Source organism: Nicotiana sylvestris, chromosome 12 (assembly GCF_000393655.2).
Source record: "Nicotiana sylvestris chromosome 12, ASM39365v2, whole genome shotgun sequence".
In the NCBI taxonomy this organism is placed as follows: Eukaryota; Viridiplantae; Streptophyta; class Magnoliopsida; order Solanales; family Solanaceae; genus Nicotiana; species Nicotiana sylvestris.
In genome coordinates this window covers 98,285,502-98,357,590 of record NC_091068.1, presented here as the reverse complement: position 1 = coordinate 98,357,590, position 72,089 = coordinate 98,285,502, and the positions used below count along the sequence as shown (strand labels likewise).

The following is a 72,089-nucleotide window of genomic DNA, read 5'->3' as shown; positions in this document are numbered from 1 at the left end:
CTCGAAAGTAATCAAATTACAACATGAATCCCGAAATTAACCAAACCTGACCCCCGGGACCACGTCTTGGAATCCGATAAAAATTACATCAATAAACTCCTTATCCTCCCACGAGTTCATCCATATCAAAAGTACCAATATCCGACTACAAATGACCCCTCAAACTCTTTCTAATGAGAAGGTGTTTATGATTTATTTGTTCTTGTATGATAGTTCTTTCTAACTAGATGGCATTTAGCTATATGTACTAGTGCTATTAGATGGCACTAATGTCCCTTTTACCGGGGGCGCTACATCTTTAAATGGATGTAGGTATTTCTATAGCAGGCAGTGTTGGTCGTAGCTAGTGCCGCATCATCCTTTCAGCTGACTTGGTGAGCCCCACTTCGTTTCGGGGTCCTATTTCATCTATTCTTCATGTAGTTTGTATTTGAGGTATAGCCGGAGCCTTGTTACCGGCATTTCCATATTACATTACTCTTCAGTTGTGTTTAAAGGCTCCATAGACAGGTTGTGGATAGTGTCGGGTATTGGAATTAAAGTAGAAATATTGATGTTGGCAAAGACTTGTAAAACTTATAATATTTTGATAATTATGATTTAAGCTGCTAATGGAAATGAAATGGAAGTCGTTAATGAAATACTTACTAAGTATGATTAATGGAGTCCATCTACTATTTATTCATGAATTAGTTTGGGTAGAATGAAACCTAACAGGCTTGCTCATTCAGGTTTACTCGATTGAGCGCTGGTCGCACTCCTCGGATTTTGGGGCGCTACATTTCTTACCAATTAAATCTACCGACACAGCGGAACGGTATGCTCAGTTGTATATCAAAGAAATAGTCAGGTTACATGGCACTCCAGTCTCATTCATTTCAGATCGAGGGGCTCAGTTCACAACCAACTTTTGGAAGAAGTTTCAGCAAGGTTTGGGTACGCAGGTAAATCTTAGCACAACTTTTCATCCACAAATCGATGGCCAAGCAGAGCGGACTATTCAGACGCTTTAAGACATGTTGAGTGCTTGTACTCTCGATTTCAAGGGTAGTTCGGATGACCATTTGCCACTCATAGAGTTTGCTTACAACAACAGCTCCCATACAAGTATCCAAATGGTACCATTCGAGGCACTGTATGGCAGGAGATATAGGTCTCCCATTGGGTGGTTCGAGGTTGGAGAAGCGGAATTGATAGGGCTGGACCTCGTGTATCAAGCCATGGAGAAAGTCAAGATTATTAAGGAGAGGTTGAAAACTGCTCAGAGTCGCCAAAAGTCTTACTCGGATGTTCGTCGCAGAGATTTGGAGTTCAAAGAAGATGATTGGGTATTTTTGAAGGTTTCCCCTATGAAGGGTATCATGCGATTTGGAAAGAAGGGAAAATTGAGTCCGAGGTATGTAAGACCATATATAATCATTCAGAGAATTGGTCAAGTGGCATACAAGCTCGAGCTGCCACCCGAAATGTCATTAGTACACCCGGTCTTTCATGTGTCCATGTTGAGGAAAGTAGTGGGAGATCCGTCCACTATTGTGCCAGTTGAAACTATTGAGGTAAATGAAGAACTGACATATGAAGAAGTTCTAGTTGCCATTCTTGATAGGCAGGTTCGGAAATTGAGAAATAAGGAAATTGCATCCGTGAAAGTATTGTGGCGGAACCAGCAAGTTGAGGAAGCCAATTGGGAAGCCGGGGATGAAATGAAAAGGAAGTATCCACATTTGTTTGAGTAGTCATGTAACAACTTTTATGCATTTAGCTCCTATGAACTCTTATCTTTAGACTTGATCTATGTAAAACTGTCCCCTTTTTGGTAAATTGTTGCATATATGGCCATGGTTGATTAAAGTTGGCTCTAATACCAAGTTTGTCATGCCCCAACCTTGGGAGGCGCGACCGGCGCTCAATCGAGTAAACCCAGCTGAGCAAGCCTTATCAAACACTTCCTACCCAACTCGATACGAATAAGGAAACCATGTTTTCATTCATTTGTTTAGACAAGGAAAGATAGTGCATTTTACAAAGTTAGTTCATTTTAAATCACAACATTAATCCGTAATTAAGTTCCCAAGATTACATACAATTACCCTTTAGCAAAACGAGAATTTGAATTACTTCATAGTTTGTAGACCCATCCAATGCCCGTACATAACCCACATATATGTTTACGGAGCCTCTAAGGATACCCAAGACAGCGATAACAAGGACGGCAACAAGGCCCCGGCTATACCTCAAAAGAGACATCTATAACAAAAGGCATGTCACAAAACCCCTAGAAGGAGGAAGGGGCTCACCAAGAGTGTGAGAAGAGGATGCTCCGCTACACACGATCGGCACTATCCGCTATGGAGCCACCTACATTCATTTACGAAAATTTAGCGCCCCCGGCAAAAGGAACGTTAGTGCCATCGAATAGCACTAGTATGTATAACTAAAAATCATCAAATTAGAAAGAACTTTCATACAAGAATAAGAAATCACAAGTATAACTCAAAATTTTAAACGATCACCACATTATCAAAAAAAAGAATCATACAACTTTCACATCATTTTCCCATAGCTTTTAGTTTGGGGCATTTCACACTATTCATTATTTGTTCACAATACCACCGCTATCTTAAGCGGAGTCCGATCTCGACCCGATCGGCTAGGTCGCTTCATTTGAGACATATGCTGCAATCACAATCTCATTTTCCTTCTTTCCCGGAATTCATTCACAATAACTTTCCAATACCATCGTTATCTTGAGCGGAGTTCGATCTCGACCCGATCGGCTAGGTCGCCTTATCAAGGCATTGTTCCCTTCTCATAAATCAATTCATTTCTCATATATCATTTCATAGACACTTGGGGCCATGACTTATCAAATCATTCTTGGCACTAGGCTGCATTTTACATCGTTCCCAATTTTCAATATTAGCTTTTCCAGTTAGGACAGTAGGTACACACAAGAGCAATTTAAATTGTAAACATAGATAAGATTTCACGTAGATAGCACAATATATTCAGCTACCATCTCAATTTAAGGTCTAAACATTTCCAATACATAATTCATACCTTTGCCCCTTTCAAGCTGTCAAGATAGCAAGTTGATTATATTGTGACACATTTTTCACACACATAGGGTTACAACACCAACTCATGTAAAACAATAAATAATGCAACAATTCAACTTTGATCTTTCCATGCCCACACAAATACCGATGAAGCTCAATTTCTAAAAGACGGGGTATTAGCCATACATACCTCAATAAAGTTTTCCTTATTCCTTACAAAATTCTGGAACTTTTAGCACTTTGATCTCTTGGGATGAAGATTTAGGTGCCCTTACTTGATTATCTTCAAAGATTTGGCATAGTTTCATGGAGTAATTTGATGGGAAGCACTTCCCTCTCTAAGACCCTCTCTCTCTCTCTAAAAGCATTAAGAAATATTCTCAAAATGAGCTATAATACGGAATATATCGATAAGGGGTCGGGTTTAAAATTTAGAAAATTGGAGCCCCGAGTCAGGTCTGCGATCGCAAATTGAAAATGCGGCCCACAGAATGGACCGCAAAAGTGCTCCCAAAATCTGAACACACTGCCTGGGCATGTGTAGAAATGTGGTCCGCATACCCGTTCTGCGGTCCGCATACCCGTTCTGCGGTCGCATAATGCACCACAGAACTACCCCTCGCAAAATCCCAAGGGAAATGTGCGACGACTATGTTGTCTGCATATTGGTTATGCGATCGCATATTTGACCTCAAATTTGACCAACACACTGACTCACTTTGCGGAGATTATGTGGTCTGCATACCTGATATGCGACCGCATTCTCGACCGTAGAATCGCATTTTCTGGAAAACATTATTTCTTGACTTTTTATAGCATAGATCAGTCCAAAAAGGTCTGAACCGCGGCGAGGGAGATGCGAAGAATTTTACGCATCTCTAACGCATGATCCTAACTTGGCACCATGGGATTTGGGGTTTTGAGTAGGAAATTCACAGGGCCTTACATCCTCCCCCACTTAAGATCATTTGTCCTCGAATGAGGATCAAGGTTCACTTATTAACAGTCTTAGTGCAATCATCTGTTCTTTATAACCTGAAACATGTTGCCAGTCCCCCCAAATTTAGCTAACTCCCTATATTTCCGAAAATTTCGCCAGAGTTTCCTTTGTGTCTAGGCCTTATCCACCTGTCAGAGAGCCCCATGACATATCCTAACAGCATAACCATATTTCATAAACGTAACATAACTTGTACAATTATCAACCATGGTCGTATAGGCAACATTTTACCAAAAAGGGGACAGTTTTACATAGATCAAATCAGAAGATAAGAGTTCATAGGAGCTAAGTGCATAAAAGCTACTACATGACTATTCGAACAAATGTGGGTACTTCTTTTTTATCTCATCCTCGGCTTCCCAAGTGGCTTTCTCAACTTGCTGGTTTTGCCATAACACTTTTACGGATGCAATTTCCTTATTCCTCAATTTTCGAACTTGTCTATCAAGAATGGCAACTGGAACTTCTTCATATGACAGTTCTTTATTAACCTCAATAGTCTCAACTGGCACAATAGAGGACAGATCTCCCACTACCTTTTTCAACATGGACACATGAAAGACCGGGTGTACCATTGACATCTCGGGTCGCAGCTCGAGCTTGTATGCCACCTGACCAATCCTCTAAATGATTTTGTACGGTCCGACATACCTCGGACTCAATTTTCCCTTCTTTCCAAATCGCATGATGCCCTTCATAAGGGAAACCTTCAGAAATACCCAATCATCTTCTTTGAACTCTAAATCTCTATGACATACATCCGAATAGGATTTTTGGCGACTCTGAGTAGTTTTCAATCTCTCCTTAATAATCTTGACTTTCTCTATGGCCTGATGCACGAGGTCTGGCCCTATCAATTCCGCTTCTCCAACCTCAAACCACCCAATGGGAGACCTACATCTCCTAACATACAGTGCTTCAAATGGTGCCATCTGGATACTAGCGTGGAAGTTGTTGTTGTAAGCAAATTCTATGAGTGGCAAATGGTCATCCCAACTACCCTTGAAATCAAGAGTACAAGCGTGCAACATGTCTTCAAGCATCTGAATAGTCCGCTCTGCTTGACCATCGGTTTGTGGATGAAAAGTTATGCTAAGATTTACCTACATACCCAAACCTTGCTGAAACTTCTTCCAAAAGTTGGCTGTGAACTGAGCCACTTGATCTGTAATGATTGAGATTGGAGTGCCATGTAACCTGACTATTTATTTGATATACAACTGAGCATACAGTTCCTCTATATCAGTAGATTTGACTGGCAGGAAGTGTGCTGACTTTGTCAGTCGATCAACAATCACCCAAATTGAGTCGAACTTGCACGAAGTGCGTGGTAACCATACCACAAAATCCATGTTGATCATCTCCCATTTCCAAATTGGAATTTCTATGCTTTGAGCCAATCCAATAGGCCTTTGGTGTTCGGCCTTTACTTGCTGACAATTTGGACATTTTGCCACAAAGTCCCCCACATCTTTCTTCATGTTATTCCACCAATAAATTTCCTTGAGATCATGATACATTTTCGTGGAACCTGGGTGCACGGAATACCTGGAAGTGTGAGCTTCTGCCATGATCCTTTCCCGAAGACCGTCGATATCAGGAACACATAAGCGGTCTTGGTACCGTAGGGTACCATCATTTATGCCAAAGGAAAAAGCTGTGGTTTTTTGTTTGAGAATCCCCTCATTCAGTTGTGCTAACAACGGATCCACGAATTGCTTCTCTTTCACCTCTGCCACAAGCAATGATTCAGCCCTATTCTGCACAATTACCCCTCCTTCATTAGAGTCCGCAAGGCGAACTCCCACATTAGCCAACTGGTGAACCTCAGTGGCTACTCACACAAATGTGGATACTTCCTTTTACATAGAAGGGGAGAGTTTTACATAGATCAAGTCTAAAGATAAGAGTTCATAGGAGCTAAATGCATAAAAGCTATTACATGATTACTCAAACAAATGTGGATACTTCCTTTTCATTTCATCCTCGGCTTCCCAAGTGGCTTCCTCAACTTGATGGTTCCGCCATAATACTTTCACGGATACAATTTCCTTATTTCTCAATTTCCGAACTTGCCTATCAAGAATGGCAATTGAAACTTCTTCATATGAAAGTTCTTCATTTACTTCAATAGTTTCAACTGGCACAATAGTGGACGGATCTCCCACTACCTTCCTCAACATGGACACATGAAAGACCGGGTGTACTAATGACATTTCGGGTGGCAGCTCGAGCTTGTATGCCACCTAACCAATCCTTTGAATGATTCTGTATGGTCCTACATACCTCGGACTTAATTTTCCCTTCTTTCCAAACCGCATGATGCCCTTCATAGGGGAAACCTTCAGAAATACCCAATCATCTTCTTTGAACTCCAAATCTCTGCGACGAACATCCGAATAGGATTTTTGGCGACTCTGAGTAGTTTTCAATCTCTCCTTCATAATCTTGACTTTCTCTATGGCCTGATGCACGAGGTCCGGCCCTATCAATTCCGCTTCTCTAACCTCGAACCACCCAATGGGAGACCTACATCTCCTTCCATACAGTGCCTCGAATGGTGCCATTTGGATACTAGCATGGAAGCTGTTGTTGTAAGCAAACTCTATGAGTGGCAAATGGTCATCCCAACTACCCTTGAAATCTAGAGTACAAGCGCACAACATGTCTTCAAGCGTCTGAATAGTCCGTTTTGCTTGACCATCGGTTTGTGGATGAAAAGTTGTGCTAAAATTTACCTGCGTACCCAAACCTTGAACTTCTTCCAAAGGTTGGCTGTGAACTAAGCCCCTCGATTTGAAATGATTGAGACTGGAGTGCCATGTAACCTGACTATTTCTTTGATATACAACTGAGCATACCGTTCCGCAGTGTCGGTAGATTTGATTGGCAGGAAGTGCGCTGACTTTGTGAGTCGATCAATAATCACCCAAATTGAGTCGAACTTGCGCGGAGTGCGTGGTAACCCTACCACAAAATCCATGTTGATCATCTCCCATTGCCACATTGGAATTTCTATGCTTTGAGCCAATCCACCAGGCCTTTGGTGTTCGGCCTTTACTTGCTGACAATTCAGACATTTTGCCACAAAGTCCGCCACATCTTTCTTCATGTTATTCCACCAATAAATTTCTTTGAGATCATGATACACTTTCGTGGAACTTGGGTGCATGAAATACCTGGAAGTGTGAGCTTCTGCCATGATCCTTTCCCGAATACCGTCAATATCAGGAACACATAGGCGGTCTTGGTACCGTAGAGGTACCATCATTCATGCCAAAGGAAAATGTTTTGGTTTTGTGTTTGAGAATCCCCTCTTTCAGTTGTGCTAACAACGGATCCACGAATTGCTTCTCTTTCACCTCTGCCACAAGCGATGATTCATCCCTATTCTACACAATTTCCCTACCTTCACTAGACTTTGCAAGACAGACTTTCAAACTAGCCACCGGTGAACCTCCATGGCCAACTACCTTTGACATATCTCCAAGTGAGCTAAACTACCCATAGATTTCCGGCTAAGAGCATCCGCCACAACATTGGCCTTTCCTGGGTGATAGGGAATCTCAATATCATAGTTCTTGAGTAACCAGAGACATCCTCTCTGTCTCAGATTCAACTCATTTTGTTTAAAAAATATATTGAAGGCTCCTATGGTTCATAAATACATCAACGTGGACCCCATACACATAATGTCGCCAGATCTTTATAAAAAACTACCGCCGCAAGTTCTAAGTCATGTGTCGAATAGTTCCTTTCATGATTCTTGAGTTGCCTTGAAGCATAAGCGATCACCTGGCCATGTTGCATCAGTAGTGGACCATCTATGTCACATTTCTCTTACGTATGACCTCCTAGGATTTGAGTTCTTCAATAATTTTCTTGATATGGTCACAATCTTATGTGAGTACTTGCAACTTGCTCTTCCAAATTCTCAGCAAAAGACAATACTGGATGAGTTTTCTTATAGAACCTTCTATTTCAAAGGAATAACATCTTCTAGCCTACGCACACACCTTAATATCATCAACATGCACAATATTACATCAAATGTAATGTAACATCGTGCTCATACCTTTTCTAGTCAACCTCTTTCCTCCTTGTGTGCTTTATAGGATTTAAGAAACCACTCCACTTCCTTTGTGAACATTCTCATGATCATTCCATACTGTTAAACACTTCCCAAAAGACGTATCAACAACCTTAATACATATTCAACTCAGAAAGAGCATTGGCCCGAACAATAACTTAAAATCTTCCTAAATTCTTCAACAAAAACTTCTTGTTTTCCTTCTAAGTGTAAGAATTACTCCATCCTCAATAAGTAACTCACCTTATTCCCAATATTGTAACTACCAATAGTGTTTGTTGGTATTGTGGCTTAAGATCTATCATGTTAAACATGTTTGATTCGTAACAAGTGTTCATCCTCTCTCACTATATTTCAAACACTTCCCTTTGTCCTTTGAGTAGATTGTGTTGTTTTGCCCTTTTTGTTCTCCCTTTCGGTCCAGCCAATACATTAGTACTATATTTTCTTTGTGATTGGGACATTTATTCCCATTCCATTTTGCTATAATGCATAGTAGATAGCCTTATTGTGCCACGCACTGGTCTGCACCACATGGACTCGTGGTATCATTGTGTCTGGTTTGTTGAGTTTATTACGCCACTATTTCACCACCAGTAGTCTCACTTTCCATTGTAATATGTAGACATGAACTCCCTCTAAATATTTTAGTTGATATTCAGTGTCACCCAAGTCGGTAACATTACGGTTAGTCCTTTATACCTTCTATTAACACTTGTGCTCCAGGCGAGTCCACCATTCTGATACGAACTATTTTGCGATAACCATGGACATCTCAATTTATAGATTTTCTTCCTATTTCTTCTCGCCTCATTATTCCTAGCTAGTGAATAGCCATGAACTCTTCCACATGTTACGTGGTCTTTTTCCTTAAAAAAAATTTTGTTTTATCCCGCTCACCTCTTAACTCTTGTTAGGATATCCGTGGGAAAGTGTGTTCATCGTCATATCACTTAACACTTCTTTGCTTGTAAGATTCTTTAGAGGCTCTCCATCAAGCCCAAATACCCTCTTGAATTATTATAGTATCACATTTATTTCTCCCACTCGTTTCACCTTTCTTAATGCCTTGGTACTTTGGTTAAATCACAGATCTATGATTAACCCATTCTAAAAACTCGCAACCCTCCACATTTGACCTATAGTACTTCCTTAGGTTTCCATTGTTCCTGACCCTCTAACAAGTATAAAATCCCTTTACAAATATACTTTTAGTTTCTAGGATTGTTGACCCAATCATTCACATTGCCATGTATGAGGAATTTACCTTCCTTAACCTTCCACCTTCTTGGAGGTACTAGCGGTCTATCATTAGCATATCCTTTCAGATAATCACGTCATCCATTATCGCTTTTCTAGACTATGCATGTCTTCAACAAAATATTCAAACATCATATCTACATGGTCTTACTCTTGTTTCATTGTATTTAAGTGGCCTTACTATGGCCCTTCCTCCCTCACTTAGGGCGAATGTCCCAGATTTTGACACAAGTCTTGAATTTAGCAAATTTAGGGACATATGTCTCATATCTCTATCCCTCATATATATGTTCGACTATTAGGGAAATTTAAGTCACCATGGTATTAACCTCATAAGTTTTCTGCTCTTATTCAGCCACACGGGCTTGGGATTCCAATTCCTCATATCAATATCCTTTAGGAGTGTAATATCACTTTGTACACTTATGGATTTTTATAAAGTTCGTAGTACATGGGTCTTCTCATTATGAGTTTAATTGACTCTCATTTCATAACTTCTTGTCTCCTAGGAGAGACTTGCACTCTCATCATTAATCTCCTGGTCATGTCTCCCATATATCACGTGCTTATATAACCAATTTTCTTTCACACCTTAGGATCATTTACATACTTCTCACACTACCCACAGGTGCTATTCAAGCTTACATATCACTTATCAATTTAATGTTTCTTTGGAGGTCACAATCATTTTTTAACACTTTCTCGAATAAAGTATGCTTCTGGTACTATGTACGTACCTCATATATTTGTACCATTTGTTCAACATGATACATATGTCATCTCCTTAATATTCAGGCCTTTACTCATTGGTCATGCCATACGACAATATTAATTGAAATAGACGAAAGAGCGTTTGAACTTATCTTGAATCTCAATGCACGAGTTAGAAGACAATCTTATTGTCAAGCTTTATCGCATGATCTGGAGTGTTGAAGAAGGGTAACATTCCTAAATGTCCATGTAGCCTCCAACTTATAGATGTGGTCGACTTCACACCGATAAGAAGGACTCTACCAGACACGGCTCCGAGACATCCTAAGACACTTTAAAACCTTAGGCTCTGATACCAAATTTGTCATGCCCCAACCTCGGGAGGCGCGACCGGCACTCAATCGAGTAAACCCAACTGAGCAAGCCTTATCAAAAGCTTCCTACCCAACTCGATACGAATAAGGAAACGTTGCTTTCATTCATTTGCTTAGACGAGGAAAGATACTGTATTCTACAAAGTTAGTTCATTTAAATCACAACATTAATCCGTAATTAGGTTCCCAAAACTTCATACAATTACACTTTAGCAAAACGAGAATTTGAATTACATCATAGTTCGTAGACGCATCTAACTCCCGTACATAGCCCACACATATGTCTACGGAGCCTCTAAGATACAAAAGATCTTGAGAAGAGGGATGCTTCGCTACACACGACTGGCACTATTCGCTATGGAGCCACCTACATTCATTTAAAAAAATGTAGCGCCCCCGGCAAAAGGGACGTTAGTGCCATCAAATAGCACTAGTATGTATAACTAAACACCATCAAATTAGAAAGAACTTTCATACAAGAATAATAAATCAAAAGTATAACTCAAAACTTTAAATGATCACCACATTATCAAATAAAAGAATCATACAACTTTCACATCATTTTCCCATAGCTTTTAGTTTGGGGCATTTCATACTATTCATTATTTGTTCACAATACCACCGTTATATTGAGCGGAGTCCGATCTCGACCAGATCGGCTAGGTTGCCTCATTTGAGACATATGATTCAATCACAATCTCATTTTCCATCTTTCCCGGAATTCATTCACAATACCTTTCTAATACCACCGTTATCTTAAGCATAGTCCGATCTCGACCAGATTGGCTAGGTCACCTCATTAAGGCACTGTTCCCTTTTCATAAATCAATTCATTTCTCATATATCATTTCATAAGCACTTGGGGCCACGACTTATCAAATCATTCTTGGCACTAGACCGCATTTTACATCGTTCCTAATTTTCAATATTAGCTCTGCCAGTTAGGATAGTAGGTACACACAAGAGCAATTTAAATTGTAAACATCGATAAGATTTCACGTAGATAGCACAATATATTCAGCTGCAATCTCAATTTAAGGTATAAACATTTCCAATACATAATTCATACCTTTGCCCCTTTCAAGCTGTCAAGATAGCACGTTGATTATGTTGGGACACATTTTTCACACACATAGGGTTACAACACCAACTCATGTAAAACAATAAGCAATGCAACAATTCAACTTTAATTTTGACATGCCCACACAAACACCGATGAAGCTCAATTTTTAAAAGACGGGATTTTAGACATACATACCTCAATAATACTTTCCTTATTCCTCACAAAATTCTGGAACTTTTAGCACTTCGATCTACTGTGTAAGAATTACAAATTAAATTGAGAATTAGAGACGAGATTGGGATTCTAGCTTGTTTTGAGCATACTATCAAACACTAAAGGTGCATTGTGATCTTAGGCCCTTTTGAGAGAAGTTTCTATCATTTTATACCCCAATTGCTTTCCTTTTTAGTTCACTACCTCCCAATATTCTATGGTGTGAATGCATGCAAGAAATTCATTCTTATACCCATGAATTACTTCACTAGTGATCCCTTATTGCTAAGCATAGGAATAAGAGCTGAGGTAATGAAGTTTTACCTCTTGGGATGAAGATTTAGGTGCCCTCACTTGATTATCTTCAAAGATTTGGCAAGGTTTCATGGAGTAATTTGATGGGAAGCACTTCCCTCTCTAAAACCCTCTCTCTCTCTCTATCTGAAAACATTAGGAAATATGCTCAAAATGAGCTATAATACCGAATATATCGATAAGGGGTCGGGTTTAAAATTTAGAAAATTGGAGCCCCGAGTCAGGTCTGCGATCACATTTGTGAGCACAAAGTGGAAATGCGGCACACAGAATGGACTGCAAAAGTGCTCCTAAAATCTGAACACACTGCCTGGGTATGCGGCAAAAATGCGGTCCGCATACCCGTTCTGTGGTCGCATAATGCACCAAAGAACTGCCCCTCACAAAATCCCAAGGGAAATGTGCAACGACTATGTGGTTCGCATATTGGTTATGTGATCGCATACTTGACCTAAAAGACCAACACATTGACTCACTTTGCGGCGATTATGTGGTCCGCATACCTGATATGCGACCGCATTCTCGACCGCAGAATCGCATTTTCTAGAAAACATTATTTCTTGACTTTTATAGCATAGATCATTCCAAAAAGGTCTGAACCGCGGCGAGGGAGGTGCAAAGAATTTTACGCATCTCTAATGCATGATCCTAACTTGGCACCACGGGATCGGGGTTCTGAGTAGGAAATTCACGGGGCCTTACATCCTTCTTGGACCTGCACAAGATAGCGGTGGTATTGTGAATGAATTCCAGAAAAGATGGAAAATGAGATTGTGATTGAAGCATATGTCTCAAATGAGGCGATCTAGCCGATCGGGTAGAGATCGGACTCCGCTCAAGATAGCGGTGGTATTGGAAAGATATGATGAATAGTATAGAATGCCCCAAACTAAAAAGCTATGGAAAATGATATGGAAGTTGTATGATTCTTTTATTTGATGATGTGGTGATTGTTAAAGCTTTTGATTGACCTTTATGATTTCGTTATTCTTGTTTGATAGTTCTTTCTAATGAGAAGGTGTTTATGATTTCTTTGTTCTTGTATGATAGTTCTTTCTAACTAGATGGTGTTTAGTTATACATACTAGTGCTATTCGATGGCACTAACGTCCCTTTTGTCGGGGGCGCTACGTTTTTAAATGGATGTAGGTGTTTCTATAGAAGGCAGTGTTGGTCGCAGCTAGTGCCGCATCATCCTTTCAGCTGACTTGGTGAGCCCCACTTCGTTTTGGGGTCCTGTTTCATCTATTCTTCATGTACTTTGTATTTAAGGTATAGACGGAGCCTTGTTACCGGCATTTCCATATTACATTACTCTTCAGCTGTTTTTAAAGGCTCCGTAGACAGGTTGTGGGTAGTGTTGGGTATTGGTATTAAAGCAGAAATATTGATGTTGGCAAAGACTTATAAAACTTTTAATATTTTTATAATTATGATTTAAGCTACTAATGAAAATGAAATGGAAGTCGTTAATAAAATACTTACTAAGTATGATTAATGGAGTCCATCTCCTATTTATTCATGAATTAGTTTGGGTAGAATGAAACCTAACAGGCTTGCTCAGTCGGGTTTACTCGGTTGAGCACCATCACGCTCCTCGGATTTTGGAGCGTGACAAACTTGGTATCAGAGCCTAAGGTTTTAAAGTGTCCTAGGATGTCTCAGAGCCGTGTCTAGTAGAGTCCTTCTTATCGGTGTGTAGTCGACCACATCTATAAGTTGGAGGCTATTTGGATATTCAGGAATTTCATCCTTCTTTGATACTCCAGATCATGCGATATAGCTCAAGATAGGGAGCTGATTTCCTCTCTAAGTCTTATTCTCAAGATTGGTAATTTTGATACCATAATCTACGAATTTGAAGCATGTAAGGAGGGATTTATCCCACCATTGAGTCTGAGTGGATTGCCCAAGGACTTGTTAGGGGAATGTGTTGAGCCATGGAGGGATTGGTAGAACTTGTTGCTAAGGCGAGTACCCTTGTTCCTATTAATGTCACTGCACCACCAGATCATATAGTATATCAGTATGTTACCAATGTATGAACGCTATATACTTTTCCTTATTATATACGTACACATGTATAGGGAGCCTGCATAGATATGATCTTAACAAGAATCTAAATCACAAAACATTGCATGCACCTGCTCTTTGAATGAGACATATTATTCACAAAATCTCCCGATCACAGTTTTCTTACTTACAACCTCCTATGGAATTGAGCTCTATAATTATGTTCCTGAATTGAGTTATAACACTATTGATACTTCCCACGTGCTTTTCCTAAATTCTCAACAGGGGACTATTCTCGATGAATTTCTTACAGAAACGTTTTATTTAAATGAACAACATCTACTCGCTTGTGCATATGCATGCACCGTCATAAAGTTTACCTATGTGGTGTCGAGCTCCATGAAAAGCATCCCAGTGTTGCGATCCTTCTCGAGTCACTCTTTTTCTCACTGGTGTATATGGCTTCTATGGTTTGAACAGTCACTCTACTCTCTTGCGAGTATCATCATGAAACTTTCTCACTGTCTAGTAACATAAGAGCATATCTTAGCACCTATCATAGGAGTGCATGTCAATCGAAATGGTCACCGTGCGCATAAAGCCTCTCTGAAAATTGAGATCCTCACATCTCTGTCATAGGAAGATCAGGTATCGCCATCGTGGTATAACTTTCGTGTCCACTTGGGACATCCCATAGTAAGTAGCTCACTTGGTTTCTAGTATTGTGGTCGCCCATGATGTGGTCTTGTATTATAGACTGAGAGTTAATATAGCAGAAGCATGTAGCGCATAACAAATGATTATTTTCTTTTTATACCTCCACAGCGTGTTAATTGTATTCCATAGTTAGTGAATTCATTGTGCTAGTTTTCCAACACTTGTACAATAACCATGAGAGAACATGCCCTTTTATGTGTCACTATGACACTTCCTTTCTCAAGTTAAAACTCATGGAGAATTCATCATGAACATCTGCAAACTTTCCATGATTATTTTGCACTGTCTCATTGAGTTTGGTTGTCTTTACACCCTCGACTTCTAGAATCATTGACTATGTCGTTGTCATGTGCGGGGAGTTTTGCTACCCTTGGTATTTCAGAATCTTGGCTGGATAGGAGTGTTATTTGTCTTCTCCCCGGAGCATCGTGTTAACTACTAGAACCCCTCTAACCAATACATGATTTCGTCCCAATATTAAGATATCCTAGCTATGTGGTTTAGCTCGTGAAAGGTTGAGATTAGATGCCTTCAGATTTTTGCACATATCATGAGCATATTGATTTGGAAGACAAGTTATTGTATCTTTACTTCTCTCATAAAGGATCAATTATCAGGAAGGGTTAAGCTGTTTGAAGTATAATAATTTCATAAGTGTTCAACTTCTTTTCATCCTCATGGGCTTGTGGCATAGATTCCTTGTGTCAGTGAATGTTAAGAGTGTAATTCAACTTCATGTGTTTTGAAACCATATCGCATTCAAGGTGCCAGAATATTCTCATTCTTGATAACTGGATTTTCCCTACACTCCAGGAGGCGACTGGGTCATGTACTTGAATATTCCTCTGTAATGGCTCCTATTGCCAATGTACGAGTTACCCCTATGCCTTAATTTTCTAATAGTTGATGTCATCAAAATGATTAACCATATCAGCATAATTAATAGAAATCCTCGTGTCTCTTAGCATGTAACCTCCTGAAATACTCTGCTCAGTGCCTAGATGGATTCCTGAATAATTCCAGCCCAATTTTGAACTTCGTTGCTCCTTACTGTATTAGATCTATTTGGTATTGAAGTGAAGGTTCAAACGTGTCAAAGAGGAAGTATCCCCGTGTGATCCTATATATTCGATAGGTAATTTTATCGTCAGTTTATGATAGCACATCTTAGAGTAATTGTGGAAGGTCATCAAAGGTTTAGCATGGGCGTTCATGTAGAGATTTAGAGTTTAGGAAGGTGAAGGGGTTATTCTCAATACTTTCCCCTAAAGATGTTATGTGAGTTGATAATGAAGGTTGCATAAGTGTAGTTCACATTAGGTCGTGCTATGAGTATGATGTTTACCATCGTTGTTCTACATGTATTATGTGTTTTCATATGTCTATGTCTAAGAAGGTAGTTAGAGACCTTTTGTGTAACATCCCAGTGGAAACTATTGAACGTGAAGTTACTGGATTGTTAGCTTATGCGAGGTATCTAGTTGTCATCCTTTTTAGATAAGTTTGAAGGTTGGGATTGTTTTCGCGAATGGGTTGTGGTAAAGCCTGTAAGTCGAGGAGGCCACCTTGAAGGCTAAAAGTGTCGTGGAAAGGTTCGCTTGATTGTGTAACAATTAGTTTTGATTTGAAAGGTACCTTATAGGTGTTATGATTTAAAATGTGCAGTCCATGTCCAGGTATCATCGTGATAATGTAGTTCTTGTAATGGTGAAACCGGTATTGTCGATATAGACATTATGGTGCTTTGTCTCGTTGTGGAAGTGTTGTTAGGATGGTTTTGTTGGTTCTCTAACAGGTGGATAGGCCTAGTTACAAAGGAGACTCTGCCGAAATTTCTGAAAAATTTGGGAGTTAGTCAAAATTTAGGGACTTGAGGTAGGTTAGAAAGGAGATATATTGAGCTAAGCATTTAGGGCGGACTCTACCCCTCATTCGAGGACGAATGATCCTAAGGGGGGGAGAACGTAAGGGCCCGAAAAATTTCGCTAAGTAACCAAGGATTTCGTGGTGCCACGTAGGCTTATTATAATATTTTATGTGCTATTAATATGGTGGACATCAATTGGACTTGGTAAATAAGTGTACAAGTCTTGTGTTAAGTAATTTGGGGCCCAAGGAAAGGCCTAAGCCTAAGTCAAATTGGAAAAAATTCATAATAGGCTAAGATTTCAAATGAGTTCGCACAAGTCCCTACTTTGAACGATCATATCAAAATATGTATAAGGTTTTATGTGATGAACAACCTGTAGTATGAAAGTCTTCGAGTCTAGTTTCCAATGCTTCAAACCGTTTGTCATTTGGACATTCCTACAAAAAGTTATGATCAAATTACCAAAGGCTGGAAAAATGTGATCCTGTGTCAGATATGCGATCGCAAAAACCCTTATGCGGTCCGCATACTCGATATGCGATCGCAAATCTGGTCGCAAACTGGACCAGTGTAGCCCAGTTTTGGGCACCGAGTTTTGCAATGCGTTTGCGTCCAGCATACCCATTCTGCGGTCCATTAAGCGACCGCAGACACGTATGCAGAGGGTAAATCTTCCTATTTTTATAACCCGATCCCATTTTAATATATAGTCTTTGGGGCTTCATTTGGGGTCATTTTTCTACTGATTTTAGAGAGAGTTGAGAGCATTTTAGAGAGAGAATGAGGAACCCAACATTCAATCATCCAATCTTGCATCAATTTTCAAGAATCAAAGAACTCAATCACAAGTTCTTCATCTAAGAGGTAAGCTTCTATACATTAGACTTTAATTTCGAGTTTGGGTATAAGATGGGGTATTGAGGTATGATTCTTGGATGTAATACTATTATGTATACATGCATGTACAAATTAGGTTTGTGGAAAGATTGTTGAACATAAATAAGTAAAGATTGGGTTGGGGAATGAAGGAAACCTTGTAAAAGAGATTTGAAATCAAGATGCTCAACTAGTATTTGATAAAATACTCAAATGAGCTAAAACCATGAATACCTTCCTAATTTGTGTTCAATTTTATTATGTCTCAAAGTAGATTGGAATTTCTAGAATCTTCAGAATGTTGTAGTAACTTAAGGAAAGCTTAAACAAAGTATGTATGGCTAAAACCCCGTCTTTTAGAAATTGAGCTCCATTGATGCTTGTGTAAATGTGGTAAGACTGAACTTTGGATTCTTGCTTGATTTGATACTTTATTTACTTTACATGAATTGGTGTTGTGACCCTATATTTGTGAAAGATGCATTCCAATATGATCAATGCGCTATTCTTGATAACTTAAAAAGGGTGCAAGGAATATGAACCATGTATTGAAATGCTAATACCTTAAATTGAGATCAGAGCTGCATATATTATGCCAAACTATGTGAAACCCTCTATGTATAGAGATGTTTGAAGTAATCAAATGGATTTGGGAAATAGAGCGTGGACAATGTGCCGAGAACTTGAATTATTATTGTACCTGGTGATGCCTATGGCATGAGAAAATATGAAACAGATTATGAAATGAGCCTCGACTTTGATTTCCATAAATGACTTCAATAATAAAATGCCCTAAAGGCTTTATACACAATTTATACCATAAGTGGTTGTTCGAGATAATGTCTTGCCTTATGAGTACATCCAATGTGATCTAAGTTGTTACATGCTTCGATTCTGAAATTGTATATTGTCATGATTGGAAAAGAGTAATTCAAGAGCACTTGATGAAATTACTTGCTTATGCCTTTGATGTGTGTTTTTATTGTGGTTTAGTGTATCCCCTCCGTTTTGGAAGAATCCATTGTGTTTAAAGTTCCATTGTTAATAAACTTGAGGTGTATGATTTCTGAAATAGTGTATATGCCCATGGTTCATGGTTCCTCTCATGTGTACTTGACATCTTGAATTGAATGTCTTGTTGTTGAAATTGATATTGATGTGAAATATGTGGAAATGATGTGAAATGTGGGAAAGAAGAGATTGAGTTAGGAAATGTGGCCTACTGCCAAGTATGATGTGATAAGTTGTGGCCCCAAGTGCCTATGAAATGATATATGTGAAATGAATTGATTAATGAGAAGGGAACAACGCCTTGGTAAGGCGGCTTAGCCGATCGGGCCGAGATAGGACTCCGGTCAAGATAGCGGTGGTATTGTGAATGAATTCCGGAAAAGAAGGAAAATGAGGTTGTGATTGAAGCATATGTCTCAAATGAGGCGACCTAGCCGATCGGGTCGAGATTCCGCTCAAGATAGCGGTGGTATTGGAAAGATATGATGAATAGTATGGAATGCCCCAAACTAAAAAGCTATGGAAAAATGATATGGAAGTTGTATGATTTTTTATTTGATGATGTGGTGATTGTTAAGCTTTTGATTGACCTTTATGATTTCTTTATTCTTATTTGATAGTTCTTTCTAATGAGAAGGTGTTTATGATTTCTTTGTTTTTGTATGATAGTTTTTTCTAACTAGATGGTGTTTAGTTATACATACTAGTGTTATTTGATGGCACTAACGTCCCTTTTGTCGGGGGCGCTACGTCTTTAAATGGATGTAGGTGTTTCTATAGCAGGCAGTGTTGGTCGCAGCTAGTGCCACATCATCCTTTCAGCTGACTTTGTGAGCCCCACTTCATTTCGGGGTCCTGTTTCATCTATTCTTCATGTACTTTGTATTTGAGGTATAGCCGGAGCCTTGTTACCGGTATTTCCATATTACATTACTCTTTAGTTGTGTTTAGAGGCTCCGTAGACATGTTGTGGGTAGTGTCGGGTATTGGAATTAAAGTAGAAATATTTATGTTGGCAAAGACTTATAAAACTTGTAATATTTTTATAATTATGATTTAAGATGTTAATGGAAATGAAATGGAAGTCGTTAATGAAATACTTACTAAGTATGATTAATGGAGTCCATCTCTTATTTATTCATGAATTAGTTTGGGTAGAATGAAATCTAACAGGCTTGCTCAGTCGGGTTTACTCGGTTGAGCGTCGGTCACGCTCCTCGGATTTTGGGGCATGACACTGGAGGCTACGATGATCGGTAAACACCTCACAAGACACACCATACAAATAATGCCTCCAAATCTACAACGCGTGAACAATGGCAGCCAGCTCTAAATCATGAACAAGGTAGTTCTTCTCATAGGGCTTCAACTGACGAGAATCATAAGCAATAACTCTACCCTCCTGCATCAATACACACCCAATACCAACTCTCGAAGCATCACAATATACAGTATATGAAACCTGAAGCTGATGGCAAAACTAACACTGGAGTTGTGGTCAAGGCAGTCTTGAGCTTCTAAAAGCTCTCCTTACACTCATCCGACCACCTGAATGGAGCACCTTCTTGAGTCAACTTGGTCAAGGGCGATGCGATATATGAGAATCCCTAAACAAACCGGCAGTAATAACCTGCCAAACCAAGGAAGCTGCAAATCTCTATGGCTGAGGACGGTCTGGGCCAATTCTGAACCGCCTCTATCTTCTTTGGATCAATCTGAATACCCTCACTAGACACCACGTGCCCCAAGAAAGCCACTGAACTGAGCCAAAACTCACACTTGGAGAACTTTGCATAAAGTTTCTCCTCCCTCAATCTCTGCAACACAACTCTCAAATGCTACGCGTGCTCCTCTTGACTACGCGAGTCTCCAGAATATCATCAATGAAAACTATGACAAATGAGTCGAGATAAGGCCAAAACACATTATTCATCAAATGCATGAACACTGCTAGGGCATTGGTCAGCCCAAAAGACATCACCAAGAACTCATAATGACTATATCGGGTCCTGAAAGTTGTCTTAAGAATATTCGAGCCCCTGATCTTCAACTGGTGATAACCTGAATAGAGATCAATCTTGGAGAACATTCTCGCTCCGTGAAGCTAGTCAAACAAATCATCGATACGAGGCAAAGGATACTTGTTCTTGATTGTTACTTTGTTCAACTACCTATAATCAATGCACATCCTCATCGAGCCATCCTTCTTCTTCACAAATAGAACAGGCGCACCACAAGGCAACACACTAGGCCGAATAAACCTTTTATTAAGGAGTTCCTGAAGCTGCTCCTTCAATTCCTTCAACTCTGTTGGTGCCATACGATACGGTGGACTAGAAATGGGTTGAGTGCCTGGCACCAGATCAATACCAAAATCAATATCGCTGTCCGGTGGCATGCCCGGCAGGTCTGTAGGAAACATATCGGGAAAATCCCTCACAACAGGAACAGAATCAATACTAGGAGTCTCTGCACCGACATCCCTCACAAAAGCTAAATATGAAAGATAACCCTTCCCAACCATACGTTGGGCCTTCAAGAATGAAATTACCCTACTAGGAACATAATCAGTCAAACCTCACAACTCAATCCGTGGCACACCCGGCATAGCTAATATCACTGTCTTAGCATGACAGTCCAAAATAGTGCGACACGGAGATAGCCAATACATGCCCAATATAACATCGAAGTCTACCATATATAACAACAAAAGATATACTCAGGTCTCTAGACCCCCAATAGTCACCACAATGACCGGTACACACGGTCTACAATAATAGTATCGCCCACCGGGGTAGATACACAAACAGATGAAACAAGTGACTCATGGGGTGTATCCAAATAATGAGCAAAGTATGATAACATATAAGAATAAGTGGAACCGGGATCAAATAATACAGAGGCATCTCTGTAGTAGACTGAGACAATACCTGTGATCACAGCGTCTGAAGTAATATCATCGGGTCTAGCTAGGAGTGCATAGAAACGAGCCTGGCCACCACTTGATCGACCTCCCCCTCTAGGGCGACCCCTAGTTGACTAACCTCCACCCCTAGCTGGCTGGGTGGGTGGTGGTGAAGTAACTGGTACTGAAGCCGATGGCTGACCCCTCTATTGAGATGAACCCCTAAGACGACGAGGAAACTGCCTCCACATATGACCCAACTCTCCACACTCATAGCAACTCTCTGGTGCCGAAGATGGGGACTGAAGGGAACCCCTAGCACCGAAATGACTAGCAGATGCACCTGGCATAGAAGAGCCCTAAACTGACAGGGCACGGGACGAACTTTGTGCTATAAGGGCACTAAGTGATGACTGGACGTGATGAGAACTGTGAGAACCATGACCTGATGACGCCCTACGATAACCTGGGTGAGCTGGCTGAGCATGCCTGAATGTACGGCCTCTGCCGTACTGAAACTGACCTCTCAAAGGAGCACCACCATAGCTACCAGATCCCCGAGGCCTCTTGGCATCCCTCTCATCTCGGTCCTAGCGATGAACTGACTCAATCGCATGAGCAATGTCAACAACCTCCTCAAAAGTAGCACTAGACACCCTCTCCCTGGTCATAAGAATCTGAAGCTGATACGTGAGGCCATCAACGAACTTCCTAATCCTCTCTCTCTGTAGGAACCAACCAAACAGCATGACGAGCTAACTCCAAGAACCTCATCTCATACTGCGTCACAATCATCTCTCCCTGACGCAACCACTCAAACTACCTGTGCAGCTCCTCTCTGCGAGACTGTGGCACATACTTCTCCAAAAAGAGAACGAAGAACTATTGGCAGGTAAGGGTGCTGCACCAACAGGTCTACGCCTCTTATAAGCCTCCCACCAAGTAAAGGCAGCTCCGGAAAACTGAAACATAGTGAAAGAGACCCTGCTGGTCTCCAGAATACCCGTTGTATGAAGAATTCTCTGACACTTGTCCAAGAAACCCTGGGAATTCTCGCCCTCTACACCACTGAAAGTCAGAGGCTGAAGTCTACCAAACCTCTCCAACCTGCACTGCTCGTCTTCTAGCATAGCAGGAGCTACATAGTCCTGAATAGCTATAACCGGCTGGGTTGGAGGTGCCCCCTGTGTCTGAAGTCCCTGCACGACCTACTCAGGTGTGCGAGCGGTGGGAGTCTGAGTGACTTCCCCGGCCTGAGAAGTAGCTGCAGCTGTAGTAACTAAGACCGCCTGAGCTAGGCCAATCCATACGGATAGAATTTGAGCCAGGGCCTCCTGAAGACCCGGAATCACAATAGGCACAGCTGGTGCCTGAGCAGGTGCTACTGGAGCGTCCACAACTGGGACCTGATCATGAACTAGGGCGGCTAGTAGATCTGCATGTGCTGCCCTATCTGCGGTGTGGCGTACACCTCTGCCCCTACCATGGCCTCAACCGCATCCTCGGCCCCTAGTGGCCACAGCTGGTGGTATTGGTGGTCGTCCGTCCTGATCGGTCGCTCGTGTTCTCATCATTTATGAGAGAATAGAATAACAGAATTTTAGTACTCAGATCAATAGATTCGCACGACAAGAATTTCAAGAATATGAAGTTTTCCTAAAGGTTCTACAGCCTCCCAAAGATAAATACAGACGTCTCTGTACCGATCCGTGAGACTCTACTAAACTTGCTCATGACTCGTGAGACCTATGTAACCTAGGCTCTGATACCAACTTGTCACAACCCTAAATTCGGACCCAGTCGTGATGGCGCCTATCGTGAAATAAGGCCAGCTGACACAAACCCCCAATCCATTTAAACAGTTATAATAATTCAATTTAAGTCATTAATAAGTGATAAACCCCAAAATACAGTGAAATAGAATAAGTGTAGAAATAAAACAATGCCCGACATCGAGGTGTCACCAGTCATGAGAATCTAAACAACTGTCTAAGAGTATGAAATAGAATACGCATTCTAATACAGAACTAATACAATGGAAAGTAAGATAAGAGGGAGAAGCACTGAGCTGCGAACGCCGAGCAGCTACCTAGTGAACTCCGAACAGCCTGCTGGAAGCAATCAGCCCTTGCTAGCGGGACCCGAGGCTCCTGAATCTGCACACAGGGTGCAGGGAGTAATGTGAGTATGCCAACTCAGTGAGTAATAAAAGTAAAGGCAGCTGAGCGATAAGAAAACACATAAAACATAGCAAAATGCTACAAAGAGGCAGTGTGAATCCAATACAATGCAATAAAACAGTGAAAACTTGTAAAAAACACCTTAGTTCATTATAAACTTCTTTAAAGCATCTCTTAACAGTTAAAGGAGTGAATGAAAAGTAGTGAGAAAAGATAAACACATAAAACCAGCCCCTCAGGCAAAGTACCAACAGAATCAGCCCCTCGAGCTATCTCACAATCACTCGTATTAGACCCTCGGGCAATAGCGTGGAACAACATCAGCCCCTCGGGCTATAACACATCTCACACTGGGTACCCGCACTCACTCGGGGTGTACAGACTCCGGGAGGGGCCCCTTACGGCCCAAGCGCAATAACAAGTCATCCTGTGGCATAATCAAACAGGATCTCGGCCTCATACCAAGCCACCTTGTGACATACAACTCAAGTCCTTGGCCTCATAATTATGAATCAGCACAATATCGCTGCAACGCAGCCCGATCCCATATTAACCTCACAACACAGGCTCTCGTCCCTACTTAGTCAGAAATCTCTAAAAGCTACTCGGGCACAGTAAAATATGATTCTCAGCTTAAAATATCATTTAAGATGTCAAAACAGAGTAAACATGGCTGAGTTATGAAAATAATAGAATATAGCATGACGGAGTACAAGTATAAAGTCAAAGCAGTGAGGAATAGTAGTAAAAATCCCCTAAGGATCTAAAACAGTTGGCACGAGGCCCAAATATGACATTCAGCCCGAAACATGATGACAGCAAACAGTTTTCAATCAAATATGCAGTAAAACAGTCATTCGGGACGGACTAAGTCACAATCCCTAACAGTGCACAACCCCACGCTCGTCATCTAGCATGTGCGTCACCTTGAAATAGCATAACAATGTGAAATCCGAGGTTTCATACCCTGAGGACAACATTTACAATCATTACTCACCTCTATCCGGTCCAAACTCTAGCTCACGATGCCTTTGCCTCTCGAATCGGCCTCCGGATGCTGCAAATCTAACCAAAATCAGTACATAACCATTAAAATATGCTAAGGGAACAAAGCCTACTCGAAAGTAATCAAATTACAATATGAATCCCGAAATTAACCAAACCTGACCCCCGGGACCACGTCTCGGAATCCGATAAAAATTACATCAATAAACTCCTTATCCTCCTACGAGATCATCCATATCAAAAGTACCAAAATCTCAAGCCCTAGTCTCTTCAATATTTACCCACAAATTTCCATAAATTTCAAGCCTAATCAATGAAATAACACCATAGGAATGATTTTTATGATCAACAATTTTACCTCAATGAAGTTCCCTCTGATTCCTTCTCCAAAATCTCCCAAAAAGCTCAAAAATTGATCTAAAAATTGTGAAGAAAGGCTGAAGATCGCAAATGAGGGTTTATGTACTTTCTGACCCAGGGATTCCGCATCTGCGGTTTTCCCTTAAAGGTTCATTTCCGCATCTGCGGTCACATTCTTGCATCTGCGCTGCCGCAGGTGCGCTCCCTTAGCCACTCCTGCGGTTCTAGCTGATCCCCTCTTAGCCACATCTGCGGCTCCATCTCCGCTTCTGCGAGTCCGCACTTGCGGTCCCCTAGCTGTAGGTGCGGTTATGATAGCAATAGGAATTCTTCAGCTGCTAAAACCAAACTCAAATCTTCCGTCAACCATCCAAATTACCCCGAGGCCACCGGGACCTCAACCAAAAGTACGAACAAGTCATATACCACCACCAAAACTTATACCTATCTTCAAAACACCTCAAACAACCTCGAAACAACCAAATCACATCGGATTCAAACCTAAGAATTCCAAAAACTTCCAAATTCCGCTTTTGATCAAAAAGTCTATCAAACCACGTCCGAAAGACCTGAAATTTTGCACACACATCCCAAATGACCCAAGGGACCTACTGCAACTCCCGGAATTCCATTTCGACCCCTATATCAAAATCTCACCTATCAACCGGAAAACGCCAAAATTTCAATTTCGCCAATTCAAGCCTAAATCTATTCTGGACCCCCAAAACACATTCCAATCACGCTCCTAAATCCCAAATCATCTCCCGAAGCTATCCGAACCCTTTTTCACATAAGTCAACATCTGGTTGACCTTTCCAACTTAAGCTTACTCGAAAAGAGACTAAGTGTCTCAAACCTCACCAAAACCTCTCCGAACCCGAACCAACCAACCCGATAATACATAATACAGCTGAACAATGCGATAAGAAGCAAAAATGGGAGAGACAGAGCGGTAACTCATGAAATGACCGGTCGGGTCGTTACAATTAGTTTAACGATTTTGTTTTCTTTTCATTTGCCTTAGATTTGTTCGTATTTATTTATTGATGTTCTTATCGTGTGTTCACTCCTAGTTGCTTTTATTGTTTTAAATTCTGTTGTTAGCTTACATTTTTGAACTGCTTTATTGTCATTCATTTTCTCGTTGTGATGATCTGGTAGGTCATCTAGGGTTTTAGAACCTAATTTTGTGTTTTGAAGCCTCCAATAGCTTCTTTAAGACTTTCTCAATTTGCGTACGCAGTCTGGGTATTTTTCCAGATGGATTTTATGTTAAAAATTGATAAAATATGAAATTTTGCCTTAAAATTCATTTGAGTTAACTTCGGTCAACGTTTTGAGCAAACAGACTCGGATCCATATTTTAACAATCCCGGTGTGTCTGTATCGTAATTTGGGACCTGATGTATGCCCCGAATCAAATTCAGAGGTCCCTAGCTCAAGTTATTGATTTTTGTCAAAAATTGAAGGTTTAAAGGTTTAATGGTTTTTAAGAATTGACCAATGTTTGATTTTATTGATACTTAGTTTGTATTATAGTTTTCGAATCTGGTATAGGTCCATTACTATATTTGTGACTTGTCCATCAAATTTGGTGAGAAATGGAGTTGGTTTGACATGATTCGGATGTTTGGTTGTTAAAATAGAAGTTTTAAAGTTTTCTTGAAAATTTCATTTGATTTGGTGTCTAATTCGTAGTTCTAGGCGTTATTTTGGTGTTTTGATCGTGTGAGCGAGTTTGTATGAGTTTTTTCGACTTATGTGCATAATTGGTTTGGATCCTCGAGGGCTCAAATGAGTTTCGGATAGCCTACGGACTTTTTGAACTTAGAAAAGTTCTGGGTTTTTTTCATATCTATTGGCGTCTGGTGTAAGCTTCTACGCGAACGCGAAAGGTAAGTGAGGACCGGGGGAAAGGTACTCTACGCGAATGCGGAGCAGTGGGGGACTACTCTTTGCGAACGCGTCCATATACATGCGAACTATAGTATTGGATGGGCTAGGCTGAGACTTTACTATTGTTCTATGCGAACGCGATGCAGGGATCGCGAACGCGGAGGCTAGGGGAATAAACCTACGCGAACGCGTAGATCAACTCGCGATCGCGTAAGCCAGTGAGGCTTTCCTCTTCGCGAATGCGTCAGGTTTCACGCGAATGCGATGAATACCTGACGCCTAGTGATTAAAAACACACCAAATACGGGATTTTTCCATTCTTTCAAAATTTCAACGCTACAAAAACCGTAGAGGCGATTTTCCCAAGAGTTTTCTTTCCCAATTTGTTGATAAGTGATTCTAACCTACTTCCTTTCAATTACCCATTACATTTCATAAGATTTTCACCTAAAATCTAGGATGGTAGAAATTGAGAGTTTGGATAGAATTAGGGATTTTTGTAAAATTGAAATTTAGACCTCAAATTGAGGCAAGATTTCGAAAAAAAATATATAATCGGAATTGAGGGTGAATGGATAATCGGGTTTTGGTTCAAATTTTAAGTTTAGACCAAGCGGGCCCGAGGTCGATTTTTTACTTTTTGGGTGAAATTTTGGAAATTCTAAATTTATGCATTTTAATCGATTTCTTTAGCAATATTTGATATTATTGAGTCAATTGTGGCTAGATACGAGTGGTTTGGAGGCGGGTTCTAGGGAAAAGGTCCTGGTAGAGCTCTGAATTGATTGCAGAGTGAGGTAAGTGTTGAGTTTAACCTTGACTTGAGGGAATTAGGAACCCTCGGACTATGTGCTATGTGAATTTCATGTGTTGCAGCGTATATGCGAGGTGACGAGTGCTTATACGCCATCGAATTACTTGTTTTCCCTAATTTTTTGCTTTTCCTTAATTATCTCCTTCGCGGTCTTAAATGTTATATGCTCTAAATGCCTTCCATGCTTATTTGCTACCTGATAATCAATGTTTTTCTTCTATTAATAGTGTTAGATCCTTCCATATTTTCATGATTCACCGTTACTTGCCTTAACTGACTTACTTGCACATTCCCATGTTGTACGAGGTTTCCTTTTTAGTTCAGCTTGGTATTTATTGATCGTAAAGATTCTTGTGATTTGAATTATTGATTTGACTGTGTATATTGAGTAATTGGTTCTGCTATAATGGGATCGGGTTGCACGCAACAGGTGAAATAAGGATGGATTGATATGGTGGAATAAGGATAAACTTGTACTGATACTGTGGGATCGGGTTGCACGCCGCAACATGTGAAATAAGGGTAGATTATTTCAATGAAATAAGGGTGAATTATGATAATGATATTGTTATATGGTGGATCGGGTTGCGTGCCGCAACATATATATATATATATATAGTTTATCATTGTTGATGTTTTTACGGTGAAATTAGGAGGATTCTGTGTTGTACGACGGGATCGGGTTGCGCGCTGCAACAACCTATGTGTTTCTATTTCCTTGAGCTATGTTGGTTTTTGATATTTTTATTTGAAACTCTAAGGGTTGGTAATTCTAAACGTCGCTGGCTTATTTCTTGAGGCTGTAGCTATTATTTTCAGTTGACTGTCTTATTTTGTTCCATATTTCCTTTTCTGTCTTTATTATATATTGCGTACAGATTGTAGTGTGAGTGACCTGCCTTAGCCTCGTCACTATTTCGTCGAGGTTAGGCTCGACAATTACAGAGTACATAGGTAGGTTGTACTCATACTACACTTTGCACTTCTTGTGTAATTTTTGGAGTCAGTCCCAGCGGCAGCTATTAGCGTGCTTAGATTGATCAACTTTGCGGAGACTTGAGGTACAGCTGCTCAGCGGCCCCAGCTCCTGGAGTCCACCTCCCTTTTATTTAGTTGTGTATTTTCCTTCAGACAGCTTTATATTTATTTCAGACCATTGTATGTACTATTCTAGTAGCTCGTGCACTTGTGACACCAGGTTCAGGGATTTTAGTAGACGTTTGGCTGTTTTAGCTTTCACATTTTTACTTTGGATTATTTCAGTATTTCAGTTTTTTCTCATTATTTAATTTAAACTGTTAAAAATGGATAACTGTTCTAACATTGGCTTGCCTAGCAAGTGAAATGTTAGGCGTCATCACGGTCCTGACGGTGGGAATTCTGGATCGTGATACTCGTCTTCCATTATTTTGACTACACTATATTTGTTCAATTTTTCTTATCCTAGTAAATGTTTTGACCTTGCCTCGTCACTACTCTACCGAGGTTAGGCTTGACATTTACTGAGTACCATCCAAAGAGGAGTAATATATAATATATTAAATTATGGTGGATGTCGACAACTCCTAAGAGATAATAACCACTACTCTTCTCTATTATTTCCATAGCTCTTACTACTCAAATACTTATAATTATAACTCTCATACTTCCATAACTACCCTCATGACTTCCTTCATGATCACAAATGCTTAATGCTATGTTTATGACATTTTTTGTATACCTTTATATAATACTAAAAATAGTTGATGAGAAGTGATATTAAATACACTTGAAAATAATAAGAATAACTCTCTTCTCGCTCTCTACATTCTTATCTCTTTCACTTCTTACTTTCATCTTTGACTTTTTGCTTAATTTCTTAAAGCAACATTCAAATATTTGATCAAACACAAGCTACACATCAGGATGCAATTTTATGGTACTCTATAATTTTAATCATGTGAATTCTTCTACTTCAGTAGTTTCAAATTAGTCGACAATTTCTAGAAGTTCAATCACTCAAGCTCACTTAACATTAAAAACTATCTACTTTTTTCTTTACAAAATTTGGAAATTGGTAATCTCAGCGACCGGTCCATTGAGTTTGAACTTGACTGTTGACGCGGGTCAACGGCCCACGATGACCTCTGTGGAAAAAGCCCCGAAAGATTGGGGAAGTGCATAGTTAGCATGTCTTTACTCTTTAGCCACGGTTTAAAATGTATTTATTCTTTCGCTACTGTTTAAAATGTATTTACTCTTTAGTCAGTGCTTAATAAATTTTTATTCGCCCGGACGAAAATACTCCTATGGGTGCTGTGTAATTATTAAGGAGGCCATGTCCTTAACTTCATGAATGTTGTGTAAATATTAAGGACAAAATGTCCTATCATGTCCTTAACTTCATACGTGCAGTGTAAATATTAAGGACATGGCGTCTTTAACTTTATGTGTGCAGTGTAAATGTTAAGAACATAATGTCCTTAACTTGTATTTGCACCTTCTGTTGTTAAACTTTAGGACCTTATGTCCTTAACTTCATATGTGCAGTGTAAATGTTAAGGACATGGTGTCCTTAACTTCATGTGTGCAGAATGTTAAGGATAGAGTGTCCTTAACTTCATGAATGATGTGTAAATATTAAGGACAAAGTGTCCTGTCATGTCCTTAACTTCATATGTGCAGTGTAAATGTTAAAGACATGGCGTCCTTAACTGGTGTCCTTAACATTTACACGACACTCATGAAGAAAGGGTAAAAACGTCTTTTCGTATTAATTTTAATAGATTTGTGGCTGTTGTTGCTCAGCATTAAAAATACTGGATAAAAACTAAATATCATATTAAAAAGTAGCTATCCCACGCCATTTCTACCAAAAGATCCCCTCTTCCTCCCTAATTGTGGAAGAGACTCTAAAGCTCGAAATATGTCATTCCAAAATAGTCAGCGTTTGCCAAGTCATTGAAAAATAGCCACTATTTTGCTGCAACAGAGATCGGTCCAGCATAATATACTGGAGTTCGGTGCACCTGTATATGAACTTCCAACATATTATGCTGGACCGGTATACTTTGCTGGCTCCAGTATAATATACTGGAGTTCAGTATACTTTGCTGGAGTTCAGTATACTTTGCTGGAACTCCAGTATAAGTTCCAGCAAAGTATACTAGAACTCCAAACTCCAGTATAATATACTGAAACTCGAGTATACTTTGTTGGAGTTCCAGCAAAATATACTGGAGTTCCAGTTATGCTGGAGTATTTTCCGGATTTTGAACAGTGTTTTCATTCAGATTTATCTTTACATGAAAACTAACTAAATTTCGATAATTTTTAAAAATGTGGTTATTTTTAAATGACCACTTGTAAATCTGGCTATTTTTGAATTTGTCCCCAAATTGTGTTGTTGACCACCAACCCAAGTCAACGGGTCTCTTGCTTATATATTGTGCCCGGGAAATGAGATACTCGTTTCAGCTGCTTTCCCAATTATTTTAATCTTATTGTAATATCTTTATGCTAACTGTTATTCTAACTCAGAATCTTGAAGTTCCTTTGTTTTGTGTATGTAATTCTGAAGATGGATATTTTTCTTTTGTGTGTAGGAACGACAGATGTCAAAAACTGGGACATTTGATCTGGCTTCTGGGGTTGGTGGCAAGATTGAGAAGAAAGAAGTACTTTCAGCTTTTGAAAAGTAAAATTTCATTCCTGATCATACTTTTTGTAGCTTCAAATTTAATGTTGATTCTTAAATTTCAATCATTCACTGCTGATTTAGTGCTGAAAATGGTTTTATTCCATCTCATCCTGTCCAGTTAAGTACTTAAATAAATATGCCTATTGTTGCATTTCCTTTATTTCAAACTTTCTTATAGTATTTTGTATGATCAGTTTTATTAATTGTTCAAAGAGAAAAGTTAATGCACAATCTTTACTGATATTATCCTGAGCCTGAAGGATTCACAGCTTTAAATAGTCTGTTCTTTGTACTTTATTTTGCAACCTATTTCTCTTTTCATTTTAATAGGCATGTGGATTTTCGTTTTGCACATGTAATAATAAGTTATAAATTACTTTAGGTACGAAAAATATCATGCCTGTGATGGAGAAGCGGAGGAAGAGAGGAAAGCCAACTACATTGATATGGTAAGATTTGAGAAGATATAATCAAACAGTTAAAGAACTAACAGCGGAGCCAAAAATTTTTAACAAGGGGATTAAAACTATAAGAATATCACACCTGAAATTTTGAACCCCCTTTACCACTATTCTAGAATCTTTCTGTATGTCAAGGTTATTCAACGATCGATATATATATATATATCATTTAGCCCACTTACACGGCATAATTTCGGATGAATGGAATTCAATTGAACCCCCTCGCGTCCATCTAGGTCCGTCCTTTGCCCTTTGCTGGTAGGATTTTGATATTCTATTGATAGGTTAGGCATGCCTATCCCATTTGTGGCTTTTCTATAGGACTTCAATTATCCAAAAACTCAGTAGTTAATTCATAGTTCTTTGTTTACAGGTTAACAAATATTATGATCTAGCAACAAGCTTTTATGAGTATGGTTGGGGTGAATCTTTCCATTTTGCTCCCAGGTAGGTACTCCACCGGTGTATTGTTTTCTTCTTTCACTTTTCTTTGGAAATCCATGATAATTAGCAAAAGAGGACTAGTAATTATTGTAGCTTCCTTGCTATTACAGATGGAAAGGGGAATCACTTCGAGAAAGTATCAGACGACATGAACACTTTCTTGCTCTGCAATTAGGGCTAAAGCAAGGACAAAAGGTCTACTTCATCGTATTATGGATGTGTTCTTTTTCTGCTACTCTCTCCTTTTCTCGTGTTGGTTTTGGTTCAAGTTGGTCAGCCAGGTCTCATTTAGCAAGTGGACCATGAAAAGAATTCCTTGTTTCATTGACAGGTTTTGGATGTTGGATGTGGAATTGGTGGCCCTTTAAGAGAAATTGCCAGATTTAGGTAAAAGTCAGCTCTGTATTTCATAGCGGCTATTAGAATAGTATGAATTACGATTGCTCAAGCATGTGTCTTTATCTGAAAATCTAGTCATACTCTTCAGCTGAAAATGTTTTTATATATATCTTGACAGCTTGAAATCGTTTTTGTTTTGTATCCCATCTCTTCATCCTTTGTTAGTAGTTTGTTGTTTGCTTAATATTAAGTGTCCAAGTTGTGATGTAGAAGAGCTGAATCCTTGGTTCGTCTTAGCATCCGCACTATGGAAGATTATAGAACCACATAACATCTATTTACAGCTTGTTGTTATCCATTTGGCTGCTATTTCAAAGCCATACCTAATTCAAGAGTTATTATTTAGTAGGCTTCACCTGGGATGTGCAAATAAAAAGGAGAAAAAAAACTTAATATACATTTACTGTTTAATAGCTTCACGAAGACACCCTAAGCACCAATCAATTATCACCATATCTTACGTAGTCTATCTCTCATTGAACCAAAGGAAAGATATTATTCTTTTCTTTTCCAATCTTGCGTCATCTAAATGACTATGTTGGACCAAATCTAACATACTACCGACTGGAAATCACTAAAATAATCTTGATGCTTAAAATTCAAAGTTTGAACTCCTCCCGTCACACTTACATTGATATGGGATCTTTTAAGCATTATTTGGCATAGAGGATTCTTTATTGGTAGTACTCTAGCGAATGCTACTTAGTTTTGAAAAGAGGTTTGAAGAAAACTTAGTCCTGCCTTCTAGCCACGTGCTGCAGGAAATGCTCTAGCTAGTAGGGAAGAGCTCTTCTCTTTCTCAATTACTTACCATTGGGGCTAAAAGAGATCTACAGTACATAGTGTTACTAGTATTATTCTTCTTAACTGTTGTTTGTTGTTTGTTGTTGTGTAAGTTTGTCCATTTCCACATGGCTATCTGATACTATTTACCTTTTATAGCGGTACATATGTTACTGGAATCAACAACAATGAATATCAAGTAACACGAGGAAAAGTAAGTATTGTTTGTGAGTATGCGTGTGTGTGCTCAACTTTATTTTTTTATTTTATATTTGGGAGAGTGGGGGGTGGGTGGAAAGAATTTAGGGATTTTCCATCCACTGAAATACTGTATCAAAAGTCACTTTCATGGCGATATAATAGTTTTTGTTCTTTCTCATTTATTTATTATCTTAGTTGTGCTTGAACTGGATTTCAACTATTGTATTGGTTGCTTTGCAGGAACTGAACCGTATTGCAGGAGTTGACAACACCTGCAATTATGTGACGGTAATGTGACTGGTTTTGTTTTTTATTCTACCATCAAAGAGTAGTATTTTTTCTTCTCATCGCACTTCATTCTCAAAAATGTAGGCCGACTTCATGAGAATGCCATTTGCTGACGACAGTTTTGATGGAATTTTTGCCATAGAAGCTACGTGTCATGCCCCAGATGTGGTAAGCCCTTGCAGAACATTTACTGGCTTTTTCGTGAATTTTCTCTGGATCTCTCTGATTCACCTGAATATTAGAACCTATAATTGATCGGTTTCAGTTTTCACAACATGTTGTGGATGACTAGTTTGATTGCTACAAGGAAATATTCAGAGTGTTGAAGCCTGGCCAATACTTTGCTAATTATGAATGGTGTATCACCGATTTCTTTGATCCTAATAATGCAAATCACCGGAGGATCAAGGTATCCAATCTTCTTATACTCAAATTTCTTATCTTTTTATTGTGCTGCTAACTCCATACATGGATCATATTAAACAGCGTGAGGTAGAGCTTGGTAATGGACTTCCTGACATCAGATCGATGGGACAGTGCATTGAAGCTCTGAAACATGCAGGTTTTGAGGTGAGCTTCTTATCTTGTGAACCTCTATTTTTAACAGTACTTAAAACCTTTATTATTTTATTCTATGATCAGATAGCACATTTTTTCTAGTTTTTAAACCATAACATAAGCTTTGCTTCAACTCATTCCCTTGAAACATCTTAACATATCCCACTTACCTGGGGAATATTAGCGTCCTCTTATCCAAAACTTTGTTCTTCCTTGTCAGATTTCTTGTTTACAGTTGCTATCTTATTCATAACATGACAGGGGAAATAATGAATAGCATGAATTTGATATGTTTTAACATCTTCTTTGTTTGTATTTCCACTTCATGCAAAAGATTATTTGGGACAAGGATATTGCTATCGACTCTCCTCTCCCTTGGTATTTGCCTCTGGACAAAAGTCATTTCTCCTTAAGCAATGTACGCGTGACAGTTGTTGGACGCTTTTTCACCAGAAATATGGTAAGATCACAAGTTTTTGATTTTATGAATGTTGTTTACCAATTATGATTTATTATGTAAAAGATTTTGTTACATTATTTTCATCTCTTTAGCTCATTAATGGCTAACCCTTGACTTTAAGGAAATGTAATGTCGTCAAATTATTGAACTTGCCTGGATTTCATTCTGTTTAGGTCAAGATATTAGAGCGAGTCGGGCTCGCCCCTGAAGGAAGCCAAAAGGTTCAAGCCATCCTGGAGCAAGCTGCAGATGCACTTGTTGAAGGTGGAAAGTAAGTGAGACCTGCTTGCTTTGTTTACTTTGTTTTCATCTTATTTATCAAATAGAAGAAATTGAACACTCCAGAATTTTTTTTAAATTGAAAATATCATTAACTGAATGAACAGATTGATCAATGGTAGGACAACTAGACCTTTGACGACCTAAAATAAATGTCTCCAATAGAATGGAAATTAAGTAGAGGCCGCAGGGAAAAATGCTTTGGAATCAGTTTATAAGTAATTCTTTGACATGCAATGACTTGTTTCCTTCCACTTTATCTGAAAATCTGGCTAAGTAACCTACAATATCCCAGATAGATGCTGAAGCTAAATTAGTCCTTTTGACAACTTACTTAGGTTAAGGATAAGCTTGTAATTTGTATCCAATATATAAGCTAATTATTATCCAGTTTGGTGCAATTTTTGACAATGAATTGCATAATTAAGTTGTTAGCTTATATAAATGATAATATACAAACTCGTTCAGCAGTGTCTTTCACTTGTAGATCATTGGCCTTAATGATATAACTAATTCTGTCAAGCTACTGCACGGCCTATAATTTATTCAAGTAGATAAGTTATTCACGCGTTTTGCCCTAGTGATCAATTCTCAAATTTGTTAGACATACGAATAATGCCAACTGTGATGTAGGTTGTTGAACTGACTCTATAGTGAGGTAATCAACCTTAAATCTGGTTGCAGTTTGTAAATGGATATTTCTTTAAAATGTTGCTCCCAATAGTAATCCTTTCCACAATTTGGGTTGATGCAGGGAAGGCATTTTCACTCCAATGTATTTCTTCTTGGCAAGGAAGCCTTCTGCCAACTGATCTATTAAGCTAATTCATCCTCAATACAGTAAAGGTTACATATATAATGTCCAGTGAATTGGTATATTTTGAGTCTGAACTGGCTTTTCAATTTGCTTTTATTCTCCCCCCCCCCCCCCCCCTTATCTCAGTTTTTCTCACTTTTTTGGACGGGTGGAGGAGGGTTGGCACGGGACAGTCAATAAACAAAAAGAAATGGAAGTAAAGATCCTTGAGGAAGCAAGATCAGTCATATGACAGATCACATAGAGTATATATTTTTTCTTTTCTGGGTTTGAGAACATGAGCTGCTTTTGAGTTTTTAATTAAGAATGCTGGAGTTCCACGTACGAGTGTATGGAATTATGGTTGACAACAAAGAACGACTTGTGTTTGCTTGTATTTCAGGGGATAGAAGTTATTTTCTTGCATGTGCACGATCTGATCAGACGGACCTCATCCTAATTAGTGGAAGAGTTTTTATTTTACTAATACGAAATGAGCGCATTTATTCTTTACAAATAAAATAGACCCTAACATTTATCCTTAAGATGCGCTTCTTATAGATAACATATGGAAACGAATATTATCCCTTCATATCTTGAATCAATGCGAAGAAAGATCACCTTATTAGTTAAACTCTTGCAGGCAAGCTTTAGAACCAAATGAACCCAGAGGCAACAAACTCGCAGACAAAATGAAAATCAACTGCTAAATGGTCCTAGATAAAAAGTGATTTTGACATCTCTTCCGGAATGGTAAAGAAAATAATCCACACAAAACATAAAAGAGAAATATTGTTTCATTAACATACATGAACAGAGATACTTGTAACAAACTTTCCAACATGTCAAAGGGCCATTTCTCTACCAGAGTGTAAGAGATACAAAACAACTCTACATTTTGCGTGGATAAGCTCGGTAACAATGGGCATACCTGGTTCAAGAAAGCTGGGGAGCTAAACTTCTTCTCATTAATATAATCAATCGAGTGGTTTTGTATATTTGCACCCTCCCTTGTACAAAAACTGTTTACTCAAGATGAATAAGTAACTTGATTAAAAGATCTTTTCAGAGCTGTCTACTTTGCTTGTTATCTGCAGCAAAACGTGAAAGAAACTCAAAAAATTGCTAAAACAGGTGGAGAGAGTTTTGCCACCATAACAAGTCCGCTGAATTTCCCTACAACGATAATGCAACAAAACCTTCTTTAAGAAAAATAAACATGCCGATACATTTTTTACATCTTATCTTTCCGGTGCTTGTGATTTAAGACTGATGAACACAATTGAGAAGGGAAATGAAAAGAGGTAGCAATTCAAGTTTAATACTCCTAACCCCCCCCCCCCCCCAATTTCCTTAATTACAAAAAGTTTTAAATATTTAAATAAATTTGAATTCCTCTGAGTTGTGAGAAATTTTGTTGCCTAAAGCCAAACTTTATGAGGGGCCTTAACTTTTTATTTTTATTTTTATTTGCAGTCTTTTTTTTTTAGTTTTTCTTAGATACAAAGTTATTAATAATTTTCTTATAATCAATAACTCCTAATAAGTATTTCTCAATTGACAATATAGCTAATCAATTTAACTTTCTTGTGACATTGTTATTCTTAGGTAATATTTTATCAATTTTAATTTTGAAAACTTCTTTCCGTTGAAGCAACGGTAACATGAGTTATGAACATTATTCCATAAGCAATTTAGGCATTTGGAAAAAAAAATTATTTGATTAAGTGTATCAATTAAACTGTTATCTTCTAATTGTACTATTTTTCTTAATACTTTTAATTCAGAAAATAAATCTAAATCATCAATATCGAATTGATTATTATACTTTAAGGAACATTCAAGATTAAGGCAATATCTTTTCAAATTTCCATCATCTAGTAATCTTAGTTTTTACTATCAAATAGAAAATCAAAAATATTTTTATATACTTCGAATTGTTCAAAATCTATGTTGAAGTGGAAAAATAGTCTTGTCTATTATGTATAAAAAGTAATCAACTCTAAAGGACTCTTCGAAAGATTTTGAGATTTCATTATCAACAATCGCATCAAATTGTTACTTCTTATATATAAAACGTTTCTTATGTAATTCAGGTTCGATATTCATTTCAAGTGCAATTTCCTTGGTAGAAATCATGCAAATCCTTCTTCTCTATATTTGTTAAGTAAAGAAATCAAACTTTTTTACTTTACAGAACTCTTTTTTAAACTTATACATAGTCTGTTAGGTGTAACAGCAAATGGGCCCTCCGCAAATATGGGGTCTAAAGCGGTTGCTTTACTTACTTTATGGAAGGGCCGCCCATGGTGAGAGTCATAGAGAATAATATTATTAGTAAAGAATTTCAAATATTCCGGACCGTCCTAGAATAAAGGTATATAAATTGAGACATAGGATCAGATATCCTATTTATATTTACCACAATTAACCTAAGGTTGACGCTTTTTTTAGTGCAAATCCATTCTTCGTCCTAATGACACAGCTAAAATTTGACTCCAATTATGTTAAAATAAAAAGTGGTGGTAAAAGTGAATAGAAAAAAACTTCAAAGAAATTAATCATTTGTTTTCTAGGTGGATATTCTAAAGAATAAGACATTTTCTGAATATTACGAGGAATAAAATACTGCTTCAGGAAAAGTAGCCATTTCGACAACCACCTGAACAAGAGTAAAGCGTAACTAAATTAAAAACTCAATTTTATCCGCTGAATTTGACTGGCTCCAATCAATCAACTTTTCCACATTACTAATTATACATTTATTTGTTGTTGGCTTCTAAATGAACTCAAAATATAAAATTAAAAAGAGCTCTATCTTTACGGTGCCAAAAAGAAGGAAAAAAACGAAAAAAGAACCACCAACACAAAAATAGCAATGGATAATTTCATTTTCAACTTATAATTAATAATTAGTTTTTTAAAAAAGTTAATGCATCATTGCTTACTTGGGGAAATAGCCACGTAAATATAGGGATCTGAGCGACCTCCTTCCCCTGACCTCTTCACCTTTCCTTGTTTCAGCAACCTGCATTTTGAATCAATCCCTCATAAATCTAATATCAGTAGCAGGTTATATCCATTTAACCCTTACATTCCAAACTTTGTATTTTGGAAAGTTTAAAAGTATTTCATGTCATTCTACTATTAGTAATGTTACAACTTTTCCTATCTTTGAGGTTTTGAATTCATTTAACTATATAAACTTTGAGACGCGCGCGCGCGCGCGCGAGAGAGAGAGAGAGAGGAGGGTGGTTCACATTCTTAAGGCTTTGCTAGTATCAGGACTATTGCCGATCAGCTGGCGAATCCTAACTTCAGAAGCGGATTCGTGAGACAAAACCCTGAGAATGGCTTCAGCTCGGCGGCGTATGTAAGCCGGTGCAATATTCGGCTTGAACTCGTTAGCCAACAATCTGTTTCTCTTCTCCCGACCCATTCTATCCCGCGAAGTGGCGATGCCGCTGGAGACAGAGTCAATGGATACACACGACGAAGATGAAGCTGTTATTTTACTCGCATCAGAATCTGAGGCCGAAACCTTAGTAGACCTGCAGAACTTTGTCAGAGAAGTGGATACTTCTGACTTGCTTGAGCTAATTTTTCGGCAATTGGAAATACAGAAGCTCTTCGATCGTCGCTGTCTCACAACCTGCAAAATTTCGCCAATATAAATTCAAAATAAAAAAATCTGGTTACCATATTTTGATTGAAGAGAAGAGAAATTTAACACGAAACTGAATTGTAAACTCTTCTACAAGGTAATAAGAGTTGATAAAACGAATTCAGAATTAGAATAATCATTAATCTCATAAACGTTGAAATTCAGAAGATCTAGAGAAAACGGAATAAGCATATGAAACTCAGTAAACTGGAAGAACGAAATTCAAAATCAGAAGTCATATGATAGATGAAACTCAATTAGCGCTACTGAAAATAGCTCTACGAATACATCGTATGAATAAGTATTCATCCTAATCGCAAACGCAAATCTGACAGACTATTTTATCAGAAACTGCAACTGAACTCATAAAAATTGTAAAATCAAACAAAGCTCGTAATCACGTTTTACTTCACGCTATACGAGTTCCACAGGATCATATCTAGTTGAGTTTATGAATAGGTAAGCAATTTTCGATCTAGATTAGACCTCAATCTTCTTCAATATGAAATTTCCAGTAGCTTATATCAGAGCTATAGCATAATCTAGACTGGAATTCAACGAAAACAAAAGCATAACAGCAGTAAAGGAGCAAATTTATTAACTCCTTCACCTTAAGCTTCATTATAGTCTCACGAAACGCAGCAATCATCTTCGTACGATGAGATTGTGATCTATCCTCCGGGAACGAGACATCAACAGCGGTCACAATTGACGAATCCGATGATTTGCTTTTCGAAGTCGAAGTTGTATTACTCAGAGCTACCTTGTGCGAAATCTCAGTTATGCTATTGCTTCTGCAATACTCAGAAGAAGACAGACTGATGATCAGTGATCAGCAAACGCTGTAATTGAAAATGTTAAATGCAAATGGAAACGTTGTTTGACTTTAGATTAATCGGTCTTACTTTGAAAGAGGAGAGGGAGATATGGCTGAGAGAAGGAGAAGAGCAGAAGCAACTTCACGTTCACCTCTACTGGGAAATGCTTCTTCCATTGTTCCTTCCAGAACGTTGTTTTTGTTTTCTGTTTCTATTTTGAAAATGGCGCGATACGGGAATTATTTGAATTTTGGTCTAAAGCTTTCGGAGCTATATGAGTGAGCTTTTGCAGTTTCAGATATTTGGATCAAACATTGTTACTGAATTTGGGTTAGGCCCATATAATTACTAGATGGAATTTTTACCTCCTATAGCAAAGGTTAACACCTTATTTATTTTAAATAAATACCATTTTAAAAAATTATATTCTATAGATACCTTTTAAGGTTTATAGCAAAATATTTAATTTTGGTTACCTCCTAGCCCTAAACCACTAAATACGATATTCAGTTACACTATTTTCTTTCTCTCTCTCTACTTTGATACATCACATTCTCTTTCCCCATCCCATTAAAATTTCCGCTCACAAAAGTCTTGTTGAAGCAGAAAATCAGTACAGCGTGAGTAGAATAAACCCATTTGCGCTTATCCTCTCCACTCGTCCTCTTTGACTTTCCTTTATGCCGTTTTTCTTTGCGCCTACTGTACGAATAAGTGCTAGAAGTTGCATATGTATGGGTATAGGAAGTGGAAGTATGATTCAGGGTTAGTGTTTCAATTTCAGTCTCAGTTTGACGTATTGTTACTCTTTGCTTCTTTTTTGCTGCGGTGGGAAAGTAAAAGGGCTTATTAGGCAAGAATTCAACAAATTGATTAAGAAAAGTTGAATCTTTGATTTTCATCAAAAGTGTAGAGAAATCAAGAATGACAAGTCCTGGGTCAGAGAGATTTGCTTTGACTCCGGTGAATCGAACGCCTATTTCGGCGTCAGGTAGGGTTTCAAGTTCAAGAACCCCTTTGACAGATGAAGTCATATGGAAGCGACTGCGTGAAGCTGGGTTTGATGAGGACTCCATTAAACGCGGAGATAAAGCAAAGTTAATATATTTCAATGTATTTTTATGTATTTTATTGTATTCATTGTCTTTTTTTTCATTGTAATTCAATGTATCTCGTTGTATTCCATGTATTTCATTGTATTCACTGTCTTTTTTTTTATTGTATTTCAATGTATCCCGCTGTATTCTATATATTTCATTGTATTCACTATCTCGCTATATGCCATGAATGTATTCATATATTTTTTTTAATTAATATAATTTATGTATTCAGATGTATTATATAATTTCTCTGAAGATTGCTATGTTTTTGAGGTATTTTTCGGTTGAGAATCTTTTTTATAACTGAAAATACAAAATTTGTGTATTATAATTGAGTTTGTTGAGTTATATTAGGAGTCTATTATGTTAATTGATTCACGTTCCGTTTTAAAAATAGTGTAATCCCTTATTTCACACTGTGAATACAATCGAATACAATAATTTGTCCAGTTGTAACCCCATATTTCACTCCATGAATACATTCGAATACACTCGAATACAACAACTGATTAGCTGTACTTCCCTAATTCACGCCTATTTTTGCTACTGTATTCATGAATACAATAACTTAAATACATCAAATACATCTTATAACCACAGAAAAGGTATCTATAATCCGTAATATAGCAAATGGTATCTATAGATGGCTAATTACTACTAAAAGATGGTGTTTTATGAAAATTTCTCTTACTAGATTACGCCCATAGACCTGTTTTTGCAATTTTTCGCTTAATTTTCCCCTTCTCTTTTTTCTTTTTCTTTTTCAGGATCTTACACAAAAAGCCACAATTATACACTTATTATACATGTATTATTGTTGGGTCCAAACACACACATAAGTATACGCGTGATAGTAGGCTATAATTATGCATTTTATTCGCTTATCGCACTCTAATTTACTGCACTTTAATTGAGTTCGAGCTTTAATCGCTAGTGTTTTGCATTAATTATGTGTTTTATGCCTTGTAGGAGTGATTCCGAGTGATGTAAATGTTATGAAGCTAATTCGAGTTATATGGAGCTTTGAAGTCTGAGTAGAAGCCCAAAAGATTAAGCCAGGATTGCGTTCGGGGATCAACGGATGATAGTACACTTTAAGAACAAAACGAAGAATCGAGCAGGCATATTGCGCATTGTCCAGTAACTTACACATAACTTTTCACTCAAAATTCTGTTTGGGCTCCACAATATATCATTGGAAAGCTATTTAAAAGGGATACAACTTTCATGTTTTATATTTTTCCAAATACAGCCGCAGTGCGTGGTGCTCCGTGGCTGCCTATATTGCTCCTGCTTCGAAATTGCACGGTTCCTGATAAGGTCAACTACCACACCGCGTGGCGCATCGCCCCGTGCAGTGCGCCTGTGTAATTTTTACAGAGTTATTTTCCTATTTCGCGTGGGAGAAGGTATTTCCGTTTGGGCCTGACCCTACTTGGTATAAATACATGTAAAATATTATTTTGACGAACTTTTGACATACTTTAGACCTAGGGAGAGTACACACCATGCTTGGAGGAGGATTCTAACTAGTTTTTCTTCTCTTATCTTCCTTTAATTTTATAGTTCATTAGTTCTAGAGTTTTGGGTGTTGTATGAACGTTGTAGTTTGAAGCTTGAATTGTTCTTATTATTTTATCATATTGGTTTATTTATTCAATCTTGTGCCTAATTATTTGATTGCTTGGTCACCAATTGAATACTATCTATGAATCTAAGATTGAACTCGGGAGAGAGAATTCTAGATTGCAAATAAGATTGAGTATAGCAAGATTTTGAGCTCGAGCATCGGGAACGGATTTGCTGTTAGGATAGGGATATACCAATCGCGTTGCTTGGTTACTATACAGGATTATAAATGTGTTCTTGTTAATCATAATTTCATAGGAATATAGGCGGTTAGGTTAGCATAAATAGTTGAGTGGTACTTCGGGAGAAGGCTACAAGCAATATTAATCCTATCAACCAATAAACAGATAAACTAATTAGACAATTTAAGTGGAAGACTCAACAGGATTGTTAGCTAACCCATAGCTCTGGAATATTTTCTCCCATTGAATTCGTCTCTAATATTGCCGACTTATTTTCTTTAATTTCTTAGTTTGCTACTCTAGATTAGTTTTTGTTAAATATTCATACTCTAGGATTCGCTTGAATAGATTAATTATTTGGGTTTAATTTAGTTGATAGTTAATCACAAGTCCCTGTGAGTACGATATCTGGACTTGCAATCCTATATTACTTATCAACCACGTATACTTGCATGTGCGTTTGGGAGCAACAAGTTTTTGGCGCCGTTGTTGGGGACTTAAAAATTACCTATTCTAATATATTAGATTTCTACTTTTTGTCTACTCAAGTTTTTTTTAATCTTAGTTTAATATTTTATTATCTTTGTTGACATGACATCTTGGAATGAGAATTGGTCGAATATTGGTTATTCTTATTATGACAATCCTTGTCCATATTGTGGAGGACCACGCTTGTGGCAAAATTGTGTATCTCAATCTAATGTGTGGAATTTTTGTAATGTGTGTGGTTGTCAAGGTGGCCATTGGAATGATTGTCCTAATTCCTATTATCATTCTAAGAGCTTTTATTATGATGTTTCTAATAATGTTTATGAGTTTGATAGGAGCAATGAAGTGAGGATATGGAAGGCATTGCTCGTATTTATGGACATGATGAAGCAAGTAGCCGAACAACACGATGAAAGTCAAAAGGCTATACAAAGAATTAGTGCAGCAATCATGAGAATGAAGACCGAGGCAGAAGAAGTGGCTAAAGAGAGCGAGTTACCACAAAAAGATAATTTTGAAGAAGTAGATATAGTGAGCGAATCTTGGATAGAGGAACAAGCTCAACTGATAAAATTTCATGAGTTTCTCCATGATGGACTTTCAAATATGGCAGAACAACTGATAAAAGGAAGAACAGATCTTAGACAAGAGATTGACCAATTTGGCAGCTTTATTCGCGACTTGGATGCAGATTCGAGTGCAAAGGTTGATGCGTGTAACGCCCAAAATTTTAGTGATGAGTTGTGTGAAGCAAAAAAAGATATTCTAGGCCAAATTAAGGAGCTAAAACGAGAATACCAATCATTAGACCATGTTCTTATGGATGATGCCTAGGTTGAGAAAGTATATATCATTGAGGACGTCAAAAATAAATACGTTTTGGAGTTGGGGCATGTTGGTCCTCATTCTAATCATTTTTCTACATTATGTTTGGATGGAGACATGGAGATCGAGCTTTTGGAGAGATGTATAGATGAAGAGCAAGACCTTTATATTCTGAAATTTGTGATGCCAAGGAGATAAAATGACATCCCTCACTTAAAGGCCAAGAAGTGCAAGATGCAATACCTATTGCTTGGTTCCTTTATTTTTACACCACTGCCTAGGAACGTGACAGAAAAATTGATGCAAAATTGGAAGCACAATTTATCTCCTCCCCAGGGACACAACGGCACACCAACTGATCTGCATAATGCTTAAACAAAAATGCCTCATCCCATAGATAAAATCTAACATCATGCATGAATTTTCTCTTACCATCGAGTGACAACGATAAACTTTGAGGGCATTACCCCACTTACAATAAAGTTCACATAGTCAGCATACCATGGGGTTGCGCCAGCTGTGACGGCTAACAATTTCTCATCAGGAAAGCTTTCCTAAATCTCACCCTCTTCATTAACATGCGCGTGAGTTTTGAAGCGCGACAAATAGTCTGCTACCTGATTTTCTGTCCCTTTTCAATCCTTGATTTCCACGTCAAATTCCTACAAAAGAAGAACCCAATGAATTAGTATAGGCTTAGCATCCTTTTTCTCAATCAAATATCTAATAGCTGCATGGTCTTTGTAGACGATGATTTTAGTTCGCACCAAATAGGCCCTAAATTTGTTAAACGCCCATATTACCGCTACCAAAGCATTTTCTATAATTGTGTAATTTGTCTGAGTTGGGTTTAGAGTTTTGCTACAGTATTATATTGAGTGGAACACTTTATTTTTCCTCTGACTCAGTACGGCCTCAGTTTCCGTGTCACTGGCATCACACATCAACTCAAAAGGCTCTCTCCAGTCTTGGGCGGTGATAATTGATGTAGTTAACAATCTCTTTTCAGCTCCTCATATGCCTTCAAGCAAAGCTCATCAAACTTGAAAGGCGTATTCTTCTCAAGCAACCTAAGCAGGGAGTAGAAATCTTAGAGAAATCTTTAATAAATTTGTAATAGAAACCTCCATGTCCCAAAAATCTTCTGACTCCATTGACAGAGATTGGAAGTGTCATTTTGTCAATTGCTTCCAATTTTGCCTTGCCCACCTCTAACCCATCTTTGGAGACTTTGTGACCAAGTACAATCCCTTCTCTTACCATAAAATGGCAATTCTCACAATTCAACACTAAGTTTCACACCTGGCAGGCACTTTACTCAAATTTGTTAAGAGTTCATCAACAGATGGTCCGAAGACCAAAAAATCATCCATAAGTACTTCAAAAAAAATTCTACCATATGAGTAAAGATTTCCATCATGCACCTTTGAAAAGTCGCACGTGTATTGCACAACCCAAATGGCATTCTCTTGAAAGCGTAAGTGCCATAAGAACAAGTGAAGGGGTCTTCTCTTGGTCCTTTGGTACAATCAATATTTGGTTATAGCCAGAATATCCATCAAGAAAACAGTAGTAGTCTTGTACAGCTAAACTATCTAACATTTGATCAACGAATGGATGGAGGAAGTGATCCTTTCTAGTAGCATTATTCAATTTCTAGTAGTCTATGCAAATTCTCCAAGCTGTGACAAATCTAGTTGGAATTAATTCATTGTTCTCATTTATGACTACCGTCATTCCACCTTTTTTAGGTACACATTGTACTGGACTTACCTACTTGCTATCAGAGATGGAAAAAATAATTCCTGCATCTAGCCACTTGATGACTTCCTTTCTTACCACTTCCTTCATGACTGGATTCAAGCGGCATTGGTGTTCCACACTTGGTTTTTGCCCATCCTCCATGAGAATTTATGCATACAAAATGAAGGGCTAATACCATGAATGTCAGCCATGGTCCATACAATCGCCCCCTTGTGCTCTCTAAGCACGCGAAGCAGTTTTTCCTCTTGCAAAACAGACAACCCAGAAGATACACAACGGGTAAAATTTCATTAGAACCCAAATAAGCATAATGAAGGTGAAAGGGTAAAGGCTTGAGCTCCAATTTGGGATCTTCTTCGATGGACGGCTTAGGTGGTGGCTCAGTCGGTCTATCTAGAGGCTCGAAATTGATCATTTCCTTGATGTAGGCACATGCATCCATATGATCCACCATCTTTTTCACCTCATCATCCAAGTCAATGTTGCCGAACAACATAAGTGCTTTCTCTAGAGAGTCATCCAGATATGCACCCATATCGTGTTTTCCTTCTTCTTTTTTCCACAATCATAGCTAGATCCTCATAGTGACTTGGGAGCTGGATTGCCTTATACACATTAAAGACCGCTTCCATATTATCAACTCGTAGAATTATTTTTCCATCACGAACTTTTTAGCATAGCATCGGCAATGGCTAAGAGAGTTCGTCGCAAAATAATAGGGACGTGTTCATCATCTTCATAGTCCAATATAATAAAATCCGCCGAAAGAATAAATTGCTCAATCTGTAGCAGCACATCTTCTATCACCACCTCGTGATGGTTAATAGATCTATTTAGCAAGATGCAACATGACAGTGGTTGGACTTGGGGCCCCCAAACCCAATTGACTGAAAACCGAGAGGGGTATCAAATTTATGCTAGCCCCCAAATCACAAAGAGTCTGTCTCACATTACCTCACCAATTAGCATAGGGATGGTGAAACTCCCAGGATCCTTCAACTTATGGGGCAAGTTCCTTTGATTTTGTGATGTGCACTCTTCAGTAAGTGCTACTATTTCAAACTCTGTCAATCTTCTTTTATTATCCACAATATCCTCGATGTACTTAGTATATTTTGGAATTTCACGTAACACATTAACTAACGGGAGATTCAGTTGAATTTGGCTCAGCATATCAAGAAATTTATTGAACATTCTATCATCACTTTTCTTCTTCAATCTTTATGGGAAGGGAGGTGGTGGCCTTGCAACTGGAGTCTTTTCACTTTTCTCAGTTTTGTTCTCAGTTTCCCCCCACCGTTTTAGGAACCAGTTCACCTTCAATAGTGACTTTTTTTCTTTCTTTTAGGTACCTCTTCCAATTCTTTGTCATTCCTCAAAGTTACAGCATTTACTTGATGATTCTTCTCTGTATCAATTGGAAGGGCCCGTGCATGGCGGGTATTTTGATGTCCAGATAACTGCCCAACCTGTCTCTCTATATTTCGAAATTCAATCCTCAATTGCTAGCTGTTTGAAGTTGCTGATTGTCAATTAATAGCTTTTTCAACATATCATTGGTGCTTTCTTCTACCTGTTGGGGTGGCTTTGGAGCTGATTATAGTTTCCTTGGGGTCTGTATTTATTTTGACTAGCCTGATTTCCACCCCAAGAGTAGTTCGAGTTGTTCCGCCAGTTGGAATTATATGTTTTTCCCATATTGTGTATTCTGGTTCATTGGACCTCTACCCTGCTTTCCCACAAAATAAATAGATTCAGGATTCACCGGACATTGGTCACTCGTATGACCATCTCTACAAATTTCACAATATATAGCCATCCCTTGCACATGCTGCATCTGATGCCCTTGACCCATTGCCATCTTAGCCACTTGGTTGGTCAGTTTAGCAATCTCTGCTCGCATGGCTGACATCTCATCCAGCTCGAGTGTACCTGCTTCTTTCTATCTTATCATCCTTCTTGGTTCACCCTCAACTTGCCAATTATGATCGTTTGCAATGAAATTATTTAGTAGAGTTTGAATCTCACTGTATGGTTTTTGCATGCAACTTCCTCCACAAGCTGAGTCTAGGCTCAATTTGAAGGTCTCGTCCAACCCATCCACAAAAGTATAACCTAACACTTTATCAATTTGACAGTGATGCGGGAAATCTCTGAGTAGCTTTTTATATCTCTCCCAGGCTTGACGAAGAGTCACCATCTTTATGTTGAAACCCAGAATTTGACTTCTTAATGACTTTGTTTTCTTTGTGGGAAAAAATTTAATGAGGAATTTCTGTGCTAGGTCGTCCCGTGTGCGGATTGAGTTTGTTGGCTCTTTGTTCAACCATTCCTTTGCTTCCCCCAACAGAGAAAAAGGAAACAAGGTTAGTCTGACATAATCCTTGGAGACGTTCGGATAGTTGTATGTATTAGTAATCTCCAAAAAATTCTGTATGTGCCTTTGAGGATCTTCAGTCGACAAACCCACAAATTTCCCTGTGGATTGAATCAGTTGTACCATGTACTACTTCAGCTCGAAGTGCCTAGCTACATCAGGATTCACTATAGCCTGAGTCATGTTTGCAAGACTAGACCTTGCAGACTCAATCATCGGTCTCTCATCATTCTCTGCCATATCGAATGGCTATGGTTGGATTATGATTTCCTACTCTGCAGTTCTTTCTCTCACTTCTGCCTCCCTTCTTAACTTGTGAAAAAGTCTTTCGGGCTCAGGATCAAGCGGAGGAAGATTGTTCAAACTATTACTTCTTCTTAGCATTCAATGCAAACACCTGTAGAGTCAGAAACAGAAAAACAAATTAAATCTTGAACAAAAATAAATAAAAGCTTATTTCAGACAAGCAGCTAATTTCTAAATCCCTGACAACGGTGCCAAAAACTTGTTGGGTCCAAACGCATACGCAAGTATACACGGTCGACAAATAATAAAGTGATGAGAAAGTATCGTTCTCATGAGGATTTATGATCAACTATTGTCCAATCTAAATTATTTATAAATTTATTGCTCAAGTGAGTGTGAAGAAAATGATTGTGATTTTTAATTAACTAAATTACTACGAAACTAATAAGCAAACAAGAAAATAAGATCGCAAGTAGAGCAAACAAACGCTTAGGAAGAATTCAATGAGATGAGGATATTCCAGAGTTATGGGATTAACACTCTCCTATTGCATTTTTCCGGTTAAGGTAATTACTTGACTTATCTAATCTATTGATTAGCAGGGTTTATTATGCTTGCGAAGTTCTTTCGACGCTTCACTCACCTATTCAAGCCAACCAAAGACTATATGTCTATAGAATCAAAATTGACAAGAATGCATGTATATTTCCTGCAAAAATAACCAGGTAAGACAAGTAGAATATGTCTATCATAATCGCGAAACTATTCTCCGATGTCCTGATTCAAAAACTTACTCTACTCAATCTTATATGCAATCGATAGTTCTCGCTTTCGAGTTCAACTATAAATTCATAGATAGTATTCTATTGTTAGCTACGCAATAGAATAATTAAGTGCAAGATTGAATAAAACAAACTAATATGTTAATTCAAGCAAAACAATCAAATGTCAAACTACAATAGTCAATTATGACCCATAACCCCGGAATGATGAGGTTCTTAGCCACTCATGGTCATAAAAATAATAAAAATAATATTTTTAAACATAGAAGCTAGAAATACTAGATGAAATATGGAAGAATCGATGAATCATGTGCTCAGTTAGTGTTTCTATGCCTTTGCCGCCTTCAAAATTGACCAACTTCTCAAAAAATAGGTTTAGAGCCCATTTTATACCCGTTGGAGGCGTGTAGGGTTTAAAACACCAAGTCCTAACCGAATTAGAATGAATTCTGGCCTTGGGCACCACGCTTTGCGCCTGGCACGAATCTGGACAGTAAACTTTTTGGCTTGTTGTAAATGGTGTTTTGGTTGGCACCTGGCGCAAACTTGGGCACCAAACTTTTGCCAATTTTGTGCTCTGCTTTCCTTGGCGCGAGCCTGGGCACTAAAGTCATGCTTCCTCCAAAGTTATTCCGCTTTTACTTCAATTTACATGCAAACTTTTCAAATCACTTCCAATTGACTGCTACACATATAAATATCATCATTAAGCTCGAGTCACAAATATTCACACTAAAGATAACAAGATCGAGGCATAATATAAGGTAAATTACATGCAAAAACATGAATTTTTAGCCAAAACATCAATTGTATAAATGTTATATATCAGCCCGTTTTTTTTATTTTTGCTATTGAATGACGGGCTTTTTAGGTTAATTCTTCTTTTCTTTTGTAAAGGTCCCCGAAAGAATGCAGTCTGTTTTAAAACAAGTCTTTTAGTTTGAAAAGGCTACTTTTACAAGGAAAAATGTATGTAATTCCATTTGAAGAACTATCGACAAGCTTTGTTTTTCCTGCACGAGTAAAAGAATAAAATAAATACTCTGTATACAGCTAAAATCGGGAAGACCAATTTTACGGTCGACAAGTCATTGCGCAATCTCATCTCGAAGGGCCCAGAGAATAGCCTGGGGTTCGATGTCTTTAGGGGTTCTTCGTGCCCAGTGTCGAGGTAAAACGAACCGGTCCGGTGCTTAGCGCAAGTAAGCGGGAAGTTCCCTAGGAGCAGTATTTTCTGACAACGCCTGCGCAAATAGTGACAGCCTGCACCAGGCTGATTGAGTGGTTGTATCAGCTACTTTATGTAATAATTACACATGTGTCATATTGGGTTTTTTCCCTTATATATAAAGGGGACCTTTGTCATTTTTGTGTGTGGGGGGGGGGGGTCGAATATACAATATTGAATACACAAGAACATTCTCTCTGCTCTCTAACTTAACATATTCTCTTGATCTCACTACTTACACTTATTGCTTATACTTATTGTGTTCTATTTATTGTTCTTCATTTATTGCTCATTATTGGTCATAAATATCTGCCATCGAATGTATAATAACGGTTAATCCTCCATTGATTGCCCTTAGCCAGGCACCCGACTCGACCTCGAGGCCCCGTACACACAAGCTCGAGGCTCCGATTTTCAGCCATTCGGTTTGATTATTATACTATCTACAAGTTATTGCCTTATTCTTTCTAATCTTTCACTTAGCATATACTACCTAACAACTAGCATAAAAATAGATCACATATTTTTAGAACTATAAAATCAAATCTAATTATTATTACCATTTTCAAGGTAAACAATTTGGCGCCCACCGTGGGGCTAAAAAAAATGTCTAACTCGGTAAATGCACACGACAACAACGGTCTTGAAGACTATAAAGAGTATGGTGCAACTGTTCCAGGTAATGGTGTACCACCACAAAACCCTGAGGTCGCACCAGAACCGATTCTCGTCGATATGGTCTCATGTAAAACTCAATGCATTGGAGTAAGTTTCCACACGAATAGGAGTATACGCTGAGAAAATCAACTGGACACTCGAAAAAACCTCACCTGGGAAGAAAGAGAAGCAAACAGGGGAAGCGAAGTGGGAAAACCTCAGCACATCATTCATATGATTATCTGGGGGGACCGACATTCCCTAGGGGCCCGGGATCAAGCAGATAAAGGTTTTTGCGGCAACACAAGGGCAAACCCGGGGCCAGGCATATGAGGACATCCTTGCGTTTAGCAAAGAAGACTTCGAGACTCTGTCTCATCCACACAATGATGCGTTGGTAATCTCGTTTCTCTTAAATAATATCCAAATTAAACGTGCACTCATGGATCCAGGTAGCTCAGCCAACGTAATTAGGTCGACGGTGGTAGAACAACTCGGATTACTCGATCAGGTCATACCTACCTCCCGAATCCTCAATGGCTTCAATATGGCCGGCAAAGCAACATAGGGAGAGATCACCCTCCCAATTAACATATCCGATACAGTTCAAGATACCAGGTTCCACGTCATTAAAGGTGACACAAGGTATAATGCCTTGCTCGGTATGACATGGATACAAAATATGAAGGCGGTTCCATCGACCCTGCATCAAATGATGAAGTTTCCAACAAAGGACAGAATAAAGACGGTGTATGGGGAGCAACATGCGGCGAAGGAAATGTTCGCGGTCCATGAAGAGGTACCGAATTCTGCACACTCCACCTCGAAAGAGTTGGAAAACCAACAAACCCCCGAGGATGATGAAGAGGATTTCCTCACTCCCAGAACCTTCATTTCCTCTGAATCGGATGCAACAAAGTCGACCATTGAAGAACTGGAGAAAGTCGTACTGATCGAGCATCTCCCATATCATAAGGTATATCTGGGGACGGGATTAACCCCCGAACTCAGAAAAAAACTCATTCAATTCCTTATTAACAACATCGATTGCTTTGCTTGGTCCCATTTAGACATGACAGGGATCCCACCGGAGATAACTACCCATAGACTAAGTGTCGACCCCAGGTACAAATCGGTAAAGCAAAAAAGGAGACCCCAGTACGAGATAAAGAATGCATTCATCAAGGACGAGGTAACGAACTCCTCGAAATAGGGTCTATTAGGGAAGTAAAATATCCCGAATGGCTGGACAATGTGGTGGTAGTTTCCAAAAAGGGGAATAAACTAAGAATGTGCATAGATTATAAAGATCTAAACAGGGCATGTCCAAAGGACTCGTTCCCACTGCCCAACATCGACTGCTTGATCGACGCCATGGCCGGCCATGAAACCCTCACTTTTCTTGATGCCTATTCGGGGTATAATCAAATTTATATGAACCCCGAGGATAGAGAAAAGACTTCGTTCATCACAAAGTACGGTACGTACTATTACAATATAATGCCCTTCGGGCTAAAACATGCAGGGGCCATATATCAATGCCTAGTTAATAAGATGTTTGAACATCAAATAAGAAAGTCCATGGAAGTTTATATTTACGATATGCTAGTTAAGTCCCTGTGCGCAGAGGACCATTTGACTCATTTGCAGGAAACATTCGACATCCTCAGAAGTTACAACATGAAAATCAATCCCGAAAAGTGCACCTTCGGGGTAGCATCTGGTAAATTCTTAGGTTTCATGGTATCTAACAGAGGAATCGATATCAACCCCGATAAAATCAAAGCCATCAAAGAAATTACTATGGTAAATAACGTAAAGGTCGTACAGCGGCGGACCGGGCGGATAGCAGCCTTGGGCCGGTTTATATCAAGGTCATCGGACAGAAGTCACCATTTTTTCTCCTTTCTCAAAAAGAAAAACAACTTCAAACGGACTCCCGAATGCCAACGCACCTTGGAGGAGTTAAAGCGATACCTGACAAGCCCGCATTTGCTCCACACCCCAAAAGAGGATGAGACATTGTATTTATACCTTGTCGTATTCGAGATAGCGGTAAGTGGTTTGCTGGTTAGAGAAGAACAAGGTATGCAATTCCCTATTTATTATGTAAGTCGGACTCTAGGTGATGCCGAAACCAGGTATCCGCACCTGGAAAAACTAGCTCTAGCATTAATAAGTGCGTCTCGGAAATTGAAACCTTACTTCCAATGCCATCATATTTGTGTTTTAACAACGTATCCCCTTCGAAGTATATTCCATAAACCCGAATTATCGGGTCGACTGGTCAAATGGGCCATCAAACTCGGGGGATATGATATCAAGTATCAGCCTCGGACGGATATAAAGTCTCAAATTTTGGCAGATTTCATAGCCGACTTCACTCCCTCTCTTGTACCCGAGGTCGAGAAAGAACTTTTTCTAAAAATAGGCACATCCTCCGGGATATGGACCTTGTTCACCGACGGTGCCTCGAACGTAAGAGGGTCCGGGATCGGCATAGTCCTAAAGCCACCTACGGGTGGCGTGATTAGACAATCTATAAAAACCATAAGGTTAACTAATAATGAAGCCGAGTATGAGCCTATGATTGCAGGTATGGAATTGGCCAAAGTCCTAGGAGCTGAGGTCATTGAAGCAAAATGTGATTCCCTCTTGGTGGTAAATCAGGTAAATGGGAGCTTCGAGGTTCGGGAAGACAGGATGCAAAGATACTTAGAAAAAATTCAAATCACATTGCACCGCTTCAAAGAATGGACCCTGGTCCACATACCCAAAGAGGAGAATAGCGAAGCCGTTGCACTCCAAACCTGGGATCATCTGTCAAGGAAGATGACATACTCCCCGAATCTGTTGTTCAACTGTACAAGTCAGTGATCGAGGAAGGCCACGCCGAGATCAACTCCACTAGCCTAACATGGAATTGGAGAAATAAATATATCGATTATTTGGAGAGCGGGAAGCTACCCGCAGACCGAAAAGAGTCGAGGGCCCTGCGAACCAAAGCAGCCCGATTCTCGCTCGATGAAAGCAGAACTCTTTATAGAAGAACTTTTGATGGCCCTCTAGCAGTATGTCTGGGGTCGGGAGATACAGACTATGTGCTCCGAGAGATCCACGAGGGCACTTGCGGAAATCATTCCGGTGTTGATTCCTTAATTCGAAAAATAATCAGGGTAGGCTACTATTGGGATAGCATGGAGAAGGACACCAAAGAGTTCGTCCGCAAATGCGACAAATGCCAAAGATTCGCCCCAATGATTCACCAACCTGGTGAACAACTACATTCAATTTTGTCACCATGGACGTTCATGAAATGGGGAATGGATATCGTCGGACCTCGACCAACGGTGACAGGTAAAGCTAGATTTATTTTATTTATGACTGACTACTTCTCAAAATGGTTTGAAGCACAGGCCTTTGAAAAAATAAGGGAAAAAGAAGTCATTAATTTCATCTGGGACCATATCATATGCCGATTCGAAATTCCTTCCGAGATAACGTGTGATAACGGAAAGTAATTCATCGGAAGCAAAGTGACTCAGTTCCTCGAGGATCACAAGATCAAAAGGATCCTGTCAATGCCCTACCACCCGTGTGCAAACGGCCAAGCCGAGTCCACAAACAAAACCATCATTCAAAACTTAAAGAAGAAACTAGAAAGCGCAAAGGGAAGATGGAAAGAAATATTACCCGAAGTACTCTGGCATATCGAACAACTCCAAAATCAAGCGCGGGGGAAACGCCTTTCTCCCTGGTGTATGGCGTCGAGGCTTTAATATCGGTCGAGGTCGGAGAACCCACCGCTAGATTCCGACACACCACCGAGAGCTCGAACAATGAGGCCATGACTATTGCTCTCGAACTATTAGATGAAAAGCGAGAAGCCTCGTTGGTCTGAGTAGCCGCACAAAAACAGAGGATTGAAAGATACTACAATAGGAGAACAAATATCTGACATTTTGGAATCGGGGACTTAGTCCTAAGGAAAGTCACCTTGAATACTCGAAATCCTAATGAAGGAAAGCTAGGTCAGAACTGGGAAGGACCGTACTGCATCCTCGGGGTAGTTGGAAAAAGGTCCTACAAACTTAGCACCATGGAAGGCGAACAGCTTCCAAGCAATTGGAATGTATCCATGCTCAAACGATATTACTGCTAGAAGCTTGAAGTCCCTAGGTTTCGAAAGCATACGCAACACTCTTTTCCTTCGACCGGGTTTTTATCCTAAGAAGGGTTTTACCTGCAAGGTTTTTAACGAGGCAACATCCATATGCTACCTAAGGAAGACTCAACAAGTATTCAAGGCTTCTCTTCAATCAACCTTGATCCCCCCGTAAGGTCCCCTCCTCGGAGAAGCCAAGACGTGCTAAATGGGGTCTCGATAGGAAAATGATGTACCGGGTCAAACGGTCGAACAAACCGTGTCCGTATAGAATAACCGACTCCTTGACATCAAAACGTGTATACTTGTACCAAGTAATCAAAGAATACTTTCCCCTCCATCAAAGCATTTCGCATTACAAAGGAATTCGGTATCTTTTTACAAAAATGGCTCCAGAAGCCAAGAACGCCCCGAACACCGGGGACTGGCATCAAACACTCGAAGTTGTATGACCTCCGGGTCGAAAGCTTAGAATTTGTAAGCCCTCAATGAGACAATATCAAGTTTACAAAAACGGCTCCGGAGCTAAAAATGTCCCGAACGCTCGAGGACTGGCGTTAAAAATTCAAAGCCATATGACCTCCGGGTCGGAAGCTCGAACTCATAAGACCTCAACGAGGCTATATCAAGTTTACAAAAACGGCTTCCAAGCTAGAAATGTCCTGAACACTCGGGGACTGGCACCCCGAACACTCGGGGACTGGCATCAAGAAACCTTCAATGTCTCGGGGATAATTGCCAATCGCCACCTCATCGACTTATCAAAAAACCCAAGGCCATAAGACCCCATGTGGGCAACCTCGGTCTCGTAAGACCTATATAAAGCAGTAACAATATCTGTAAGACCTCAAGCAAGGTATGACCTATGCTTGTACCAAGTAACAATATCTGTAAGACCTCAAGCAAGGCATGAACTATTCTTGTACCAAGTAACGATATCTGTAAGACCTCAAGCAAGGCATGAACTATACTTGTACCAAGTAACAATATCTATAAGACCTCAAGCAAGGCATGAACTATACTTGTACCAAGTAACAATATCTGTAAGACCTCAAACAAGGCATGATATATACTTTTACCAAGTTACCAAAACGTAAGACCTTACAAAATGTAGTAACCTGACCTTAAAGTTAAGGCTATATACTCGAACTTGTAAGACCCCTAAAAAGGCATACCCTCGGTATAGATGCTAAAACTACTCCATTCGGGAATTAAAAATGACCATGGTCATAAGGCTCCGGCCGATCTAACGCGACTTGGGACACCCGACCAATGCTACAAAATCATAGGCCTTCAATTGCTTCGAAAATACTTCAAAAAGAACCGGTTAAACAGGCTACCCTCGACATAGGAAAAAGAGCTTCGACCGTGTCAGCTCCAAACTGTAGGCTTCAAAACACTCAGCCACCGAGCAAAACCTCTCGAGGTGCTCGTTCACAATCGAGGTTTTTATCGAACCGTCAAAGATTCAGGCAAACACAATTTCAAAAAAGTCCTTAACGAGGGAAAAATAAAGCTTATATTAGAGGTCGTACCGACCCAATGCGTAAGAGCTACTGTCGCCAGCCCATATAAGAGGTCATACCGACCCAATGCATAAGAACCACTGTCGCCAGCCCATATAAGAGGTCGTACCGACCCAATGCGTAAAAGCCATTGTTGCCAGCCCATATAAGAGGTCGTACTGACCCAATGCGTAAGAGCCACTATCACAGCCCATATAAGAGGTCGTACCGACCCAATGTGTAAGAGCCACTATCGCCATCCCATATAAGAGGTCATACCGACCCAAAGCATAAGAGCCCAAGAAGCCAGCTTACATTAAAAGGTCACACCGACCCAACGCGCCAGCTCATATGAGAGGTCGTACCGACCTAACGCGTAAGAGCCTAAGGGCCAGCTTTAAATTCAAAACTTAAGGGTCAATGTGTTCGAGTCGAAACCCTATTTGGAGACTGAACTCGAAGCAGTTAACCGAATATGCCTAAGAGCAAAAGCATAAGATCCTAAGACGCCAGCTTACATTAAAAGGTCGTACCGACCCGACACGTGAGAATCTAAAAAAGTCGCACAAATGGCCTCAAAGCCAACACGACAGACTTACAGATCTACTCTCGACCATTGATAAACGCTCAAAGGTAGCAGGAACCCAAGGGTCTAAAATTGAGACTGACAAATTCGGATCAATTGCCAAACGAATGCCATAAGTCGTTCAAAGAGAAAATAGAAAAAGGTAAAAAATTGAAACACATATAAAAGGATTCATAAAAGTACAATTACAAAGCCTACCTCTAGAAGCCCTTGCGAAGGCAGAAATCAAATGAAAACCTTAATTTATCGCTGGAGCTATGCCTTCGACGGCCTCCCCAGAAAATACGTTTTTAGCAGCTTCGGTCATAACCTCCGGGTTTCCAACGGCCTCCTCCCCTTCATGGACCTTGCCTTCATCTTCATCACCTCTCGAGTCGTTGTTCGAATCACTTTCGGAAGGAAGCAGGGCCGCAACTTCCTCTTCTAGGGTCTTCACCTTCTCAATCTCGGCAATTAAATCAACGCCCACCGTGTATATATCCTCGAGCGTCTGTCTCCGAGATTCTAACCGAGCATGCTCCACTACTCGGGTCAAGCATAACTTAGCCTCTTCGGACACCTTCCTGGCCTGAGCATTTGCAGTAGCGGTATCCTCCTTATGTGAGGTCACGAGCGCCTCGGCCTCGGCCCTATCCTCGGATAGCGTAGCAACCAACTCAGCATGGAGATCCTTATGCTTGCTGCTCTCAGCCTTCGCATCTTTGAGGCGCCGCCTGATCGAAACCACCTATCCTCGGAGGGCATCTCTCTCAAAGGTTATCTCACTCAAACGTCGCTTAAGCTCGAGAATTTTGGAGTCCATGGCTCGGAGCTCCTTCTCCATAAGGACATCCTTCTCCTTAAACTGCAAAAATTGACCCAAAGATATTAAAACACGGAAGTCATTTAGACGTACAAACAAAAAACAAATGGGAGCTATTCAACTTGTTCAGTAAGATGAGCCTTTTCTCGGGACGCCGCCTCCAAGCAATCCCGAAGGCCATGGAGTTCTTCCTCCCTCTTGGTAGAAAGGGCCCTGAGCTCATCGGCTTTTGAAGTAAGCTTCTTATGTTCTCCCTCGCGGCGAGTCAGCTCGATTTTATAATTGGTGAATGTTTGATTATAAAGCACCTTGGCTTGGAACCATGAAAGAAATAAGGTTTGCAGGGCAAAGGTCGGGGAGCCAAGAGGAATTTACGAATAGATTACCTGCTCGCATAGCTTGTTGATCTCACTAAAAATAAGCGAAATGTCAGGCTCAGGCTCTCCCTCAGGCACAGTAGAATGCTTTTCGAACATATTTTTATCACCAACGGGTGTCCCCACGCCGAGAGACTCCATATTGGGGGTACATTGCATCTCTCTCGGAGTAAAAACAGATTCTGAAGGGGAATCGCTCACTTCAATAACCTCGATTGGGTCATTCGGGGGTTGTCCTTTACTTTTGAAGAGCTTCGGAATTGGGCTCCCGTGAATCGCCTACCGAGCGTACCTCGACTCGAGAAACATTTTGGCTATCGGTTGGCTCGGCGATAGCGCCCAATACACCCTTGCAGGCCTCTTCAACCCGAGGTAGGGTGACAACGAAACCAAGCCATAATTCGGAAGCCCCCAACTCAACGGTATGTGAAACAGTCAAATCCTCTCCCCCTTCGGGTGCTGTCAAAGAATCAACTTTCTTTTCGCCTCCAGCTCTGGGACTCCCTTACGCCTCAGGAATTAAGGCTATTGAATCATCCTTAGTATCTTCCACTCTGGTTTTCTTGGATTTCGGAGGATAAGTCAATGATTCCCCTCATTTTTCCTCTCTTCGTCGGGTATTGGAGCACCCGCTTCACCAGGCAGAGTTTTTCTCATCGAGAAGGCCTCCCCCAGACCTGCCCAAATACAAAAACAAGCACGGGGAATGAGAGCGCAATTAGCAGCAACTTTTGTAAAACTAAAACTATAGCAGAGAATGAAGTCCCACCGTGATCCTTGGCTTCCCATCGAGCCTTGGATAAATCGCGCCACATGCGCCCGACATATGGGCAAATCGAGTCCAATTTAGCTACCCAGTCTGAAAGATTCCTTACCGCATCAGGGTACGCCGCGGCAGCTGTATTCGCGAAGGAAGTCAGTTCATGAGGAAATATATCCGAAAGAAAGAAATGGGCAGTTAATTAAGTATGTCTACTTACGCTTCATGTTCCATCTTTTGGGGAACGATATCCTTTCTACGGGGATCAAGTCCGAAGTCCTAACTCGCACGAAACGGATCATCCACCCCCATTCCTAACCTTGTCGGTGCAAGCGAAGAGGGACCTCGAGGCCCGGCAATAGAGCTTAATCAGGCCCCCACAAAAGAGTCGGGGACTGTACATTCTGATCAAATGGTCAAGGGTGAAGGGCATCCCCTCAATCATATTCACGTAATACCTGGTCATGTAAACAATACGCCAGAATGATGGATGAATTTGGCCGAGAGTCACTTGATATTGTTTGCAGAAATTGAGGATCACGGGGTCTATCAAAGGCATGGATGGCACCGCCGGGACGAGGGTAAATAGATAAGTATACACACTGAGTAAGTCGGCCTTATACGCCGTTACATCCTTCCCCCGAGAACGAACCTTCACTAATACTGCATCTCCCCAGCGACAGTCGATTTTCACTCTTTCGATGTCTATTATTAAACTGACATATAGAGACGTGGGTTCGTATCGCCCCGGCTTCGGTCTCTCAACCTTAAAATTAGAGGTCGTCTCAAAGGCCTCTGGAACGCATTCTCCAACTCTAGGAGACGATGTTGCTTTACCCTCAGAGGAGAGCATGAAAGAGGAAGGCACATCTTCCTGAGGGATAAAGGTGGAAGTGTTTGCCATTTTTACCAGGGGATTACAAAGAAGAAACAAAAAATCATGTTTTAGGAAAGGACACGGGAGAGAGGTAAGAGGTAAGAAAAACTCCGTTGGAAGCCTGATGATTAGGAAGGGGTGAAGAAATGAGTATATATAGAAGCCTAACATGTGCGATTGGATAAGACCAAAGGACAGTTAACCACTATAATTAATTCAAAGATTTTGAGGATTGTGTGGACGCGACCTTTAGAAGCCCTGTCTATTACATTACTTGGAAGGACACAACTATTTGTTTCGATGAAAGCGCCGAAGGGAAAAGATATCAAGGACGTTTCTCTTTATTTCACTCTAAGAAACTCGGGGACTATCTGTATACGGCTAAAATCGAGAAGACCAATTTTACGGTCGACGAGGCATTGCGCAATCTCATCTCGAAGGGCCCGGAGAATAGCCTGGGTGTTCGATGTCTTTAGGGGTTCTTCGTGCCCGGTGTCGGGGCAGAACGAACTGGTGCTTAGCGCAAGTAAGCGAAATTTTCTAGGAGCACTATTTTCTGACAACGCCTGCGCAAATAGTGACAGCCTGCACCAGGCTGATTGAGTGGTTGTACCAGCTATTTTATGTAATAATTACACATGTGTCATATTGGGGTTTTTCCCTCATATATAAAGAGGACCCTTGTCATTTTTTTGGGGGGATCGAATATACAATATTGAATACACAAGAACATTCTCTCTGCTCTCTAACTTAACATATTCTCTTGATCTCACTACTTACACTTATTGCTTATACTTATTGTGTTCTATTTATTGTTCTTCATTTATTGCTCATTATTGGTCATAAAGAGCCGCCATCGAATGTATAATAACTATTAATCCTCCATTGATTTCCCTTAGCCGGGTACCCGACTCGACCTCGAGGCCCCGTACACACAAGCTCGAGGCTCCGATTTCCAGCAATTCGGTTTGATTATTATACTATCTACAAGCTATTGTCTTATTCTTTCTAATCTTTCACTTAGCATCTATTGCCTAACAACTAGCATAAAAATCGATCACATATTTTTAGAACCACAAAATCAAATCTAATTGTTATTACCATTTTCAAGGTAAACATACTCCTATTTGGTTTGGACATCTAGTTTGACACACATACATGTAATCGGTGGAGTTTATAAACTAATTAAAAAATATCTTTGAATAAAATAAAATTCATAAGGTATCTTCGCGTGATATGATTAAGTCCCAAAGAAAAGACTTTTGTGAGAATTTAAAGTAAATGATTAATTAAAACTTAAGAATAAAATTTAAAAAAAAAAATTAAAAGCAAGGAGGGATATAGTTTGCTCGAGGAGATATAGTTTATCTTATATGTGTGTGTGCATGTGTTGGTAAGTGTGTGTTTTAATTTTATTTTACACAAACATATGATCAAAGCTATTATATATATATATATATATATATATATATATATATATATATATATATATATATATATATATAACTTTTAAATGACAAGTTATGATTTTTTTTCTTCGGCTATATTGAATTGTATTCTTGATCAAAGCAAGATTGAAGAAGGGAAGAAGCAACTTGAAGAAGAAGAAGAAGAAATCAACATGTAAGAATTCAACTTGAATATATTTATATCTACTACATTGTATGAAATGATTGAGCTTCTAGTAGATTTCTTCAACTAACAGATTCTTCCAACTAACTCTTGTAACAACTTTAACTAACTCTAACTACTTTTTAAATTTCCAACTAACTGCCTTAAATACCTTTTGAATTCCTTAACTAACCACCCTTCTAATATTCATGTATCATTACTCCCCTCCAATGGAAATCTGGTCTGCAAAACAGTAAGAATTTCCCAAGTAGCAACATCAGCAGGCAATCATTGCCATTTGACTAGAACCTGTGCAACAACCTTATTACTTCTTTTGATCATCCTCCTTTGCAAAATCAACTCAAGATCAGGGCAGTAAAGGCTTGCCAAATCAACAACTAGAGGATAAGATATTTGGGATGGCGCTTCATGCATTTTTTTAGCAATGATACATGGACTGTAGGATGAATCTTCACCCCAGCAGGTAGTAATAGAGTATAAGCCACTGGACCAATTCTTCTAATAATCTGAAATGGACCATAAAATTTTGCAGCTAATTTGTGTGATAAATGATTCGAAATAGTCACTTGTTTGTAAGGCTGGACCTTCAAATAAACTCAGTCTCCAACTTCAAATTATCTATCACTTCTATGAGAATCTGTCTATTCTTTCATCCTAAGTCGGGCTCTTCTCAGATGACGTTTAAGCAGCTATAGCTTGAGCTCTCTATTGATCAATGTGTTGTCTACGTCAGCAGAAGCTGATTCTCCTAGTATATATGGCAGATGCAGAGAAGGTGGTCTACCATATAGTGCCTCATAAGGAGTAGTCTAAATGGAAGAATGAAAGCAAGTGCTATACCAATATTTAGCCATTGGTAAATAGGAGAACCAGTTGTTAGCATTTTCACTACATTAGCATCTCAAGTAAGTTTCAAGGCTTTTATTCAAGACCTCAGTCTGCCCATCAGATTGAGGGTGATATGCTGAGGAGGTGTGCAACTGTACTCCTTGGAATGTGAATAGCTCCTGCCAAAATGAACTCGAGAAAGCAACATCTCTATCACTTGTAATAACATCAGGCATCCCATGTAGCTTAACTATTGTATCAAGAAAAACTTTAGCAACTGACTGAGCAGTGCAAGGATGTTTAAGTAGAATGAAATGGTCATATTTTCTTAGCCTATATACATCTACTAATATTACTTCATATCCATTGGACTTGGGTAACCCATCAATGAAATCCATGCTGACTTGTGACCAAACTGCATCTGGTATAGGGAGTGGTTGCAATAGACCGAGATAAGAAGCCATGTCTGATTTGTTCCTTTGACATATATCACATTTCTAGACAAATTCTTTTATGTCCTTATAGATATGTGATTTTTGACCCTCCCCAGGATTTTTTATATTTTAGCATGTAAATATTTAGTTTAAGCCTAATATCTTTATTTCAACTAATTTTGACTGTTTTACTTTATTTCGTCACAAAAAACTAAAATTATAAAATATTTTAGTTTACGTATCTTTCATAAATTTAAATAAAAAATATACAAAAATAGTGCCTTATTTTTATTTTTATATAATCTTGAAAACCCAAAAATAGTTAATGCTTTAATATAGTTTAGTTCAATTAATTAAGATTAGTTTTATATTTTTATATTATAAATTGTACATAATTTTAGAATGAGGAATTAGTTTTGGGTTGGTTTATCCCGTCTCTATGAATTTTGTAGTTTTATTTAGTCTTTGGCCCAATTTAAGGCCCAATAATACCAAAACCATACTCCTTTAACCTAAAATCTCTTTCTATATATAAAAGTATACCCTAAGACTCTAAGACCCTAGATCCCTACTAAGTAAATCAGTCGTTTTCCTAAAGAATTAGACCCCTCCAACGTTCTGCTTCTTTTTCAGCAAAACGGAACGATACACAGACCTAGGGACTTTAGCTGACAGTCGTTTCTCTTTTGATTTTTGTACTAACATACAAGATGATTTTCTAACCTTAGACCAAAAGTAACAGCTGGACGGAGGGGTTGGAGGAGCTAAAAAAGTACGGCAAAAAAAAAGGACAAAAAGGGAAAAGAAGAAAACAAAGATGGTGTTTTTCCATCTACATCAACATTTGAGAAAAAATCCATCGCTGCAAAATCTATGCGGCCTTTTGGAATTTCAAAATATTCTTAGAAATGGATTGAGAAACTTCAAAAAAAATCGAAAAATCAATACTGTAATTTTCCTAAGTCAGTCGCCACTTCAATCCGAACTCACGCTAAAATTCAATGAAAACCAAAACCTAGTTCTTTTCTAATGATGTTTAGCTGAAGTTTCTGAGTTGGGGTTCGAGATTTCCCAGTCAAATAAGGATCCGTAGGGTTTTCGGTCGCGGTCCAGTTCGTGATTCCATCGTCGTCCAAGGTTTCCGATAGTAAAATATTTTCAGATTCAAAGAGAGTTTACTCCTGAGGTCATTTCTTATCTCTTTGACTTTTAGATCCCTTATTTGCTTTGTTGGATATTGTTTGAGATCTTGCTATTTAATTAATGACTTTTATTTGAGATTTTTTTGTTCATAATGTATTGACTATGGATTAGTTGCATTCACGTTAAGACCTTTACGGGTAGTGAGGGTTTGGAGATTTTTTTTATTTTTATTTTTTTTAAAAAAGATTTAAGTTTCTTAAGATAAATTGATCATGGCAAAAACTGAAATTAAAATGATTTGAGCTCTTGGATAAATTTTGTCATTCGTTTATTTGTTTTTATCAATTTAATCGTTAGGAGCATGTTTAGGCCGTCAAACTCGGGTAGGCAAACTTTTCGGCACATAAGTAATCATCGTGATTATGGGTACGGTTCCCGTGACATAGTCATGATGGATAAATCCAAATCCGGGTGTGCATTTTATGTGACCCTACCATAATTTCGAAGATTAATAATAATAAAATATATTATAAATCACAGGTGCATTTCATGTAGCGCAGCTTACGATGTGTTTTATATAACTTTGAATTTTTTCAAAAATATTAGAAGCGTCTAGAAAGTTAAAAGGGCACGTAGGTTTAAAATGTGTAATTAAATCAGATAATTAGGCCAATAATAATAGTTGAGCGACCGTGCTAGAACCACGGAACCCTGGAATGCCTAATACCTTCTCCCGGGTTAACAGAATTCCTTATCCGGATTTCTGTGTTCGCGGACTATAAAATAGATTCAATTTTTCCTCGATTCGGGATTCGAACCGGTGACTTGGGACATCATAAATTATTCCAAGTGGCAACTCTGAACAATAAATAAATAATCTCGTTTCGATTGTCACTTAAATTGGAAAAAGCTGCCTTATGCCCCTCACGGGTGTAGGAAAAGGAGATGTGACAGCTCTGACGACTCTGCTGGGGACAAGAATGCAGAATCTCTGGTTCAGGATTCAGAATTCGAGCTTAGAATAACTGTTATAATTGGCTTTTATTTATTATCTGATTTTTATATGTTTGAGCCTAATGTGCTAATTGCCGCTTTTTACCGCTTTGATAATGTTTGGACTGTATATAAACTGTTACGAAACCCTCCTCTCTCTGAGTCTTCTAAATCATCTGGAAGTGTGCACTTCGTGTGACTTTTTTCTGTTAGAGTCATATTCCAATTTTAGAACGAGCTTCGGACAAGTTGCAAAGCCGGTGAAGCTTCTGTATTCCCAGTACGCTGCCCCCTTTGGCTCGAGCTGTCCGCTCGGGTAAGCCAGGTCCAGAACAAATAAACCCAAGTTTTTAAACCTAGAATAACATAGCCTCATGCCGTATCCCTAGTAGGAACGCTTGTTTGCATCATGTGCATTTGACTTTGGGGACTCAACATAGGGGTTGGGTCCATCTAGGACAGGTGTACCCAAATAATAAAAGACCATCCTGATGCATCCTATGCGCTACATGTTGCAATTTTCAAGGGTAAAAGAGGCCATTTAGCAGACCAATGATAGTTGAGGGCAAAAAAAAGTGAGTGAAGTGTGAAAATAAAGCAAGTAGGGCCCAGTTATATTTTCTTTCACGTTAAGAAAAGAAAAAAAACATGAAAAATTCAAAAAAAAATTGCACTTTTTCATAATTTTCCGAAAATCAAAAAAAGGGGGAAAAAAATCCAAAAAGAGTTTACATATTTTATCATTTTTCAAAAAAGACAAAAATTATTTTTTCTCTGAATTAGTTGTTATTTTTATTTCTCGCCTGTATCCAATCTTCCAAACTACGCATACCTGATTTTCGTTTTTCGGGGCGTGATACGTAGGTAACCCGCATAGGGTCTGGTCTTCCTAGTGAGTCTTAGGTTCTTGGCTTTGCGGGGTCTTAGCCAAATCTTGCACTTTTAGCCACTTTAGCCACATAGGTTAATTTTAGAAAAATAGTCACTGATGAGTTAATTCCGTAATTAATGAGTCAATCTCGTGCCTGTTGAGCATGTTGATTTAATCACGTGCCTGTTGAGTCAATCCCGTGCCTGTTGAGTCAATCTCGTGCCTGATGAGTCAATCTCGTGCCCGATTGCCTTGTTATGACCGTTACAATCATTTATTGCATTTATTAATAATTTATTTGTAACTGATGGTGTAATGATGGTAAATCCCATATAATCCGAGATTAATTTATTCCTTCCTCATTTGTAATTATGAGATATTCTCCCACGCCTGATCTGGCTATTTCATGATGATCAGTTCCGGGGCTAACAGGCACGGTATGAGTATGTTCGGTCCCAGGGGTGTTTCACATATCATCTTTGCATGTCATTCTTCACCTTTCTTCAAACTTTATTGACACGTGTCGCCATTTAATAGACCCACATGTCGAGTCTAATTTTTACTAATACACATGTTTCTCTATAACAGCATCCCTATATAACAACATACACTATAAAAGCCAAGTTTTACTCAAAACTAATTTTTATGTTATATGTTATAATATAAAGTTAAAAAGAGTTTAAAAGCTGATTTCACCTGCTTAAAAGCCAATCTAAACACCCTCTAAGTCTTCTATAATAGCCAAAAAATATCGGAAGAAATGTGGCTGATATAAAGAGGTTTGACTGTATTGTCAAAGTACAAAGAAAACTAAAATTATATATTAAAAAAGAAAAGAGAAAGAAAAAAAAAACACACGCAACTCTTTCCTTTTGTATGTATTATTGGTGCAGTTTTTACCTTTTAATAAGCGAACAAAGTGGAATTTTTTAAAACTGGGGAAGCATATAATCTTCCAAAGTTTTCTACGACAAAAACAGAGATAGCTTTAGAGTTTGACGTTTATGTGTTCCTACAAAGACTTCGAGTTATATATATATATATATATATAATAACTGAATTCACAGTCAAATACTTATAGATATTTAGTGAATTTCAAGGTTTGGGCAAAAATTACAGAGTTTACGGGAACCCATAAACTTAAGGCTAGATCAGTCCCCGACCTAAAGCAAAACTAAAAAGAAAATGGAAGAATAATATTAACAAAATTTCGCGGGAGAGCCTTCTGATACCTATGTTTAATTTTGACCATATTAAGAAAAGTTATGTAATATAGTTCAAAATAATAAAAAAAACTCTCTCTCTAAGTTCTCTCTCTTAGTGCATGATAGCGTGCTCCTGCTAACATACGCTGGCCAGCAATGGGGAGGGGTAGACCTAAGAGAAATGCAGTCACGATTCAGCGGATGGAACCTATAGGAACTAGTAACAACACTCAAAGCTATGACAGGAGAACTCAAAATTCTCAGATCGAAGTTGATGAAGAGACTCCAATGGAACAGTGGCCACCATTATCAGCTACAAAGAAAGGTATGAAAACACCTCTTGCTATGAATATTGCACCGGTAATTGTGAGTGAGAAGAAAACCGATGAAGATAAATTGACTGAGGCTAACTCTAAATCAAAGCAAATCGACATGCATGTGAGTAATCCAGTAGTAATTGCTGAAAATTTGAGGGAAACAAAGGGTAAGGAGGACACTGATAAAAAACAAGGAGAAGTAATTGCTGAGAATACAGAATCAGAGCAAAAGAAGTGGGCAAACTTGTTTCTAGGTAACAGGATGGCGGCGAAATGAATGGATCTAAGCTTCATTGCACCAACTATAAAAAATGGTGAGGTAATAATTGAACTATGCAAGGAGGAAGTGGAAGAAGAGACACATAAGTGGAAACAAGCGCTGATACTCTATGTAGTTGGAGGCACACCAACTATAGGAGCTATTGAGCGTTTCATTGCTTCAGCGTGGAATTTTACAACAAAACCAAAAGTTTATTTTCATAATGATGGATATTTTGTTGTAAGATTTAATCTACCAAACAAAGTGCTCCAAACGGACTTTTTGTGCAAAACACAACAAGATTTGAATCAAGCCAATGAACCGCGTTGGCGACCTCGAAACCGATCGAGCTCAAGTAACTGAACCTTGGACAAACATTATGGTGCTTCAATGATTTTGGATTGAGCTTTATGGATGTTTTGAGCTACTTTTCGACAGTGTTTCATTGGACTTTTCGTTCTATTTTTGGGACAGATTCGAGGTTGTTTTTGGCTAATTTTTGCTGGGGTATTGATACTATTTTTTTGTTGCGTTTCTGAAGCTATTTCGAGGTTGTTTGGTTGGTGTTCGGCAGCAGCAACGCAACTGTTTTGGAGCCGCTTTTCTCAGTATTTTCAGCTCGTCTTAAAAGCCACCAATGCTTCAGCCATGAGAACCCATTGAAGCATCACTAAAAGGCACCAAACACTCACCCAAAAATGACATGAAAATAGCTCCAAAAACGAGCTGAAAATCCAGTTTGAAACCAGGCACTATCTTCCATGAAAACCACCCCAATAGTGCCCTTGAATCTCCATTAAAAGAGCCTCAAAATCCAGCCATGAAAAGCCACAAAATCTGCTCGAAATCACACCCAAATGGCTCCAAAATAATTAACCAAATATGCCTAAGAGCAAGGTGTAAGAGCCACTATCGCCAGGCCACATATACAAAAGGCCGCATCGGCCTGAGGCATAAGAGCCATTATCGCCAGCCCACACTAAAAGGTCGCATCGACCCAAGGCATAAGAGCCATTATTGCCAGCCCACCTAAAAGGTTGCATCGACCCAAGGCGTAAGAGCCATAGTCACCAGCCCACACATAAGGTCGCTCCGACCCGATGCATATACATATGTTGAGTTTTTTACTCCATGTTCTCTCATGTGTATTGTTTAATGATTTTCACTCCTTACATACTTGGTACATTATTTGTACTGACATCCATTTTGCCTGGGGACGCTGCATTTTATGCCCGCAGGTCCCGATAGACAGGTTGAGAGTCCTCCATATAGGATGTCAGGTAAGCGGAATGTGTTGGTGCGCTCCATTTGCTCCGGAGTTGGTTATTTGGTTAGTATGATTTAGACGTATATTAATTGGTATGGCGGGACTCTGTCCCGACCTTTATGAAAATTATATATTCTTAGAGGCTTGTACACAGATGCCATGTACGTAAAAGATTGTATGGATTTGTCAGCCTATGTCCAATACCCGAGTGGCTATTTTGGTCTTATAGGCCCGTACTTCATATGTATATATTTCTATTCCCTCATGCTTTACTCCGGTCAATTTATCTATGATAGAATGATATGAAAGATACATTATGTTGGCACTCGGTAAAGTAAGGTACCGGGTGCCCGTCGCGGCCCATCGGTTTGGGTAATGATAAAAGTGGTATCAAAGTAGTTCTGTCCTAGGGAGTCTACAAGTCGTGTCTAGTAGAGTCTTGTTTATGGGTGTGTCGTGCACCACACTTATAAGCAGGAGGCTACTGGGCATTTAGGACTGTCACTCTTTCTTCTTACTCTAGATCGTGTGAAAGAAGTTGTCTTTGAAAAATCGCTCTTCATACTTTCCACATAAAGAAAGCAATTTTAAAAGGCATACCTTTTACCCAAATCAAACAATATGCTCTTCTAGGATCCTCCCTCCTCCTTAAATAATCTCATGCTGACTTTAAAGTGAAATTACCCTTTGTTTCTAGCATCCAAAAAGGAACATCTAAATCATTAGATATAACTGGAGACTTAACTCTCTCAATTATATGTGTTGCAAACTCCTCTGGTAAGACCTCCAATAGCCTTTCCACATTCCATCGACCATCCTCACCCACATCACTAACATTGTGTATGTTATCATCAATCGCAAAATCTGCAGGAACAAGAAAGTATAAAGCACCCAGCCCTGTCCAATTGTCATACCAGAATAATGATGAGCCCATTCTAAGATCGCTCATTCAGGAGCTTGCTTAAGGATTTTTTTTAATGTTATATTTTGAGTCTGTTTTATTTTTTTGTCGTCTTTTACCTTCCAGTTTTGTATAATAATGTCAAGTCTTTTAGGTGATATTAGAGTCTGTCATAGGCTAGTTAAGTTTGTTGAGTCCTTTGTTATGGTATTTTCTATTTTGTATTTGAAAAAAAAAGATGTGTAATAAGTCGAAATCCAAAAAAAAAGAGATTTTGCGTTTTTATATTTTTGTTAGATGTTTTCTTTAAAATACTAACTCTAGAAGTTCAAAAAAAATCTTTTGTGGTTTTCCTTTAGGCAATTAATATCTAGAACTCAAAATAAAAAAATTGCTTTTATACTTCCTTTTAGTATATTAAGACTAAAAATCCAAAAAAGAAAAGAAAAGAATTTTTTTAGTACCTCTTTAAAAGTTTTCTTTTAAGATATTAATTCAAAAAATTCAAAAAGATTTTCTTTTGAGGTTCTTCTTTGGGAAATTAACGAAAAATAAAAAAACAATTCTTTCATTTTTACTAGAACTTAGGATATTGTACATAGAAGAAAAAAATATACTTTACCTTTAAAAGTTTCTTCCTTAGGTAATCAAACTGAAATCCAAAAATATTTTTTATCTTATTCATTTCTCGTTTCAAAATCTTTCTTCAGGTATATGAAATGAAAATTCAAAATATTTTTCTTTGGTTTATTGTTTAGATTTTCTTCCTAAAAAAAAGAATCAAAAAAAATATTTTTCTTTTATAGGGTTTTTTCCTAAAAAATTTCCCATCGAGTGTTTGTTTCAAAAAAAAAAAGAAATATATGCTTGAGTTTAGAATAGGTTATAGAACATTAAGACTAGAAATTTCAAAAAAAAAAAAGAGATTTGCTTCTTTTTTTTCCCGTTCTCTCGTCAGAGTATTCGTTTAGGTAAAAAAAGAAAAAAAAAAGAAATTGAGAACGTTAGTTTGTTTACTTTATTTCCGATCTTCCCGAACTACGCAAAGATCTGATTCATGCGGCGTCATGATACGTAGGCAACCTACGTAGGGTTCGATCGAATTATTTTTTTTTTATTTTAAAGGAAAAAAAGAAAAAAAAGAAAAAAAAAGAAAAAAAAGGTGAAATTATGGGATGCGAGAAATGAGAGGAAAGAAAAGAGGAGATTGAAGGGAACAAACTGGGATGATGCCAAGTGACCTTGTGACCCTCAAAGTCATTCTAGAACCGTTAATTGTTGTTAGGTGCATTGCACACAATGTGATATTTTTGGCTGTTAAATGCC

The 72,089-nt window shown here is 38.9% G+C and overlaps 4 protein-coding genes across 4 annotated transcripts; 1 reads left to right on the top strand and 3 right to left on the bottom strand.

The window, feature by feature from the left end:
- Positions 1 to 4,370: 4,370 nt before the first annotated feature.
- LOC138883433 (uncharacterized) lies at positions 4,371 to 5,579 on the bottom strand. Its single transcript, XM_070164120.1, has 3 exons — positions 5,400 to 5,579; positions 5,171 to 5,260; positions 4,371 to 4,595 (listed from the first exon to the last, which is right to left on the bottom strand). The coding sequence occupies exons 1-3, from the start codon at positions 5,577 to 5,579 to the stop codon at positions 4,371 to 4,373; spliced, it is 495 nt and encodes a 164-aa protein (XP_070020221.1).
- A 25,566-nt stretch (positions 5,580 to 31,145) lies between these two features.
- Positions 31,146 to 36,506, top strand: LOC104221372 (cycloartenol-C-24-methyltransferase-like). Its single transcript, XM_009772435.2, has 14 exons — positions 31,146 to 31,216; positions 31,317 to 31,408; positions 31,794 to 31,860; positions 32,246 to 32,319; positions 32,427 to 32,511; positions 32,648 to 32,703; positions 33,658 to 33,712; positions 33,940 to 33,987; positions 34,072 to 34,155; positions 34,280 to 34,396; positions 34,474 to 34,557; positions 34,880 to 35,005; positions 35,179 to 35,276; positions 36,039 to 36,506. Exons 2-14 carry the CDS (start codon positions 31,326 to 31,328, stop codon positions 36,094 to 36,096), a joined length of 1,035 nt encoding a protein of 344 aa, XP_009770737.1. The 5' UTR covers positions 31,146 to 31,216; positions 31,317 to 31,325; the 3' UTR covers positions 36,097 to 36,506.
- Positions 36,507 to 36,752: 246 nt separating this feature from the next.
- LOC104221373 (probable GPI-anchored adhesin-like protein PGA55) lies at positions 36,753 to 40,738 on the bottom strand. Its single transcript, XM_009772437.2, has 5 exons — positions 40,650 to 40,738; positions 40,355 to 40,538; positions 39,341 to 39,732; positions 39,029 to 39,108; positions 36,753 to 37,171 (listed from the first exon to the last, which is right to left on the bottom strand). The coding sequence occupies exons 1-5, from the start codon at positions 40,736 to 40,738 to the stop codon at positions 37,146 to 37,148; spliced, it is 771 nt and encodes a 256-aa protein (XP_009770739.1). The 3' UTR covers positions 36,753 to 37,145.
- A 5,040-nt stretch (positions 40,739 to 45,778) lies between these two features.
- Positions 45,779 to 47,086, bottom strand: LOC138883432 (uncharacterized). The gene is made up of 4 exons (XM_070164119.1): positions 46,627 to 47,086; positions 46,212 to 46,382; positions 46,090 to 46,165; positions 45,779 to 45,857 (listed from the first exon to the last, which is right to left on the bottom strand). The coding sequence occupies exons 1-4, from the start codon at positions 47,084 to 47,086 to the stop codon at positions 45,779 to 45,781; spliced, it is 786 nt and encodes a 261-aa protein (XP_070020220.1).
- Positions 47,087 to 72,089: the final 25,003 nt, after the last annotated feature.

Bases quoted from the DNA above. Each gene is read 5' to 3' on its own strand.
- LOC138883433 (XM_070164120.1), bottom strand. From the start codon at position 5,579: ATGTATCATGATCTCAAGGAAATTTATTGGTGGAATAACATGAAGAAA. The intron at 5,261-5,399 runs GTATGGTTACCA...TCAAATAAATAG, and splicing joins TGATCAACATGGATTTTGTG to TCAGGTTACATGGCACTCCA. The intron at 4,596-5,170 runs GTATGTAGGTAA...ATGTTGAAAAAG, and splicing joins GAAGTTTCAGCAAGGTTTGG to GTAGTGGGAGATCTGTCCTC.
- LOC104221372 (XM_009772435.2), top strand. From the start codon at position 31,326: ATGTCAAAAACTGGGACATTTGATCTGGCTTCTGGGGTTGGTGGCAAG. The intron at 31,409-31,793 runs GTAAAATTTCAT...AAATTACTTTAG, and splicing joins GTACTTTCAGCTTTTGAAAA to GTACGAAAAATATCATGCCT. The intron at 32,320-32,426 runs GTAGGTACTCCA...TTGCTATTACAG, and splicing joins TCTTTCCATTTTGCTCCCAG to ATGGAAAGGGGAATCACTTC.
- LOC104221373 (XM_009772437.2), bottom strand. From the start codon at position 40,738: ATGGAAGAAGCATTTCCCAGTAGAGGTGAACGTGAAGTTGCTTCTGCT. The intron at 39,733-40,354 runs GTGAAGGAGTTA...GAAATTTTGCAG, and splicing joins AGACTATAATGAAGCTTAAG to GTTGTGAGACAGCGACGATC. The intron at 37,172-39,028 runs GTAAGCAATGAT...GTTTTGCTGCAG, and splicing joins TTACGTGGCTATTTCCCCAA to ATAACAAGCAAAGTAGACAG.
- LOC138883432 (XM_070164119.1), bottom strand. From the start codon at position 47,086: ATGGGTGCATATCTGGATGACTCTCTAGAGAAAGCACTTATGTTGTTC. The intron at 46,383-46,626 runs GTAAGAAAGGAA...ATCAAATGTTAG, and splicing joins ATCCAGTCATGAAGGAAGTG to ATAGTTTAGCTGTACAAGAC. The intron at 45,858-46,089 runs GTGTGAAACTTA...CTCCCTGCTTAG, and splicing joins TTGAGTAAAGTGCCTGCCAG to GTTGCTTGAGAAGAATACGC.